Here is a 72,089-nt window from a genome sequence, read left to right on the forward strand (position 1 = left end):
GTACCTTCTTCATTCTGTTGCCTTTGTCATGAAGACCTGGAACAAAAATCCGTGAAAGAATGAACACCCCAGGCCTGGCATGCCACTACTAACACCTGGCAAACAGCAACAACGTCCCAGAGACAGCAACTAGCAAATAATTCATTGTCTATGTAGGAAACATGAGCGAGAAGATGGAAGAAATAGAAGTTCCCAAAGGGAGCCTGAAAAAGAAAACCAAAAACAAAATCCACGGGCGTTAAAAAGTGAAAAGAGGTAAAACCAAGGTTTATCTCAATGTTATTGCAGGTGTTACTGGATAGACTAGATGAACCGGAAGCAAATGATTTCTAAACAACAAAAACAACAACAACAACAGCAGCAGCAACAACAACAGCAGTAGCAGCAACAACAACAACAACAAAAGAATCTTCTAAAATATGCATTGGTGTAATTTAGCAGATAATCAGAGTTGCAGAAACTAGCTTTATGTGGGAATAATCAGAATACCATAGCTACTCAGAGGAGTCACACTTATTGCTAATAACTGATGCTCAGGTGGTGTGATCACTGTATCACACAAAACCAAGTAAAGGTGTTAAAAAGGAGGAGAGCGCTCACGCAGGGCGGCAGATGCCAGAACACATGGGGTGAATTGAGGGCTCAGTGAAACGGCAAGATTTAATCACAAAGTGAACAATTTGCCTGAAAATGCGGCAGATTCAGGCCAGCACACAGGCCTCCAGGCTCCCTGGCAGGAGTCCTGGGAATACCAGGGGCAAAAGCAATGAAGTTACAGCTACCAATCACTTCCCTGTGGCAAGCACGTTACCTGATAAAGCATCTCAATTGACCCTGTGTACAGAAGAAGTAATTGAGGCCGAAGGAGATGTTATAATTGCTCAAGGTCACAGAACTAAGAAAGTTATGGAAATGGCCGTTACCCCAAGCACTCTGACTCCTTAGTGCATTACATGCTGTCTCAAGTATGCAAAACTCAGCTTCAGTAACCCTTTTACCATCTTTTTAAGTAAATTTTTTTCAAAAAGTTTTGATTGTTGTATTTTCATTTTTATTTGTTTCCTTATGTCTTTTAATTTCTTCTCTGTCTGGTTGACTGATTCGTTCTTTAGTAAGATGTTTTTTAACCCGTATGCTTTTAGAGGTTTAGCAGACTTTTTCCTGTAGTTTATTTCAAGTTCAAAACATTGTGACTTGAAAGTGTGCATGGTGTCATCTCAATTCTGTTATATTTACTGAAGGTTTTTTGTGACCCAGTATGTGGTCTCTCTTGGAGAATGTTCCATGTGCACTCCAGAAGCAAGTATGCTCTGCTGCTTTGGGATGTAGAGTTCTAAAATATCTGACACTTCCTTCTGGTCCAATGTATCATTCAGGACCATTGTTTCTTTCCTGATTCTGTCTAGATTTTCTGTCCATTGTTGTAAGTTGAGTATTAAAGCCCCCTGCAATTACCACATTCTTATCAATGAGATTGTTAATGTTTGTGATTAAATGTTTTAAATCTTTGTGTGCTTCCGAAATCACTGCATACTCATTATAATTATAGCTCCTCCTGATGGACAGACACTGTAATTATTTAATAATGCCCTTAAACATCTCTTGCTACACACTTTAATTTAAGGTCAAGTTGGTCTGATATAAGTATGGCTAATACAGCTTCCTTTTGACTCCCAGTAGCATGAAAGGTAGTTCTCCATCCCCCCACTTTCAATAGTAAGGTGTCCTCAGGTGGAAATGAGTCTCTTGTAAGACAGAAAATAGATGGGTCTTGTTTTGTATTCTCCATTCTGATACCCTATGTCTTTTGGTTGGAGCATTTATTCCACTTCCATGCAGTGTTATTATGGAAAGCTATGGTTCCAAGGCAGTGTGATGTCTGTACTTTTCATGCTTGTACTGGTGTCTGTGGCACTTTGTGATACTTGCGACATTTTCCTCATAGAATCCCTCTTAGGATCTCTTGCAGGGATGGTTTAGCGGTGATGAATTCCTTCAGTTTTGGTTTGTTTGGGAAGACCTTTACCTCTCCTTCGATTCTGAATGGCAGGCTGGCTGGATAAAGGATTCTTGGTTGCATATTTTTCCTATTCATCACATTGAAGATTCCCCTATTCCTTTATGGCTTGTCTGATTTCAGTAGATGGGTCTGCTCCTATCCCAATACTTCTACCTTTGTACGTTAAGGTCCACTCATCCCTAGCTGCTTTCAGAATTCTCTCTTCATGCTTGTATTTTGCCAGTTTCACTATTATATGTTGTGCAGAAGATCAACTCAAGTTACATCTGAAGGGAGTTCTCTGTGCCCGTTTGGTTTCAATGCCGGTTTCCTTCCCCAGATTGTGGAAGTTCTCAGCTATGATTTGTTCAAAGTCATCTTCACACCACTTTTTGCTCTGTTCTGAAATCCTGTGCTATGGATATTGTTCCATTTGATTGCATCACTTAGTTCTCTTATTCTCCCCTCTCGATCCTCAATTTTTTCTCTTTCTTTTTCTCACCTCCTTTTCCCCATATTTTTATCTTCTAATTCATTTATTCTCCCCTCTGTCTCTTCAATCCGCGCTGTGGCTGCCTCCATTTTAAATTGCACCTCATTTATACCATTTGAATTCATCATGACTACTTTTTATTTCCTTGATCTCTGCAACAATGGATTCCATGCTGTCTTCTATGCCTTTGCCAATCCCAACGATTCATCTTTTGACTGTTATGCTAAATTCTGATATGTAGCTTATATCTGTTTTGATCAAGTCATTAGCTGTCCACATCTTCCCAGAACTTCTTTTGAGGGGAATGCTTCTGTTTCATTATTTTGGCTAGTTTTCTCTCTCTTATGAGGTTTACAAGCTTGTTATTTGCTCTGCACCTGCAAGAATTGGTATATGAAATGGGGGTCACGCCCTGTGCAGGTTCTAGCCCTGCTGGTAGTGTTTCCTGGAGAGTGTTACTGGCTCTCTGTTGTTGTGGCATTGGCTCTTTGAGTTCTCTACTCATCATGATGTTTTTGACCCTCCACAAGGTGTGCTTTATTTGTCCCTTGAAGTAGCCCTGGAAAGGAAAACAAACAAACCAACACACAGGAAACAGAGACATGGAAGGAAACGAGCAACTAAAATAAATAAATGGACACACACACACTCACACACACAGAAAAACAGTCTGAAATCAAAAACGAAACAAAACAAACAAACCAGAAACACCAGCTACAAGTAAAGAACACGGTAGAGGTGTTGCTGTTGGAAGAACACATATAAAGAGAGAAATGACAGGAGTGGGGAAAAGGAAAAAAAAAAAAAATATATATATATATATATTGACCAGACTGGGAGGCTAAATGGCTTAATGCAGAGAGAGAGAAAGGAAAATAAGGAAGGAGGTGTGGGAACAAAAGGAAGATAAGTTTACCCAGGCAGAGAAACTAGATCGCCTGATTATTCCAGAGAGAAAGAAAGGAAAGTATAGAAATATAGGTAAGAAATGTATCAAGGGAATGGATTATAAATGTCCGCTTAAACGAACCAACAAGCAGAGTTATCAACCTAAAAGAGGGAAGAGATAGGAAGGGAGAATATGTCTAAATAACAAGAGTTGTCCCAGAATTAATCCAGTCTATGCAGCATCATTGGTCCGGATGATGGACCTGCCTGGTTCCACAGCGCCTACCCTGCTCCATCAGATAAGCAGATACCCAGCACAGAGGGGCGTGGTTTGGGGTAGGCTGGTCCCACCTCCGCTGTGGACCTTTGGACTGATCCCTGAGGCCCCGCCTTGGTGCTGGTGGTGGTGGCGGTGGTGGTGGTGGTGGTGAGGAAATGGTGATGTCCAGCCTCTTCTCCATGACCTGGTGTACTCCGTTCCAGTTGTCCTCATTGTGCCCAGGGCACACGCAGGGTGGTCCTTCTTGCTCCGCTGACTCCTTTGGCATAGCGCTTGTCTAGGATTCGCAGACCCGTTCCGTGTGCTCTGGCACTGGGGAAGTGCCTCTCTGTGCTGCTACAAATGTCTTCCTGGCTATCTTTGTGCTGCTGTTCTTCAGCGAGCCCCGCCTTTTCCTGCCGTGGACTGCGCTGCTGACCTCACTGCTGAGCTTGGGCATGGTGGATGCAGGCAGGCATTGTTTTGTCCCACAGCGACGCCCCCAGGGAGGGGGCCAATTTCTCCTACTGCAGACTGCGCCCTAGACCCAGCCACTGATCCGGGGGGTGGTGGATTCAGGCAGGCTTTGTTCTCTTGCACAGCCCTCCAGGGAGGGGCTACTGTCTCCTTCTGTAGACTGTGCCCCTGATCTACCCCTGAAACCAATGCTGGCTCCTCTCCTCCCCAGGTGAGCAAACAGGGAGCCTAGCCCCAGACCCAAGAAAGCCCCACAGTTAGAGATAAGATCCCTCTCGGTCCCAGTCCGAGGTTCTCCTCTTATCCACATACAGCCCTACACTTCCGGAGCCACTCTTTCTCTTACTTTTGTCTCTCCGCAGAAGGGGATCTCTTGCCTCCATTCCTACTCGGCCCAATTTATGTACCCCAGTTCACAATCAGCCACCTGTCATTTCTTAAGTTGTCTCATTTCCTTCAGGAGTATTCAGTCTGCTTTCCTCGCAGACTTTTGGGGTTCAAAATACTTTGGCTTCAGCACTTTGTTTGAGAGACATGGGATGTACAGATCCCCCTACTTCTCCATCTTGTGACCCTCTGCCCCAGAAGGATTTATTTATAAATTGATGGACATCAAATTCTAGATCTTATTTTCTTATTAATGTTATTAGGATTAAACTCAGTACATACTTTTAGTGTTAAGAAAAATTCCCTGTGATTTGAATCCTTTGAAAATGAATTGAACAGGCAATCCGAATAAATATCACTTTCCCTTACTGGGTCTTCTATATCTCCATGTCTGTCTCTGTCTCTGTCTCTGTCTCTGTCTCTGTCTTTCTCTTTCTTTCTCTCTCACTCTCTCTTTGACACACACACACACACACACACACACACACACACACACACACACACTTCCCCCAGACTGTGGGAATCTCTCTAAGGTGCCCGCCCAACTCCATGGCCAGTACATAAACTTCACCAGTATTCAGGACTAGACATCCTCACTTAGGTCTGCACAGAACAAAATGGAAGAAAACAGCCTCTGTCAGTCCCACTCTCCTGCCTGTGCTGTTTCCTCCCTCCTGCCAGGTCACCCTGACCCCCACCACACCTTGCTGTCAAAGCCCATTCTATAACTACCTGACAAAACTAGCTAGTGTTTGATTCTGCAGCAAAACACAACAAAGTTCCAAAAGGTCTCAGCCCTCCCAGGCCAATGAGTCAGCAGGAAAACACCAGGCCAAGAATCACACTAGGAGAATTCTCATTCCAGCTGTACCACTTCCTGGATGAAGATACCCAGTGAAGCTGTCTTCCAACAACAGTCTATCTCCACATCTGTAGACCTCTAGCCCAGCTGCATTGCTACCAGGCTCGGGGACTCATCCAACGATTTTGTTTCTTGAGCCCCTTCTGGACTGTGTTTACTTGGTTTAAAAATGTCTACATCTAGGATAAACTAGATTTTGAGACACAAATATACACAAATATGCAAATTCCCCAAGGGAAAAGACACATCCAGGAGTCTGTTCACTGCACTCATCCATATCCCCAAAGCACTGATTTCTACCGTGTACATAATTAGAGAGAAGAAGCAGGCAGAAACCTGCCCAATAACAATGAAAAAGCAACAGAAGGTGATGGAGACCCCCAGCTGATGTAGTAGCTGGAAGCCCAGAAGTCAAGAATTACCCACAACCACCATGGAGGCAGGGGTATACCTCGAGAACAGAGCCTGGCACACAGAGTCCCTCAGTCAGTTTTCAGTGAGTGGTGAATAAAGCCACAGGTGGACCAATAAACTGACAAGCAAGTGAGCAAAGGCTGACAAGGGAAAATCCGCCTGTTCTATGGTGGTATAGAGAAAGTAGGTGCTTTTAGCAATGCCAGTAAGAGGGTAAACATTATAGAACAGGCCATTAGTGAATTCTGTGGGTGGAATGTTTTCTCCTGATTACAATGGGCAGCTTATCCATCCTCCAGCTCTGAAGCATATGGTAAGTGGACACCACATGCTGGGGACAACAAGTTCTGGAGTAAAAGAGTGGAAATAACAAGGCTCCACCTTTGCTAGAAGGTCAGCTTCCATTTACAGATCCTCCATCTGCCCCCTGGCCCTTTCTTCCTCACACCCACCCCGACTACTCACACATATTATGTCCTTACTGCAATCTTGCAATTCTTGGTTTTGAACCATCCTTCTAATCTGTTTTGTTGTTGTTTGTAAGATCTGTCATTTGTCTACATAAAAACCTGGGAATTTCCATCTTAACAAAGGTGAGAGGACCTGGGTGGCTCAGTCAGTTAGGCATGTGACTATATTGCTTTCGACTCGGGTAATGATCTCATGGTTTGTGAGCTCCGCTCTGCGTCAGGCTTTGTGTGGAGTGGCTCGGTGAGTTCAGAATCCAACTCTTGATTTTGGCTCAGATTATGATCTCACAGTTCATAAGACTAAGATGAGCATTAGGTTCTGCACTGACAGCTCACAATTCTTCTCTCTGCCCCTATCCTGCTTGAGCATATGCGCTCTCTCTCTCTCTCTCTCTCTCTCTCTCTCTCTCTCTCTCTCAAATAACATATATTCATTCACACATGCATACATACATACATACATACATACATACATACACACATAAAATTATATCTTGTGATGGTTAATTTCATGTTTTAACTGGGATAAGCCACAGGGTACCCAGATATATGGTTAAATATTATTTCTAGTGAGTCTGTGAGGACATTTCCTATTACAATGAACATCTGTATATCAGGAGACTAAGCAAAACATATTGCCTTGACAAACACTGGGTGGCCTCAACTAATCGATTGAAGACCTGAATGGAACAAAATGCAGAGTAAGAGAGAATCCACTGTTGTGTATCTGAGTGTCTTCAAGCTGCGATATTGGTCTCCTGACTTCAGACTCAGACTTGGAGTGGAACATACATCATCAGATCTCCTGATTCTTAGGCTTTTGGAGTCTGCCTGGCACTAAACTACTGGATCTCCTGGGTCTGCCCTTCTCAGCCTCCGTAATCCTGTGAACCAATTCCTATTGATACTGAGTCTCTGGAGAACCCTAACTGGGACATATATGTAACTTAAGCCATTATGTCTTTTTGCCCTCAGATCCAGTTCCTGCACTTCTCCTACAGACTGTGTTTCCTGGTTCCTTGCCACCTGGCTTCCAGAGGGGTTTGACCAATGGGTGTTTGATGGGAGAAAGGGAGGAAGGTATAAGCCCAGAGGTTTTTCTCTCGCCCGCTCCATTTCCTACCAGTGATTTTATCTCCTCCAAATTCTAGCTTCTTTCCAAGAGCCTCTTCTCCCATGTTCTCAGTTCCTGCTAAGTATGGTTCTGAGTTTCTCTAGCCCTGGGGGTGGAAACAGCTTTCTGATGATACTAATTCCTGATTGCTTCGCCATCCTTTGTTTGGCTTCTGGGATTTCCCATCACGTGTGTAACTCTTTAAAATACCGATAGTGACTCACCGGCTGGCTGGACCTGACTGAAACAGTATAAAGATAGAAGTTCAGGAATATATGGGAAGGTGAGGAGAGAGAAGACAGGTGGCTGAAGCGACCTATATACGTCATCTTCACATAGGAAGTCAGTAGACGGTGCTTAAAACTGACAAATCAATAAGCAGCAGTATGCTATATTACTTATATTCATGAAGATACCTAAGAAAAGAATATAAACTTGGAACAGTTAAAAGTGTTGCTTCAAATAATGGAGGCAGTAAAGAGAACTGTGGTTGCCAGGAACTCAGGGGGGAAGGGAGAGATGAATAATAGATGAAGCACAGGGAATATTTATGGCAGTGAAACATCTTGTAAGACAGTGAAATGCTTTGAATCATGGCATTGTGCATTTGTCAAAACTCACAGAACTGCACACCACAGTGAATGCTAAGGTAAACTTGGGACTTTCGTTAATAATAGTTTCCACATTGGCTCATCCATTGTAACAAATGCACTTCACTGACACAAGAAGTTTACAATAGGGAACACTATGTTTTGGGGGGTAGGAGGGAGGACAGGGGAACTCTGTACTTTCCAGTCTTCTTCTGTAAACCAAAAGCTGTTTTAAAAAATAAACTCGCTTAATGAAAGGAAGGCAGAGAGACAGAAGAGGAGGGAAGAAAAGAGGGAGAAAGGGAGTTACTTAAAAGTCATGGAGGAAACTTAAAAGTGGATTACTAAGTGAAGGGATCCAATCCGAAAAGCCATATGCTTTACGTTTCCAACTATGATAACATTCTGAAAAAAAAAAACAAATCAAAACAAAACGACAACAACAACAACAACAACAACAACAACAACAGCAACAACAAAACACCTTCAGAGACAGTAAAAAGACCAGTGGCTATGAGGGTTTAGGGGGAGAGAGGAAGTGGTAATAGGTGGAGCACAGGGCACTTTAGGGTGGTGTAACTATTCTGTATGATACTGCAATAGTAGGTACGTACCATTTTACATTTCTCAAAACTTATGAATCTATATAACACAAAATAAACCCTAACTGTTAATGATAATGTGTCTAATGATAATATGTCAATCAATAATGGCTCATCCACCACTTATAATTAATGTATCCACATTAGTGCAAGGTACTATAGAAACGAGTGGGGGTGAGGAAACTGGATTTTTTGTGCAATTTGTCTCTAAATCTAAAATTGTTCATACAAAATCATCTGTTTAAAAAAAAACCCTGATTTAAAAAAAAATAAAAAAGAAAACAAAAGACAGTGTTGTCTCTGGGGAAGAGGTGTTCCTGGGGGAAACAAAGCTTTTGTTTTGTTTATTGCAAGTCCTGATCTGCAATTTGGATGTTGTGGGGTTTTTTTTTGTTTGTTTGTTTTTTGTTGTTTTTTTTTTTTGTTTTGTTTTAACTATTTGTAGACAATACATTGATTGAAATTTCTCAAAAAAAAAAAATTCTGTACACCTGCCAGCATAGATAACATGAAAAAGACCATATTAGCAAGTGTTGGCAAGGCTATCAAGTATTCAGAGCTCACAGACACTATGCAGGCACTACTATAGAAAGAAGTTCATGTAAATTGGTATAACCATTTTGGAAACAGTTTGGAGGAATCTTACCAAAGCTGATAAGGTGGATGACATGCAACCCAGCAAATTCCCTCCTAGATAAATAAATACTATTCTAAAACATGTTCACCAAACGACATGTCCTATAATATTCACTGAAGTTTCATTCATAATTACCCTAAGGCATAACCTACCTAAATGTCCACCAAGAGTTGCGGAAATATTGTAAACTATTCACATAAGGAAATTCTATACACCAATGAGCATAAAGGATCTATACATACAATAACATGAATATCACTAACATAAGTTTGAGTGAAAGAAGCTAGGTGTAGGACACATAATTCCATTTCTATATAGTCCAAAAACAAGCAAAAGTTGTATATTCTGTAAGAAGTCAGAATAATTGCTGTCCTAAAGGAGAGATAGACCGTGACTGAAAGAGGCACAGGTGGTCTCTTGGGGTACTGATACCTTATTTAATGAGTGCAGCTTCCACAAGTATATTGAACTTAACTTCATAAAGCTGTGCTCAGAATACTTTTAATAATATATGTCCTTTTTGGGTGCCTAGGTGGCTCAGTCGTTAAGTGTCCAACTTTGGCTCAGGTCATGATCTCACGGTTTGTGAGTTCGAGCCCCACATCAGGTTGTGTGCTGACAGCTCAGAGCCTGGAGCATGCTTCGATCCTGTGGCTTCCTATCTGGCCCTCCCCTGCTCACACGGTGTCTCTCTCTCAAAAATAAACAAACATGAAAAAATAATATATGTCCTTTTGAATGTATACTATACTTCAGTAATCTTATTTTCATCTGAGTGCAGACCCATAAAACACACCCTTTTTTCTCTACTGTCTCTACTAAACATTTAAAGAATATGTACTTTAAACATAAATATATTTAAATTATATAAAAAATAAATCTAAATATAAACATATAAATACAGGTACTTTATACACATTTTCCATAACCTATTTCAGTAGTTGGAAGAATCTCAAAGTTAACATTTCTATGAATACGTTTCCAAGCAAGAGAAGTTCAGTTTTGAGTCCCCTAGAATATTTATTCAAATTTGCTTGGGAGCCATACTGTCCCATCTTTTCTGAGCACTGCTTTCCTTTTGGGCTCTGGATATGTTCCGCATGTTATAAATTTCAGTGTAAGGTGACATTGCCAAGACAAGGGAGTGCTGACGATAAATCATTGCTCTTGCAAAATCTGCAGCCAGGCTCAGTTTTGATCTTCTTACCACCAGATAAATTCCACCTAGGGAAATTCTTTTATTGTTAATTTCAGCTACTGTAACTTTGACTTGCTCCCCAACCTAGAATATGTTGTTATTCCTTCTGCAGGTGGGAGTGGAATCAGAGCTAATTCACAGGCATTAGACCCAAATCTAAAGATGAGTGTGTCCATGCTTCAACTGTGAGGCTATCTTTTCCCTATGGTAACAACGTTCTGCTATTTCAAATCTAATTACTGCACTTACTTGTCTCCTTTAACACAGGAAGTACAAAACTCACACATATTGCTTCAAATTTAGTTTTGTACATGTAAACTCACACGGATTTAAAGCAAACATTACCAAGCTTACCCAAAATGAAAATGCTGTGTTCGTGATCGGTAACTCTTATTATTTGTATAAATTCTCAGATAGTTTAATATACATAACAGTATATTTTAAATATATTTCAGAACAAAGGACAAAAAGACCCCAAATATCTAAGGAAGTCTAGAAAACCTCCAACAGTGGAAACTACCTAATAAATCAACTTAACCTCACCACCTGCTGTCTCTTTCTTCAACTAAACCCACTCATACTTTACCTTCTCATCATTTGTCTTTTGGCTTTCTCAGACCACACTCTATTTTCAGGATGTTAAACTCGCAAGTACCTCTCAGCATATATATTTATTTTCAGCCCACATGCCTCCAATTAATAGCATTTATGAAGAATTTTCTATGTGTTCACCCATTAACATCCTTTTTTAATCCTTTCAGTAGTCCAATAGTTTATTTTACTAACCACATGTGATTCTTCAGGAAGCTAAAGCACAGAGCATTTCTGTAACTTACATACAGTTCTAATGGTTTCCAGTGGTCAATCTTTCATCCCACCGCAGGCAATGTGATCCACAGTTAGTACGCTGCTGCCTCCAATTATTGATAGGAACTCAGACACAAAGACAAATCCAGGGCACATAATACTATGAAGCCTGCCCTTGCTAGCACTCTATGTCTACCCGGTAGGCTGTAATGAAAATTCTGGCTTTACTTTATTCTCTAGGACAGCCTTTACTGCTTCTACTCTTATGCAGCACAGTTATGTTCTTTTATAATATAAACACACGTGAGTGTTAGGCTTTCCATCACTACTAGAAGGGGGTAAGAGTCAGGACTCAAAATGAACTTTGATGCAGTTTTAAAGTCTTTATTGTGGCAAACTGGGTAATGGTTTGGACTCTGACATGAAGCATTGTCTCAGAGATTCACTAGATCATCAGACTTGATATTGATATACGGTTGACTCCCAAAATAGCGTAAAAACCATATCTCCAGGCTTCCAGGATGTTGACCTTAACAAAAGAAATAAAAATTTCTCACATTGCTTTGCGATTCACATGCAAACATAAGATTCCATTTCAAAAACTTTCCAACATCATTAGAAGCGCCAGACACTGTATAATCTCTAATACATATTTACAGTTAATACATTAAAAAGAAAACTACAACCAGATCGTAAATCTTAATCATAAGTGCACATTAAACTGTCCAAATACAGAATTCAGTTCCATGGCAAACAACTGAGTTCTAATTCCCATAAGACATGACAATCTGCCAAAAATATTTTAAGCCCACCAATAAAGCAAATATATAATATTATACCCACTAAATAATATAAATATTATATATATAAATTATATATGCACTAAAAACACTGATTTTAAGAGCTCCGTGGCAATCCTTGGAACACCAAAAAACTATGAGTTCAAAATTGCTCAGATATCTTTGTATCCAAATATGTTTCATGCATTTTTATACAACAGTGTTCAGAACACTAGTACTATTGTTTGCACACAGCAAATCAATATGTGTCAGCCACCGGTTTAAATTATACTGGATCAATTGTGTACTCAAACTTGGACAAAACACACAGCACAACAGTGACAGTAAACAACAATGAAGCTTGCTCTCCATAATTATAACATTACTGGTTCTGTAAGGAAAATTAAATTGCTGGATGACAAGTAGAAGGGGGATAAAACTGACATCAGGAATTCAAATGCTTATTTGAGGTGCCAGTTACCACAATAGGCACTCAAGCTTAGCAAGGTCATAAACTTCCTCCTTAGTTGTGCCATATGAGATATAACATTATGAGAATGAATAAAGATTATGGGATTTATTTCAAAAATCTGTACAACCTAAGGGCAGAATCCTTTTAGAAGACAGTAAATGAATCCCTCACCAGAAAGGCCACCGTGTCAAGTTCCTTTTCACGGTCTGCCCAAAAGAATACATAAAATACTTTCATTTTCCTATTAATACATGAATCAACTATATTAGTGTTTTCTTCACATTTTATATGTTTTAAAACAAAACTTCAGCAAGGTTTTGGTAAAAACTTGGAAAAAACAAAGATTTTTTTTTTTACATCCTGTTTTTTAAACTAGAAATCCCAAAATTTTTTAAGGGACAAGCTAAACAACATATTGAATTTAGGATGGACATTCAGATCCAAACCGAATTCAGATAGCCCAGATAACCCAAAGCATGAATGCAAGTTCAAGTGCAATAAAGTAACAAGGTATAGCAGGGAAATACTAAGATTCTCAGTTAAGTTCAAATAACTGCATGGTGTCAATGGTTGTGTTTCAAAGCTGTGCTGAGCAAAGTTAACCTCCCAGCTACATCTAATTTCAAAACCCTCTGGGAAGCTACCTCGATAAGCTATATGTTGAAATTACATTCTAATATGGTCATTGGATTCATTTTTAATTATTATACAATTATATACAATAGGGAAGTTGTACAAATATGTATGTTTTCCTCAGGGGCTAATTAGCTAAAACAGTTAATTTGGGAATGGTGGGGGAGAAAAACCTCTGTATTTGAAATACCATTGGCAATGGAAGCTAGTAACGAAAATTTATATAAGCTTCCTATGAAACGAGTATAATTTAACCCTCTACGTCTTTTAAAAAATTATTCACTTTTATTTACTCATGTGGCAGTATTTGTGACAACACATTATCATTGAGTAGTGAAAAAAAGAATATGAGGCTTACTGGGAAACTGTATATTAGGAAGCTATGCCATTTGAACTCTACAAGCTCAAGAGTCAAAATCACAACTCTCGGGGCGCCTGGGTGGCTCAGTCGGTTAAGCGTCCGACTTCGGCTCAGGTCATGATCTCACGGTCCGTGGGTTCAAGCCCCGCGTCGGGCTCTGTGCTGACAGCTTGGAGCCTGGAGCCTGCTTCCAGTTCTGTGTCTCCCTCTCTCTCTGACCCTCCCCCTTTCATGCTCTGTCTCTCTCTGTCTCAAAAATAAATAAACATTAAAAGAAAATTAAAAAAAATCACAACTCTCATTATTCCCCTAAAAAGCTGCCAAGCAGAGAGAAACCGTAATATGGAAGATTTAATACGTCATGTTTCAGCCTGGGATGGATGGTTCTATTGCACAATACTTAAAGTTGAAAGAATAGTGGTACAAAATCACTCCTTGGCCCTTCTGATATCGCAGTAAAATCTGGCTGCGGCACCACTGACTAAACACCATTAAGTCTTGCTGCCACCAATAACTGAGGTCACTTGGATAATCCAGAATTCCATGCTGGACCACAGGACATAAACACTATCATAAAAGTGAAAAGTACTCTGTGTGGCTCTCCTGTTTGATCCCTGTGGTCTTTGATTGTCAAACAAAAGACCAATACCTGCTAACACAACTGTGCATGGACATAAGATAATAAAGGAGAGTCCTGGAGCAAAACTGTTAACCAACTGCCATGATATTTATAAGAGTGATGCATGGTAATGTGGATATTTCCTGTTATCCAACAACAATGACAAACACAAGTGAGGAAAATCTATTTTGCCCAAAGATAACCTCCACCAGTTATTTGGTGCCAAAAAAAAATGTACCACCGCTCTAGATCAGTAATACTTCAGAGAAATCCAACGGCTATTATGTATGCAGGTTTAGTCACCACGCTTACCCCTACTCATTTACACTATGTGATTTCCATTTTAAAATAAATTATCCTGGAAAGATTCCCAGATCAGTATGTGAGATTGGTACAAGGCCAAGTCATTTCCGAGTGGATTCCATCCATGTCCATAACCAGCACCAGTTTTTTATTTATTTATTTATTTATTTATTTATTATTTTTTGAAATTCACTCATTGGTTTTTAATAGAAACCGTGAGGTTTCTCAATGCATTTTCAATTTTACCCACTTATAAAGAATTTCCCAAGTTAATTTTACTAAACAAAAAACGAGTGTCTACCATTTCCTTTAGGAGTTCAGTAAACATCAACATTACATTTCAGTATAAAATCTTTAGAAACGTCTGAAGAATGTGTACACAGTTGAACTTTGAATCTTTTGGTTTGTAATCACCGAGCCCATGACATTCAAAGCCATACAAATCCTTACATTATTAACAGTGATACGCTTGAATTTCTTAGACAGTATCCTTGGTCAAAGCGTTGGAATCCAGTTAAAACTCAGAAAGGTGTGGGATTGAGAATACCCACTATTGCAATTGGTGTTGAGAATACCAACTATTGCAACAACTTTCCACACGTATTCGATCTTTCGTCCAGAAAGAGTGGCAGTCAAAAAAGGAAAGAAAGAAAGAAAATGAGGCGGGAGGAGCCAGAGGTGGGAGAACAGCAAGGAAATTCTAGCTTTATTACACAAGCATGGAACCAAATTCCTTTGGAGGGGGTGGGGGTGAAATGGCTTCTTCTGACGACTTCAGACCAATGAGGGAACAAGAGAGCACATGGATCTGCCCCTACAGTCCTGGAGACATCTCAATCTGGGGTTGGGAAGAAAGGGGATCTCCCTTGCGGTCCAGGGGTCTCCTACCTCCACAGACCCGGTGCTGGGAGGCATCAGAGGGGCACAGCTGCCGCGGAGTCCCAGCAGGCGGCGCCGCATCCCGGGGGCGCGGGCCGGGACCATCTGGTGCTTCTTCGCCCATAAAGTGTACTAGGGGACGCGGTCCCGGCTGTCCCTGGTTCATCCCTCCAGGCACAACCCGTCCCGGGGCTGAGAGGTCGCGCGGCGGTGGCCCGCATCTCACGCCCAGGCACTGGGAAGCAGCGGAGTCTCACCACGGGTTCCAGGTTCACTCCCAGGACTTGGCGCGCCTGGCGCCGCGCTTCTGCCAGGCTGCTCTCGACCCACACGTCGTCCACTCCGCGAATGGTGGGGCAGGTGGTCAGCGTCGGGGTGGCCGCCTCCCACTCTCCTCCAGGGTGCGGCCCCCGGAGGAGGGCCCGGGGGCCATGGGCTTGCGGTGGCTGCTGTCTTCGCGGGAGGGTGGCGGCGGGGGCGGCATCTTCCTCTGGCCGACGGCCACCGTCCGGGCTCCGTGGCGCCTCCACCTGGCAGCTGGCCGGCCCGTCTGGAGGCAGGCCTCCGGGGGCTGCTGCCTCCGCCTGTACACCATCTTCTCCTCAGGCGCCTCCAGGGCGGCCCCTCCTGCAGCGCTAGAGGCTCCTTCCCCTGCTGCCAGGGCCAGGGCCTCCTGGGGCCAGCGCCCCCAGCTTCTTCTTGCTGCTCAGGATGTGAGGCCACTAGGGGCCGCCCGCGCTTGCCAGGTCTCGCGGCCGCCGCAGGGCCCTGATGAATTTTCTACCGTGAAGCCAAATCAGGAGGCAGGCTGTGAGAGTTACATCGCAGTTGCTAGGAGACCAGGCGCTTTGTGAGGTCACAATGTCTGCATATCTTATCACGGTGGGCTGCCCAAAGCTGCCTTAGGTTTGGCTGTGTTTAAGATTATGCCCTTGAGAAAGACCTGTACCTAATCTTAACTGAGAAGGCCCATAATTCTTCACGAGTTCAAGAGGGTTGTCTTAGAGGTGAATGCACGGGTGCTTCAGCCTCCATTAATTCCATCTAACATGAAATGACACTTAGCGGTGGACAGTACACACAACTTGCAATCAAACACGACTCTAAGATGGTTTTAGCTAATTAAATGCCTTGTCATGCAACGCACTGAAAGCCAAATTGAAATAACTACTCTACCCTTTCAAAGAATACCGATATACTGTGCCTTGCTTAGGGTTCCATACCTGTGTTGGTACAGCTCACAGTTCACGAAGCTGTTCTTCACAGCAGCAGCAAACAGTTTGCCTAGTTAGTATCCATGCTCACTTTCATGCAGCGTAGGGAAGACCGAGTCATTGTGTGCTTAAGAGCAAAGCGTCAACGAATTCTGTGTGAGTGGCCAGTAGGGCATTCAGTGCCACTAAAACCTATTCACTACCTACCAATTCATGAATATTTCAGGTAAGGCATACTCAAGGTAGTAAGAGACCGTATGGGATTCCAAGGGTAGAAAACGTGTTACACCGTCCGTGTAAGTGCTTTTGAAAGCAACCAGCATAGTCCATCCATCATCACCACATACACAATTCATTCACAAAATACTACAAAGACCACCTACCATGATCAACTGAAATCCACTTCGTATGAAAGGATGACTCCAAACTAGGTGAATCACTAAGAGTGATAAGTCATGGTAACAATCAGAAGAGAAACTTGCCAAGGTCAACGTGATACATGTGACAGGCCTCTGTCTTTATTCAACTCCTTTTCTTAAACACACAAAACTTTCATCTACGCAGCTTAAGCTACTACTACCTCACGCTCATAAAGTGCTGAAAATGGAAAGCAATCTCATATACAGTAAGAGCAACCCCTGGATTTCCTTTTTCATTCAATGTAATTTATTTTCAAATTGGATTCCACGCAACAGCCAGTGTTCATCCCAACTGGTGCCCTCCTCAATGCCCGTCACCCACTTTCCCCTCTCCCCAACCCCACGTGAACCCTCAGTCTGTTATCAGTATTGAAGAGTCTCTTATGGTTTGCCTCCCTCCCTCTCTATAACTTTTTCCCCCCATCATCTCCCCCATGGTCTTCTGCTAAGTTTCTCAGGATCCACACATGGATGAAAACATATGATATCTGTCTTTCTCTGCCTGACTTATTTCACGTAGCATAATACCCCCCAGTTCCATCCACGTTGCCACAAATGGCCAGATTTCATTCTTTCTCATGGCCAAGTAGTATTCCATTGTATATACATAAACCACAACTTCTTTATCCACTTGTCAGTTGATGGACAGCTAGGCTCTTTCCATAGTTTGGCTGTTGTTGAAAGTAGTGCTATAAACATTGGGGTACATGTGCCCCTATGTCTCAGCACTCCTGTACCCCTTGGGTAAATTCCTAGCAGTGCTATTGCTGGGTCTTAGGGTAGACAATTTTTAATGATTTGAGGAACCTCCACACTGTTTTCCAGAGCGGCTGCACCAGGTTGCATTACCACCAACAGTGCAAGAGGGTTGGGTTCCTGTTCTTCCATATCCTCACCAGCATCTGTAGTCTTCTAATTTGCTCACATCAGCCACTCTGACTGGCATGAGGTGGTATCTCAGTGCGGTTTTGATTTGGATTTCCCTGACGAGGAGTGCTGTTGAGCATTTTTTCATGTGTCTCTTGACAATCTGGATGTCTTTTTTAGAACAGTGTCTGTTCAAGTTTTCTGCCCGTTTCTTCCTGGATTATTTGTTTCCCGGGTGTGGAGTTGGTGAGTTCTTTTTAAAGGTTTTGGATACTAGCCAATTATCCAGTATGACTTTTGCACACATCTTTTCCCATTCGGTCATTTGCCTTTTAGTTTTGTTGATTGTTTCCTTCACTGTGGAGAAGTTTTTTATTTCGATGAGGTCTCGATGGTTCATTTTTGCTTTTAGTTCCCTTGCCTTCGGAGATGTGTCAACTAAGAACTTGCTGACGCTGAGGACAGTGACTATTTTCCTGCTTTCTCCTCCAGGGTGTGATGGTTTACTGTCTCACATTCACGTCCTTCATCCATTGTGAGTTTATTTTTGTGAGTGGTGTAAGAAAGTGGTCTAGTTTCATTCTTCTGCATGTTGCTGTCCACTTCTCTCAACACCATTTGTTAAAGACACTGTCTTTTTTTCCATTGGATATTCTTTCCTGCTATGTCAAAGATTAGTTGGCCATACGTATGTGGGTCCAGTTCTGGGGTGTCTATTCTATGCCATTAAGTCTATGTATTTGTTTCTGTGCCAATACCATGCTGTCTTGATGGTTACAGCTTTGTGGTAGTGGCTAAAGTCTGGCATTGTGGTGCCACTCACTTTGGTTTTCTTCTTCAGTATTACTTTGGCTATTCAGGGTCTTTTGTGTTTCCATACACATTTTATGATTGTTTGTTCCAGCTTGGAGAAGAATTCTGGTGCAATGTGATTGGGGCCGCATATAATGTGAGGACTGTGTTGGGTCATATTGATATTTCGTCAATATTTATTCTTCCAATCCACAAGCATGGGATGTTTTTCCTTTCTCTGTATCTTCTTCAATTTCCTTCACAAGCTTTCTATAGTTTTCAGCGTAAAGATCTTTTACATCTTTGGTTAGTTTTATTCCTAGGTATTTTTTGACTCTTGTAGCATTGCAAATTGGATCCGTTTCTTTATTTCTCTTTCTGTTGCTTCATTATTGGTTTATAAAACACAACCAATTTCTGTACATTGATTTTGTACCCTGCAACATTGCTAAATTCATGTATCAGTGCTAGAGGACTTTTGGCGGAGTTTGTCCGATTTTCCATGTATAGTGTCATGTCATCTGCAAAAAGTGGAAGTTTGACTTCATCTTTGCAAATGATGATACCTTTAATTTCACTTACTGTCTGATTACTGATGCTAAAACTTCCAACACTATGTTCAACAACCGGAGTGAGAGTGGACATCTCTGTCTTGTTCCTGATCTCAGGGGGAATGGTTTCAGTTTTTCCCCATTGAGGACGATATTTACTGTGGGCTTCTCATAAATGGCTTTTATGATGTTTAAGGTATGTTCCTTCTATCCCAACTTTCTTGAGGGTTTGTATCAAGTAAGGAAGCTGTATTTTCTCAAATACTTTTTCTGCATCTATTGACAGTGTACTATGCTTCTTATCTTTTCTTTTATTAATGTGATGTAGCACATTGATTGATTTGTGAATATTGCACTAGCCCTGCAGGCCAGGAATGAATCCCACTTGATCGTGTTGAATAATACTTTCTATATGCTATTGAATGTGATTTGTTAGTATCTTGTTGAGAATTTTTGCACCCCTATTCATCAGAGATATTGGCCTGTAAATCTCCTTTTTTTTCTGTGTCTCTCATTTGGGAATCAAAGTAATGCTGGCTTCATAAAATGAGTCTGGAAGTTTTCCTTTCATTTCCATTTTTTGGAACAGCTTGGGAAGGATAGCTATTATCTCTACTTTAAATCTCTGCTAGAATTCGCCAGGGAAGCCACCTGGTCTAGTACTCTTATTTATTGGGATATTTTTGATAACTGATTCAATTTCCTCACTAGTTATGGGTCCGTACACATTTTCTATTTCTTCCGGTTTGAGTTTTGCAAGTGTGTGGGTATGGAGGCATTTTTCCATTTCTTCCAGGTTGTGCAGTTTGTTGGCATAGAAGATTTTATAGTGTTTCATGATGATTGTTTGAATTTCTGAGGGATTCGTTGTAATAATTCCGTTTTCATTCGTGATTTTACCTATATGGGTCCCCTCTCTTTTCTTTTTGAGAAGCCAGGCTAGTCGTTTATCACTTTTGTGTATATTCTCAAAAACACAACTCTTGGTTTCATTGATGTGCTCTACTGTTTTCCTTTAGATTCCATATTGTTTATTTCTGCTCTGATCTTTATTATTTCTCTTCTTCTGCTCGGTTTGGCATGCCTTGCTGTTCTGCTGCTAGTTCCTTTAGGTGTGCTGTTAGATTTTGTATTGGGGATTTTTCTTGTTTCTTGAGATAGGCCTGGATAGCAATGTTTGTTGTTGTTGCTGTTGTTTTGTTTTGTTTTGTTTTGTTGTTTGTTTTGTTTTGTTGTTCCCTGTCAGGACTGCCCTTGCTGCATCCCGAAGGGTTTGCATTGTTGTATTTCGTTTTCATTTGTTTCCTTATGTCTTTTAATTTCTTCTCAAGTTGCCTGGTTGACCCATTTATTCGTTAGTGGGATGTTTTATAACCTCCATGCTTTTGGAGACTTTCCATCTTTTTTTCTGTGGTTAATTTAATGTCCCTGCAATTACCACATTCTTATCAATAAGGTTCTGTATGTTTTTAATTAATTGTTTTATATACTTGTGTGTCTCCGAATTAGGTGTGTAGACATTTAAAATGTGTAGCTCTTCCTGATGGAGAGACCCTGGAATTAATATAGAAAGCCCTTCATCATCTCTTGTTACAGCTTTCAATTTAAAATCTACTTTGCATGATATAAGTTGGCTCCTCTAGGTTTCTTTTGACCTCCAGTAGCATGATAGATACTTCTCCATCCCCTCCCTTTCAATCTGAAGGTGTCCTCATGTCTAAAATCAGTCTCTTGTAGACAGCAAATAGGTAGGTCTTGTTTTGTTTTTTTTGTTTTTGTTTTTTCTATCCATTCTGATATGCTATGTTGTTTGGTTGGAGCATTTAGTCCATTGAAATTCAGTGTTATCAGGGAAAGATATGCGTTCAGAGTCATTGTGATGTCCGTAGTTTTCATGCTTACAGTGGTGCACCAGTTTCCTTTCCCACCAACAGTGAGAGAGGATTACTCTTTCTCCATATGCTCGCCAGCATCTGTGGTTTCCTGAGTTGCTCATTTTAGCCACACTGACTAGTGTGAGGTGGTGTCTCAGTGTGGCTTTGATTTGTTTTTTCCTGATGATGAGTGATGTTGAGCATCTTTTCATGTGTCTGTGGGCCATCTGGATGTCTCCTTTGGAAAAGTGTCTATTCATGTCTTCTGCCCATTTTTTCACTGTATTACATTTTCCAGGTGTGACTTGGGTAAGTCTTTATACATTTTGTATACTAACCCTTTACCAATATGTCATTCGCAAATATCTTCACTCCTTCCATCAGTTGCCTTTTAATTTGGCTGATTGTTTCCTTTGCAGTGCAGAAGATTTTTATCTAGACCAGGTCCTGATAATTCATTTTTCCTTTTCATTCCCTTGGCTTTTGAGACTTGCCAAGGAAGAAATTGCTGCAGTTGAGGTCAAAGGGTTTTTTTTTCCTCTTTTCTCCTCTAGTGTTTTGATGGTTTCCTGTCTACATTTAAGTCTTTCATCCATTTTGCATTTATTTTTGTGCACGTTGTAAGAAAGTCATCTAGTTGATTCTTCATCATGTTGCTGTTCAGTTCTCCCATCACCATTTGGAAAGAGACTGTCTTCTATCCATTGGATTCTCTTTCCAGCTTTGTCAAAGATTAGTTCACCATACATTTGTGGGGCCCCTTCTGGGTTCTCTATTCTGTTTCCTTGGTTAATGTGCCAGTTTCTGTGCCAATGTCATACTATCTTGATGATTACAGCTTCGTAGGAGAGTCGAAAGTCTGGGCTGCCTCCCACTTTGGCTTCCTTTTCTCAACATAACTTTGGCTACTCAGGTTCTTTGGTTGTTCCGTGCCAATTTTCAGATTGCTTGCTCCAGTCTGGAGAAGTATGTTGGTACAATTTTGATTGGTATTGCATTAAATGTGTAGATTGCTTTGGGTAGTATTGACATTTTAACACCATTCATTCTTCCACTCTATAGGCATGGATTGTTTGTTTGGTTGGTTTTTTTCCTGATTTTGTTGTGTCTTCATCATTTTCCTTCATACATTTTCTATACTTTCACCGTACAGATCTTCTACATTTTTGGTTTGGTTTCTTGCTTGGTATTTTAGGGTTATTGTTGAAATTGTAATTGGCATTGATTTCTTGACTTCTCTTTCTGTTGCTTCCTTATTGGTGTATAGAAATGCAACCAGTTTCTTTACACTGATTTTGTATCCTGTATGTTTGGTCAATTCATGTATCAGATCTAGCAGCGTTTTCATGGAGTCTTTTGGTTTTTCCGCGTTCAGTCTCATGTCATCTTTGAAAGGCCTAAGTTTGACTTTCAGTGATATATGTTCAGTTAAGTGTAGTTAAAAAGAATTTACCCTTTGGGCTCTATGTTAACTTCATAATTGCACAATAAGTGAGAAATAAGCAAGAACTGTGCATGTTATCCCACATTAGAATTGGTAACTGGAATCCAACTCTTTAAAATATATTGAATTCCTCATGTTATGGATAGAAGTATGAAACATCTAACTTCACCCAGTGCACACGTGTGTATTTGTAATCACATATGGTAATCAGCAAAATTGTAATACTAGTAAGGTGTACCAAATTTTACACGTTCATTGTACAGATAATATTGTTTTACCGTCTTTATGGTAGCATCCTAAATAAGATATTTGGAATCAAGGAGAGAATCCAGAACCTACAGGGTACATTCTCCATGCTCTATTCTGGCTTTCAAATAAATGAACAATGGAATTTAAAAAAATAGATTGCACTGGTAATCATGTGTATTGCAATTGTGCAATTACTTTTTATGCACTCTAGCCATAATAAGAGTGAACGTGAATAGGGTTTGGAAATAACACCTATTTATTACTTTGTTTGACATGACAAACTCACTAGCGACATATACTTTCAAAAACTTTTTAATTTTTAGTATTCATTTTTTCAGATATTCTATAAGGCCCAATAACGTATTACTCCACATGTAGAAGAGCAAAGGTAGAACTGGTGAACTTTGCATTTATTCCAATGGCTATCACATAATATTATTTGATATCCTAGAATTTTAAACAACTATACAGCTGCACGACTCATGCTAGGTATTTAAACCTTGACATACTTTAGCTTTCTGTTTTTCATTATTCAATAGTTTTTTTTTAGAATTAGCTTTTGCTACAATCGCGTAACTATTAACTTGGGTAATAGACATCCAAGTTTCCAGCTTATCTGTTTTTGTATCAGTGATTAAAATCAATCCCTATGTCATTGCCTTTTTAATTAACCATGGCTATGTTTTAGTTCTTTTATCACTGCAATACTAAATTCTCTGTTGTCTTCTATGCCTTTTTTGAAACCAAGTGATTATTCTTATGACAATTATTCTAAATTCTTGCTGTTATACTGCTTTTGTCTATTTTGATCAATTCTTTAACGGTTACTTCTCCTGGAATTTCGTCTGAGGGGAATTCTTCGGTTTCATCATTGTGGATAGTTTTCTATTCCTTATGTGTTTTAACGTTTTTGTTGTTGCTGCTGTTATTGTTGTTGTTGTTGTTGTTGTTGTTGTTGTTGTTGTTGTTGTGTTGTGTTGTGTTGTTTTGTTTTGTTTTGTTTTGTTTTATGTGCTCTGCACCTGAGAGCACTGCTATATTAAAGTGGACTCATCCCCTCTCCATGGCCTGGCCCTTCTGGAGGTGTGTTTTGGAAAGTGTTACTTGCTTTGTGTTGCTATGACTTTCGTTGTTTGATTTCTCATCTCAGAGTGATTTTTGAAAATCACACGAGGTGTGCTTTGATTTGCTCCTTGAAGTACCGAATGAAGTAATTGGAGGTTTGCACTCTCTTGACAGGGGTTAAAACACCTTAAGTTGCCATAGATGGATGTTCTTTCCCTTCCCTACAATGGGGGTTTCTCCTGGTAGTGAGATCCTGGAGACGTGGTGGCGCCAAAGCCCAGGCTCTACACAGACGGCTCCTCTGAAAGGCTCTGGGCAGCTGCACTTATGAAAGCCGCTTATTTTCTGATTTCCCAGAGGTTACCTTGGACAAAATTGTGGATTTTTTAAATTACCTGGCCCCATAAAATTCGTCTACCAGCCAGATCTTAGACTGTAGGCAAATGATACCTCAGAGTTTGCTTTTCCAATTTGTAAAGGGGAAGTATACCGCCTATGTTCAGTATAGTTGTGAGATTATTGGTAATGCTGTAAAACGTGTGGAAAAAATACTGGCACATTACACTCAATAAACACTGAATTTTTTTAATTTCCTCATAGTGGTCACTAAATCCATGCAAACTATATCTCCAAGGTGGGGTCTTTCGAAGGTCAAAATGTAACCTACACCATAGAAGCTATCAAAAAGGCAAACTCTTTTTCCTATTATTGAGGAGGTGACCCTTCCCTTTTTTGTATATGAATACTAAATTTGGTGGTAGAGATTATTAAAGACTTGAATGTATATTGCAGTCCAGCACACCAGGAGATAGTTAAAAGTCCCCTATTTCAGGCACTGTGGATATACATATTGAACACCTTAGGTGTCAGGTGCTATTCGGTTCAAGTACACAGTGATAATCAAACATGCACGCTCCATATATTCAGGATGTTTCAAACCTCAGCTACAAAATGTACATGTATAATTACAACTTGTGGCAAATGCTGTTAAATAAAAGACTAAATGTTATGAGAAGGAATGACACAGGGGACAAAATGTCGATTAGAGGATTGGCCAACAAAGGTTTCTTGGGGAGAAATGTCCTTTATTCAAACTTGGACCCGTAGCAAGAACAGTAAGGAAACTAGCGAACACAAAATGCATCCTAAGCGGAACCTACGTGGGTCTAATTTGAGAAACCAGGAGAAGAGACGGTCCCAATCACCTAATGAAAGGAGAATGAGGAAAGATGGCATTAGAGGGGTGACAAGGCAAGACTGCCAAATCTGGTGGTCACGTTACCGATTCTATGTGTCATTTTGAGTAGAGTGGAGATTAGAGGGTTGTTTTAAGCAGAGGAATGAACTGCTCAGATTCAGGATTTTTGGATTGCATTCCTGATGCAGTGAAAAGAATGAACTGGGATTTTGGTTGGAAGGGAAAGGCAGCATTGGGCTAAGAACGAAAATGGAGAGTAGGCAGAAGGTGGTGAGAAACTAGGTGGCTTGGCATACGTTGGAGGTGGAGTTGAGAACCCCTGCTGCTGAATGGATCACAGGAAAGACGTTGAGGAGGGACGACTGACAATGAGGCTCTTTCCCTCTTGAGCAACTGAAGACAATGTCCCATTAACAGAGAGACACAAGAGGGGTCTTAACTTGGTCATGGATTTCAATTGCTTATTGATTGGGTATTAATTCACATACTTACAGAAGTTTGCTTAGAATTTTAACTTTTCGTTGTTTTGTTTCTACCGAATTGCTTCGTTATTACCATCTGGAGGATCTAACTGATGGTCTCCAATTCTTCGCTGTCAACAAGACCTTCTTACATAAGATTATGGAATTGATGGGTGATGCAGGTACCTCATCTTCTACCCAGTCTTGGTCATCGTCACAAATACTCAATGGCCACTGTTGTAGAAGAACCTCAAACTCCATCAGGGTTGTTCTCACTGTTCTTGGAATGGCCGCCCCTCCTTTTTTCCCCACACATTTGGTTTTGTCTCCTTTGTCCTTCTCCTTTCTGCCTGCCAGCTAGAAATTTGGTCATCCTTTAAGATTCTTTGTGCTATGCCTCTGAGATGCCTTTACTGATCAACTCAGCTCACTGGACTTCTCCTGATACATGAAACTTGACCTTGAAGTCTTACTGTGCTTTGTATGGTGTTTGGGTTTTTCCTACCCTCAAATATTGTAAGTTTTTTGAAGGCAAAGATGAGGTCTTCCATTCTTCCAGAAACTTTTATAAACACTCAAACATGGTCAAAGTTTAGAAATCTTTCTTGGTGAAGTGGTGGAGTCAACGTCATATCAGGTGGGAGGGGAGTCTGCTGAAGGAATTTTCGGATTCAAGTGCAACCTTGAAACAAAGTTTACATCACAAACCAGAGGCAATTACCTAACTTCACAAAAATAATAAGTTACTGCACATATCTTCACGTTTCACAAAAGAGTTATATCATGACCTCTGTTTTCTCCTTCCTCTCAATGCATATTGGAGACTGAAAATGAAGAACGTGTTTTCAGAGTTTTGTGAGACCTCAATGTTAATTGTTGCAGTACTTTCTAGAGTCACATTGTTCGTTTTTGGCTTTCATTCTCTGACATATATTCATCAAGAAAGATTCTGGACATGAATCCAAAAAGCAGTTTCAGGAAACTAGAAAATTAAATAGCACCAACTAAATTTTCAGTTGTAACAGTTACTACTAAGGAGATATCATTTAATTCTGTGTTTATCTGTACCGTGGAAAATTAACTCTTGCCTTTTCCAGTCTCAGTATTTATGGAGCTGGGATACCAACCTAGGGTATGTCTACATATTTGATACCCTAATCTCCCACTCAAGTGTGCCGTATCATGGAACACATATTTTTAGAACATGTCTAAAGACGTTTCCTTTGAGAATTTGGGGAATTTTCCACATATTATGGAAGCTGTGCAAAGTCTCTTAAAACCTATATGTAGTCTTTTTGTCTAGGAGATTTATGAAAGAAGAAGAAGAAGAAGAAGAAGAAGAAGAAGAAGAAGAAGAAGAAGAAGAAGAAGAAGAAGAAGAAGAAGAAGGAGGAGGAGGAGGAGGAGGAGGAGGAGGAGGAGGAGGAGGAGGAGGAGGAGGAGGGAGGAGAAGAAGGAGGGGGAGGAGGGGAAGAATGAGGGGTAGGGGGAGGGTGATGGGGAGGAAAGTGATGTCAATATGGCAACAAAATAATTTTTACATTGCATTTTATTGTCCAGAAAGAGGAACCCATTGAGAATTCCTTAAACTGGATTCATCTCCTCCTTTTGTCTGGGGATTTCAACATCTACCCTAGTGGTTCTTAGCCCAAGGTGAAATTAGAATGATCTGTGGAACTGACATCCAGACATCAGGGTGATTCTGATGTACAGCCAGGGTTTAAGGCTAAGGCAGCTAACTAAACATTAATGCGCTGTAGTAGATACGCTTCATGCTGAGCACAGTAAAAGTGAAATGTTCATAGCAGTCTTCCGTATAATAAGTACAGTATGGAAACATACATTCCAAACGTGAATCAACAGTAGAATTGATAAGCAAATTGTTAAATAATCATCTAAGGGAATACAATGTGGAAGTAGAAATCTCTGAGTTACACCTATGCAAAACAACATCGATGAGCCTTATAATGTTGAACGGAAGAAGCCAGATCTAAAGAAATGCATATTATTCCATTACATTTTTATAAAATTCAAACATGGACTAATTTAATCTCTGTTGCCCAAAGTCAGGATATTGATTACGTTGGGGAAGGGAGATGGAGCAGGAATGGGGAGTGATCGCAGGGAGAGAATTCATGGTGCTGGTAATGTTCTCCTTTTGGAGTTTCATGGAAGTTAGAGGCCTAAGGTTATACAATATAAACTTATGTATTTCCTTTACATTTTCAGTATGTCCTCAAACCTATATGCTGAACAAATTGCTGAAGTTCATCTGTATTAAAAGCAATAGAATCCTTTGAAATAAGCTCTTTGGCCAAAAAAATAGTAACAAAAGTTGACAGTGGGATGGATCACTATGCGTCATGATTTGCTACTAGTTCTTGTTTTGTTTGTTTCTTTGTCTGTCTGTTTGTTTGCTTGATTGCTTATTTGTTCGTGTTTAATATGATGTGGTCCTGGAGCAGACCCACTGAAGGTGATATTATGGAAGTTAATATATTAATTAGAGTAAGTGGGTTGATGAATCTGTTCACTAAAGTCTTTCCTAAAGCCAATAGCGTATGGTGTAAAGCCAATTATATGATTTTCAAACAAATGTAATATCTTATAAACTCACAGTTTTTATGGGCTCCTGTGTGGCTCAATTGGTCAAGCATCTGACTTCAGGTCAGGTCATGATCTCACAGTCTGTCAGTTTGAGCCCGGAATCGGTTTTGGATTTTGGATTCTCTCTCTCTCTCTCTCTCTCTCTCTCTCTCTCTCTCTCTGGCCCAGCTTTTACTCTTTCTCTCTCTCTCTTAAATATAGATCAACATTTAAAAAATTAAAACAATGAAAAATAAAAAATAATGTTGATTTTGAGACAGAGAGAGCACAAACAGAGAAGGGGCAAACAGAGGGGACAGATGATCCAAAGTGAGGTTTATGCTGATAGCACTGAGTCTGGTGTGGTGCTTGTATTCACAAATTGTGAGATCATGACCTGAGCAGAGGTTTGACACTCAGCTGACTCAGCTACCCAGGTATCCCTTGACTCCCATTGTAATCTAGACGTTAGCAACGTTAACACTGGACTATTTGAAACTATCCTTGATATGTTGAATGTACCTAATAAATTTATGAAATTGAAACACTTTATTTATTTAAATGATACTAGACTGAATCATTTATTTGAAATGTTATTTTCTGATTATGGTAGTCTTAAAGTGTTTTGCAGAAAAGTTAGAAAATTAAAAATAAAAAAGAAAGAAAAATGGTCATAAGTCAAACACCTGGAGATAAGCATATCTAAACACCTTTTTTTATGTTTACGTATTTTTGGCAGAGAGAGAGAATGAGAGACAGATGAGCAAGAGTGAGCGATGGGAGGAGAGAGAGAGATAGAATCATAAGCAGGCTCCACGCTGTCAGTGCAGAGCCTAATATGCAGCTTGGTCCCACACACTGTGGAATCATAACTGAGCTGGAATCTAGAGCCAGATGCTTAACCGACTGAGCCATTCAGGTGCCCCTGGAGGTAAGCACCTCTAACACTGTGGTATAATCGCCACGGAAGAGGTATATGTACATGTATTAACAAAAATTAGCTATGTAGCTGTGAATCCCATTTCTGGTCATCTAGTGATACGAGCATTTGCTAGGTCATAAATGTTCTGCAGGGCTATGAATTTTAAGGCCACATAGCATTCCATAACCTATTTAAACACTGCTATTGATCATTTAGGGTGTTCGATTTTCTTGCTTCAATTAGTTGCTACAAGTAGAATTAGCTTTTCATGGTCTAGACACAGTTTAGTAAATGTCAATTAAAAAATAAAAAGAACTGCAGCCGGTAATGTGAGGCGGAGGAACAGGTATGACCAGATGTGGCTTCACCTTGTCTATTGCTGGCAGTCTTTACATCCTTCTCTCCCTCATCCTCTTTTTCTCCTCCTAGACCCACAACCTCCACCTCTTTATTCCTCCTTCTTCTCATCCTCGTTTCTCTGTCTATACTGGCCTCCTTGCTTCCCATCAGTACACACGTTCACACTCCTGCCTTGGGGAATTCATGGGTCCTTCTGCCTAGATCACCTTCCTGTCAGCAGGTAGTTCTCTCATTTCCTTGAGGTATTTATTCAACTGACACCTTTTTCAGCAGGACCTTCTGTGTCTCCTATTTCACCCTGTCTAGTATTTCACACCCCCTCCCCCAATTCTTCTATCCTCTCCAAGATGTATTTCCTTTTTTTCCCCATTCATTATTCTCTACCATAGTTTCTATTTCCATTTCCTTTGTCAGTCCCCCAACTGGACTATTAAGCACCAAGATCACAGTGATCCTTGCTCTTTTTGTTCACTAGTGGATCCTCAGGGTGTAGACTGTGTTGTCTCACTCTAAATGCTCCAAAGATTTTTATTGAATGATTCAATGAATCAACATCACTCCTTCTTTCTTATGAAAGTTTATAATTTTGTACTTTACACTTACATATATGATCCATTTGAGTGAAGTTTTGTATAAGTTATGAATTTAGGTCAAGGCTTCTCTTAATTAATTAATCAATGAACCGACTAATTAAACAATTAATTACTTAGTTCATTGATTACTATTGCATATGAACACTTAATTGTTCCAGTAACACTTGATGAAAGACTACATCCCTTTTTCTGTTAGGTTGGCTATATGTCATTATCAGAAGTTGTGTGAGGATGCTTGTGTATGGGGTCAGTTTCTGTATTCTCTGTTCTATCTTTTGACCTGTGTCTCCATCTTTCTTCACTATCACACTGCCTTGATTACGGGAGGTTTATATTAAGTCTTAAAATTGTGCAACATGAGTTCTCCAAATTGGTTATTTTTCAGAGCTGTTTGGCTGTTCTAGTTCCTTTGTCTTTTCACACACATTTTAGGATCAGCTTGCTGATATCCACAAAACAATCCTGGGATTTCGACTGGGATTATGTTGAATCTCTAGATCAAGTTGATAATTGACATCTTACTAGCGAAGCTTCCATGGGTAGATATGGCATATGTCTCCATTTATTTATATCTTCCTTGATTGATCCAATCAGCCTTCTGTGGCTTTTAGCATACAGATCCTGTGCATGGCTGTTAGATTTAAATGTAAGTATTTCAATGTTTGGTTTGATATTAAATGGTTCTTTAAAAGCTTTTCATATTCTAATTGTTCATTGCATATGTATAAAAATAAAACTGAGTTGTATATATTGACTGTGTATTCTGGGGCTTATTTAATTATGTTTGAGTTCTAGAAACCTGATGTATACCCCTTAGAATTTGTTTCATGTAGGGGCGCCTGGGTGGCGCAGTCGGTTAAGCGTCCGACTTCAGCCAGGTCACGATCTCGCGGTCCGTGAGTTCGAGCCCCGCGTCAGGCTCTGGGCTGATGGCTCGGAGCCTGGAGCCTGTTTCCGATTCTGTGTCTCCCTCTCTCTCTGCCCCTCCCCCGTTCATGCTCTGTGTCTCTCTGTCCCAAAAATAAATAAAAAACGTTGAAAAAAAAAAATTTAAAAAAAAAAAGAAAAATTGCTTAAAAAAAAAAAAAAAAAAGAATTTGTTTCATGTTGATAACCCCATGATTTAAGAGTCGCGGCAGTTTTCAGGGCACCTTGATGGCTCCATCAGTTGACTACCAGACTGCTGGGTTCAGCAGCTCAGGTCATGGTCCCATGGTCAGGGGATTGAGCCCCGTGTGGGGCTCTGTGCTAAGCATGGAGCCTGCTTAAGCTTCTCTCTCTGTCTTTCTCTCTGTCTCTTTCTCTCCCCATCTCTATCATTCTCTCTTTCCAAATACAAATTGAAAAATAAATACATAAAAGAATTGAGATAGTTTTTATTTTTACTTTTTCCAATCTGAAGGCCTTTTCTATGCCTTTTTCTGTACATGCCACACTTGTAATCAGGGGAGGTACTGGTGTTTATGTCGATTTGTACACAGAACTGGCAGATTCCTTGCTTTTATTGTCTCCTTCCTTGGATTTCTCCCAAACTTTCCCCAATCAAAATAGGATTCAGAGGGACCCTATTCTAGTTTCGGTTCAAGATGGCTGTGTAGGAAGGCCTTGAACTCAACTCGTGCAAGGTGAAAGAAGATTCCAACTACCTCCAGATTGACCTTAAACTTTCCAATTGATTAACTTTTTCTTTCCAGCTTCTCTCCTTCTTTATGATTCTTTAATTTTGAGACAGAGGGAGACAGAGTGCAAGTGGGGGATGGGCAGGAATAGCAGGGGACATAGAATCTGAAACAGGCTCCAGGCTCTGAGCTGTCAGCACAGAGCCCAATGCGGAACATGAACCCATGAACCATGAGATCATGACCTGTACTGAAGTAGGATGCTTAATCAGCCAAGCCACACAGGCGCCCCCTCCCCACCCTTAGCTTATCTCTTAATTCAGGATCCTGAAAGCAAAGTATCACCTGATGGGAACTGAATCTACCCCTCTAGCAATAAGGACTGCCTGAGCCAATAAGACTCCACCCTCAAGCCCAAGGCAGTGACCAACCTGACCTTAGTGACCACCTGTGTATACCTACCTCTTTTTGTCCCACATTTTCCTTACATAAACCTGGAAGTATTTTCAGCACGTTAGAGGGAGTCTTTGATGTGAGTCTGCTGCATTTCTGGTGTCGGCCTCTGAATACATTTCCCATTTGTTTCACCTCCACTAGTTCCTTTCAATTGCGATCTTGTCAGTAATGGGTAGCCAAACCTCACCTTTTTTGGGTCCCCTGGAGCTAGGGGCTCTTGTGCCTGAACTCCCTGACTACGTTTCTGGTGAACCAGCCAGAAGGTGTACTTCCAATTTGTCCAGCTCCCTGGGGATTGCACCCATTGATATAACGATTCCTCCTGAGGAGCTGAGGACTGACTGCACAGATTGTGCCTAACAAAACATAGAAAACTGAAAGACAGAAAAGAAAGAAAACAGCAAGACAGAGAGACCGTAACAAAGGGAACACTCACCCCTAACGTTGCCAAGGGCAGTTGGTGAAGATCCAGGAAGAGACTCCTCTGTCTTTGGGCAGAAAAAAGAAAGAAAGAAAAAAAAACACAACACTGCAGTTTGAAAAGAGCAACTGTCATTAAAAGAAAGCATTAGAACTCTGTCAATGACAGAGGAGACACAGGAGTTCTCTCTGGGTCATAAAGACGGGAGAATGGCAGGGTACATTTTACATCCACATTTTTTCATGTTTACTTATTTTTGAGAAGCAGAGAATACACGCAGAGCAGGGGCAGAAAGAGGAGGATAGAAGATTCAGGAAAGGCTCTACACTGAAACCATCAAGCCCAATGTGGTTCTCAAATTCATGAACTGTGAAATCATGACCTGGGCTGAAGTCAGATACTTCATCCACTGAGCCCCAGCTGCCCCACATTCTCCATCTCCTTAAAAGCATAGACCAGAGGAGGGTCCAGGTGCTGTAGCTGGCCTGCTGCCTCAGTAAGTTCCAGGCACACAATACACACCAGCCCCAATTGCACTGGGCACACACACACCCATGACATGCTTTCCCCCCCTTAAACAATGCACTTTAAAGAGTAACTAGCATATAAAAAGAGCCATTCCTGGACTGTACCCAACCTCAGCTCCCACGGCCCCTTCAGGGCACCCTCTCAGTGGAAAGTCCTGGTACACCCTAGTTTATATCCACCTCAGCTTCAACTATATTGGCAAGGTATCCTCTGCATGTACAAATCCCTCTGCCTTCAGCTTGTACCCACGTTAGCTTTACCTATCTTGCCCAGGAACTGTCTGCATAGAGAGATCAAGGACAACCTGTCCCCCAGACTGCTTATGTTTTAGCCACCCTGTACAGGGCACCTATACACAGCACCCCATCATGCCTCACCTTGCAATCATTTCAGCTTCAGCTGTCCTGCCAGGGTACCCTCAACACACAGAATCCTGGGACACCCCAGTCTGCGTTCACTTCAGCTTTAAGTATCCTGACAGGGTGCCTGCTATGTAGAAAGCCCCAGGATCCCCAGTCCATGCAAGCCACGGCTTCAGCCAGCCAACCAATGTCACCAACTAGCACACAGAGTCTACCCAGGGGGACAATCATATATAAGACAATTCCTTCAAGTGTAGGAGAAGTAGCTGCTCTGCCTCATCTATAGAGACAAATGCAGAAAGGTAAGCTAAAGGAGAGACAGGGAATTATGCTCCAAAAGAAAGAACAATAAAAAACCCAGAAAAGAGCGGAAACAGAGGTAAGCATTGTGCCTCAATTAAATAAAGAATATAAATTAATAATGGTCAAGATGCTCGCCGAGCTGCAGAGAAAAGGAAGAACTAAGTGAGACCTTTAATTAAGAGATAGCAAACACACACAAAATCAGACTTCAGGAAGATAATAGGTGAAAAGTAAAAAAAAAAAAAAAAAAAAAAAAAAAAAAACAAACCACTAGAGGGAATCAACAGTAGAAGATGGCATGCAGAAGGACATATCAGTTATATGGAAGACAGATTAAGGGAAAGCACCCAAAACAAACAGCAGAAAGATTTTTTTTTTTTTTTAATGAGGATAGGTTAAGGGATACTTTCGAAATATTAAGTGAGCAAAAATCCACATAATAGGGATTCCACAAGAAGGAAAAGGGGTACCAAAATTATTTGAAGAAAAGATAACTGAAGACTTTCCAAAACTGGAGAAGAAAACAGACATCTAGGACAAGAAGCACCGAGTTCCAAACATGATGAAACCAAGGAGCCCCACACTATGACACATCAGAATTAAAACGTCAAAGTTTAAAGATTAATAAAGAATTTCAAAAGTTGTAAGAGAGATGCAAAAGTTACCTATGATTTGAAAAACAATTCACAACAAACAAACACCTAAAGCTGTCAGCTGTTATTTCAGCAGAAAGTTGGCATGCTGGGAAAGAGTGACATGATATCTTCAAAGGCCTGAAAGGATAATCCCAAGACCAAGAAAACTTTACCTGGAAAGATTATCATTAAGATTTGAAAAAAAAGAGATAAAGAGTTTCTCAGACAGAAGATAAAGAAGTTTATCACCACTAATCAGCAATGCAAGAAATGTTAACGGGGGGGGGGGGGGAATCATAATAAGATATTACAGAATTATGAATAAAAAGATGTAAAATATGACAACATACACATAAAATTTGGAGGAGGGACTTAAAAAAAGTTTCTCTTTGTATTTTATTTTACTAAAATAATATGTTTTATTTCATGTTTGAGAGAGAGAGACAGAGTGTTAACAGGGAGGGACAGAGAGAGGGGGAGGCACAGAATCTGAAGCAGGTTCCCGGCTCTGAGCTGTCAGTACAGAGTCCAACGTGCAGTTCAAACTCACGTATTGTGAGACCATGACCTGAGCTCGAAATCACACACTTAACTCTCTGAGCCACCCACTTGCCCCAAAGGTTAATCTTTTTAAATTTCTCGAATGTGTTTATATTTAAGTGACCACCAAATTAACATAGACTGCTGTTTCCTTGAGATGTTATATGTAAGCCTTGTGATAATAAACTCAAAACACAAAATACATGAAAAATAAAGAAAAAGAAAGCCAAGTAAAGCACAACACAAATCCATCTATGAGAAAGAAAGAGAGTACGGAAAAAAAGAAACAGAGACTTTCAAAAGCAACCAGAAAACAAAGAACAAAATTACAATTAGTACATAACGGTCAACAATTACTTTAAAAATAAATGGCTGAAGTGCTCCAGTCCAAATACATAGGGTAACAGGATGGACAAAAAACAACCCTCATCCATATGCTGCCTAGCACAGACTCACTTCAGACCTAGACACATACAGACTGAAAGTGAAGGGATGGAGATACATTTCCCGTGCAAATGAAAGCAAACAACAACAAGGACAACAACAACAACATCAAACAACAACAACACCTCAGAACCAGGTAGCAACACCTATATCAAACCAAATAGACTTTAAAATCCTCAATAAAATATTAGCAAACTCCTCTCAACAACACACTAAAATGATTAAGTGGCTTTTATTCCAGGGAAACAAAGATGGCTCATCCAATCAATCAACATAATATCCCACCTCAACAAAACGAAGGGTAAAAATCATATGATTATACCAATAAATGCAGAAAAAGCATATGACAAAATTTAACAGGTATTCATGGTAAAAGTTCTCAAAAAGTCGGGGGGGGTGGACATGCCTCAACACATAAAGATATTATTTTATATATTGTTTATATTAAGTTCACACCTAACATCTCAATGGTGAAAAACTGAGAGCTTTCCCTGTAAGATCAAGAACAAGATAAATATGTCTACTTTTGCCACTCTTGTTTAATATAACACTAGAAGTCCTAGCCACAGGAATCAGATAAGTAAAAAGAAATTAAAGTCATCTACCTTTGTAAAGAAGCTGAACTGTCACTATCTACAGATGACATAAGAATATGCTAGAAAACCCTAAAACTTTCCCCCAAAAACTACTAGAAGTAATAAACAAATTAAGTAAAGTTGCAGGTATGGATTTGATACACAGAAATTGGTAGGGTTTCTATATAATAATAAGGAAGTCACAGAAAGAGAAATTAAGAAAACAACACCATTCCTAATTGCACCAAAAAAAAAAAAAAAAAAAAAGAGAGAGAGAGAGAGAGAGAGTAAAATAGCTAGGACTAAACTTATCCAAAGAAGTGAAAGACCTGTAGTGTGAAAACCATAAGTCAATAATGAAATTGAGGACGACACAAACAAATGGAAAGCTATCCCATGATCATGGATTGGAAGAATCAATATCATTAAAATGTCCATATTACTCATAACTATCTACAGTTTCAATGCAATCCCTATCCAGATACCAAAGGCACTTTTCACAGAACTGAAACAACTAATACTGAAATATGTATGGGACCGCAAAAGACCCTGAAGAGTGAAAATAATCTTGAAAGACAAAACCATACCTGGAGGTATCAAAATCCCAGATTTCAAGATGTAGTACAAAGCTTCAAGTAAAGCAATTGGTATGGGTAGTGGCCCAAACACAGACACATAGATCGATGGGACAGAATAGAAAGCCAGGAAATAAACCCAGGCTTATGTGGTGAATTAACCTATAACAGAGGAGGCAAGAATAAACTATGGGGGAAAGACAGTCTCTTCAACAATGGTGTTGGGAAACCAGGAGATCTACATGCAGGTAGCTAGGACCTAACCCTAACGCTGGCCTGGGCTCTGGCCCTAAAGGGACCTAGCATGGACGTCTGAAAGAAATAACGGATTGGGGCCAATTACCATTGGGGAAAATCCTGTGTGGAAGTCACACTCTCTCCATGACATTTCCATGGCCGTGATGGAGATGGAGGTGGAGATCCTGAGACAGTTTCAGTCTGGCCCACCCATATGTTTGGCTCCGCTCTTCCAACGCTACCCCTGACCCATAACTGCACATGGGCCCTCATTTCAGTCCTGCAGGGAAATCACATCACTGTGGGGTGTTGGAGCAAAGGCACTTCCGGAGAACCAACCCTAACCCTACCCACTACTCTGCCTCTAAGCGGGATCACCTTCTAAGGCTGAGAAAAGAAGCGGTGGGGCATGGATTCCTCCTTTTTCTACCCTGTGTTCTCTTCAAGACCTCAGGACATTGAATGCTGCCCACACTCACTGGCGATGATAGTCTGCTTTACTGAGTCCACCAAATCAAATGCTAATCTCACCCAGAAACACTCTACAAATATCCCGAGAAAAAATGTTTAGTCTGGGGCACACCACGGCCAACTCAAGTAGACACGTAATAACAACCATCACAGGGTCATTCCTGTTTTGCTTCCCTTCCCTCATTCACCTCCTATTGCTAACTTTCAAGTTCTGAAGTCGTTGCTTTTTATATTCTGACCAGTGTATAGCGTTAAGAGAAATTTGAGGAATGTTGTCTTGTGCAGGGACTAGTGTTTCAGTTAATATGAAAATGTTTCCGGTCCGGTAAGGGAAAAAGATCTTAGCTAGGGCACCAACATACTCCATGGTACTTTATCAGGGTGGGCCCTCAGCTTTCCAAACCCTTAACATGCTAATGGGAAGGCAGTGTAACATGGGAGGAAGAGCATGCATGTTGGCATAGGAGCAGAGCTGGTGCCCATCCCAGCCACACCACTTGTGTTTGTGTTATCTTGGACCAATTACTTAACATATCTGAAAGTCAGCTGCCTAATTTATAAAAAGGAAATAATAACAAAGGGTCAAAAAGTTTAAACGACAGTATTGGCAAGGTGCTTAATCCAACACCTGACAACACGGAACAAGTGCTCCACCGATGATAGCCATCATTATCCTCATTTGAACAGCTAAGACAGGCTAATATTCTGTGTGGGGTCAGATACCTACGGGTGGATCTCAGGTCTTCTGACACTGATTCTTTAATTTGGAGGGAGCCCAGGGCCAGGATGGCTGAATGAGTACAAGGAGGTACACCAGTAAGCCAGTCCTCTATCCACCTCTTATTTGATACTCCAGTTGTATATTCATCCCTTTCCTTCCACTAAAAGAAATGCAAATCCCTCCCTCTAGAAGAAATAATACACAGACGCTTGCATGTAATATTAAGTGTTAGGCTCTGTAAAACTGGCACATGCATCATCTCATTTAATCTCACAATGGCCCTTCATATGGGAGTCCTTATTCCAATTTCCAGGTGAGGAAATTGAGACCTAGGAAAGTCAAGTGCCTTCCCCATAACTTGTTTATGACTGTGTTAGACAACAACCCTAGACTCCTACTCCATGTCCAGTGTGTTTTCTTCTGTGCCACAGTTTGTTCTCTTCCAAGGCGAACACTGATAAAGAAACACTTGAGCATAGCGGTAAAAAAAAAAAAAAAAAAAAAAATCATTTAAGACGTCTAGTTTTCACCCAAACACTGCTTTCTGGGTGACTTTGGTGTGGTTTCCATCTGAGAAACAAAGGTGAGAAATTCCAAACCTCGGCCTTGTTACGGAGTTATGAAGACCAGTAGAAATTAGTAAAGCTCATTGGCAGATTAAGGTTTCCAAGTTGAAGACATTACTTTGAATTCTCATATTATGGGTGTTAAAGTGGAAGCTGGGATTTCACATGGCTTTGACAATCGCCATCAATTCCTTTCTTCAAGATTTGACTGCATATTTTCATTCTTTCCTTTTTTTTTCTTTTTTAACTATACTTCCAATCTGGCAGCTCATCCCTAGTTTCTCCCTATGTCTAGCAATGGCCATTCTCCATATGTCCACATTAAATCTATCATCAAAGAAGAATAAAAAGATAAAAGAACAAAGCCAGAGAAGTAAGACTCAATACTAAAATGTAAATTGGTGTTAACACTTCTACTTCCAGTCAAATGCAATAACAAAAACTAGATTTATACTCCTTATGGAAGCAGCTAAAAGCGTAGACAAAATATGTAAGAAGCTGTTCTCAAAACATCAGACATCAGACAGTGAAGGGCAGTGATCCCTGATATTGGCAAATAAATGAAATGGTACCTATAGTGCCCTAGCTTATTGACTAGGTGGGGATTTGAGTCTGTGGTTTAGAGAGGAGGAAGCTGGCATAGCCCAACAGTTTCCCTGAATTGTGGAAGAGGTAGTCACTGATTCAGGAAGACTGCTATGTTTCACAGAGCAGAGTACCAAAGAAGAGAAAGTTGTTCACAGAGAGAACTCCAGAGTTCAACAGATTGCCTGCCTTGAGTATTCAATTGGATATTGATAAACTCTTGTGTATGAGGAAACTGAGACCAGGGGAAGGAACAATACCCACTGCCATACAGGGTCAGGAATAATGCCTGACAGCCAGTGTGGAAGACCTCACAATTTACATGCCATTTGGAAAATACTTGATTTTTGTGTCAGTACTGGACAAAAATTATCCCTAAACTAAGTGCTGCCTGTGCCTTGCCCAAAGTATATTTAAAGAAAGACCTGAAAGGATCAAGCTATTTGTAAGTAACTAAACTATGTCCCAAAACAAAAACCAAGAATGTTTTTAGGAATCTAGAAGTATCCAGCCTCTGACAGGCTAAAACTGACCATGTTTGGCAACCCATAAAAATTATCAGGCATGCAAAGAAGCAGGAAACTAAGACACGTAAGGAAGGGGAACTGAACTGACACTGACCCAGAAATTACACACATGATATAATTTATACATAAGAACATTCAAATAGTTATTATAACTATTATCAGTATATCCAAGAAATTATAGGGCAGAATGAGCATGTTACATAGAGACATGCAAGTGATATGTAAGACCTAAACCAAACTTCTCATGACAAAAGCAATGACTAAGATAAGAAATCTGGTCTATGATTACTGAATGGAATTAAAGGCATATAGACAGTGCAGAAAAAAAAAAAAAAAAGTTTCATGAACTTAAAGACATAGCAATGGAAATCATCTGAAATGAAACACACAGAGAAAATGTGACTGCAAATCATCCAATATACATGTAATTGTATCTCCAAGGAACACAGACAAGAAAACTAGTTTCAGTAAATAATGAAACTAATTTGAATTTATAGTTGTTAAGGTTGATGCAAACTAAAAATATATAGTTCCAATAAATTCAATGAACCTCAAGGACAGGAAATAGGAGGAAAACTACACCAAGGCACCCCACAATCAAATTGCTTTAATCCAGAGAAAGGGAGGAAAAAGACTTCTCATCAGAACCAATGCGATCTAGAATACAGTACGATAGCTTTTTAAAAGTACCTAAAGTAGGAGACCATTATGATCTTGGATTAGGCAAACATTTCTTAGCTACACCACCAACAATATGACTCATTACAAGAAAAAAATATGATTGATTGGATTTTATCAAATTAAAACTTTTGCTTTTCAAAGATCAAAGAGTTTGAAATAGAAGACTGAAGCTGGGAGAATATATTTACAAATCACCTATGTGAAATGGGACTTGTATCTAGAACATATGGGCAATCCGCAAGATTCAACATTCTGAAGCGAAATAATCCAAAAAAAGGCAAAAGATTTGAAAAGACACATTACCAAAAAAGACATATGTACAGCAGATACACACATGAAAATGTGTTGAGCATCATGAGGGGAAATGCAAATATAAACTACAATGAGATAAATGAGATAGAATGAGATCAACTACTACTTCATACCTACGAGATGTCTAAAATCAAAAGACAGGGCTCCGAAGTGTTAGCTAGGATATGAAAGAACTGGAATTTTCACATACTGCTGATGAGAATGTAAAAGTGATAAAACTACCCTGGCAAACAGTTTGACAGTATCCTAAAAAGCTCAACATGCCACCTATTCTATGATTCAGCCAAATCTACTCTCAAATATTTTCCCTAGAGAGAATAAAGTCTACGATCATAGAAATAAAAAAAAAAAAAAAAAAAACAACAAAAAAAAAAAGAGAGAGAGAGAGAAAATAAAAGAAAAAAATGAATGTTTATAGAAGCTTTGTTTTTAATAGGATAAGGAGCAGCTGGTGCTTCAGTTGGTAGATTTCTTGATTTCTTGATTTCTGCTTGGGTCATCATCCCAGGGTCGTGTTATTGAGACTCACATTGAGCTCCACACTAAGCATGGAGGCTGCTTAAGATTCTTTTTCTCTTTCCCTCTGCTCTCTCTTTCTCTTTCTCTCTCCCTCCCCCTCTCCCTCTCCCTCTCTATCTCCCTCTTCCTCTCCATCTCCCTTTCCCTATCTCTCCACCACCTCTCCTTCCACCCTCCCCTCTCCTTCTCCCCCTCCCCCACTCTCTAATAAAAAGAAATAAATACACCAAATGTGGAAATAATACAAATGTCCACTGAAATGTGAATGGATAAACAAGTAGTAACAGACTATTGGAACACATAACACTATGGATAATATTCAAAATACCAAGTGAAAGAAGACAACTCCCCACCCCTAAAAAATAAGGAGTATGTCTTATATAATTTTATTTGTATACTATTCTAGAAAATGCAAGATAATATGTAGGGACAGAAAACAGACTAGAGATTGCCTAGGAATGGGAATCGGGAAGACGTGGGGGACGGAGGGATATCTAACGGATACAAGGACATTTTTAGTGGTGACACACATATTCTTTTCCTTGTTGTTATGTATACACTGGTGTATATGTAACCAAAATTTACCAAATTATGCAATTGTATTTATTAGTATTAGTATTAATTATTAATTATTAATTAAATAATTTATTTATTAGGGCTTTTTAAAATTTTTTTAACGTTTATTTATTTTTGAGACAGAGAGAGACAGAGCATGAACAGGTGAGGAGCAGAGACAGAGGGAGACACAGAATCTGAAACAGGTTTCAGGCTCTGAGCTGTCAGCACAGAGCCCGACGGGGCTCGAACCCACGGACCGTGAGATCATGACCTGAGCCGAAGTCGGACGCTTAATTGACTAAGCCACCCAGGCGCCCCATAGGGCTTTTTTTTCAGAGAGAGAGCTGAAGCATTCATAACTGGGGGAGAGAGGCAAGGGAGAAAGAGAGAATCTTAAGCAGACTCCATGCTTAGCATGGAGCTCAATAAAGGGCTTGCTCGAACCTGGGGTCATGACCTGAGCCAAAATCAAGAGTCTGATGTTCAAGTGACTGAGCCACCCAGGTGCTCCACTAATTACGTACTTTAAATATGTACAGTTTGTGTATATCAGTTAAACATTAATGAAGTTGTTAAAAAAAAAAACAAACATGATTAGATATTGTGTCTTTTGACCTCTGGGGCTGCTATTTCAAACATGGTCCACCAGCATCTACTGATTCTCGGAATCCCCAGGATCTTTCATTAACTCACATAAGTTCTTCAAAATAAATGTAACTTGGGAAAAGGGGAAATACCCTGGCAGTGATCACGTGTATCAATTATAAACATCACAACACTTAGAACTATGATCCATATATGAGGCGGGTGATATAACATATGTTTCCTTTAGACAACTTGGAGCTGGTTGAGTCCCAGCACCCCATTACCCTTGTACACTTGTTAATAACTTGTTTACCAGTTAATGGTCCTCTGCCTCCTTATACTGTATAAGAAGGGACTTGGTCTGTCTTGCTCACTTCTGTGTTTATAATGTTACAAAACCAGGCTGGAACGCTGGCAGAAAAACCAAGCGGCACTCGGAGATCTTCTTTGGGTTGCAGATCTTGGTGGAACGGCGGGCTCAGAGGACCCTATTTCTCCAAACTTCTGAGCGCTGAATGCAAGTGGAGCAGGAAATTTACAATCATCAGCTGCCATATCTGTGGGGGTTTTCCTGCACACAGAAAACAAAGGAAGAAGAACCAGGAGGAGGGGTCTCTAAGATAGAGACCAGAGTTCGTTTTAGTCCCACCGGCCATCTTTGGTGCAGTATTTTATTCACTTCTCCAACATTATCCCATTTTATGCCTTTTAAAACACCTTTTTAGTAGGTATCACCTTTCAGTTTTTTGGTTGGTACCCTCAGAAGGCTAAGATGCCTGCAGTAGTTTGGCGAGCAACAGTGTTTTCAATAAAATGTACCATGGTATTCAGTATACAGGGCACAATGGATACAAGTAAATTTAGGGAGAAGAGGGGCTCTGCCAGGGCAGGAAGCCAGGATCCCAATCTGTGAGATCTCATTTGTTCCATTGATTGGTACTTTACTGTTGTCAATGTTGAATTATTATTATTAATTATGATGATGATGATGATGATGATGATGATGATGATGATTATTTTTAGTTCCTTAATCTTAGTTGTAAGTATTTCTGACTGGTTTAAAAAATAGCAACATTCCTCCCCCGAAAAGATTCAAGTCCCTCCATTTTCTGAAGTGAGGAGGTCGGGAGCTTGTCTATTTTGGAGTTACTGGCACCAGAGAGTTTTTTGGTTTTCTAAGGTTACCAGAGAATTGGCCACCCATTCCATGTCTTCATTTAGCTCTTGAGATAGTCTATGGTACAGTCCTATGCATAAACCTATGCCCCCTTATCCAGTTCCTATTCCTGTCACAATTTCTGAGCCTATCCGAATGGGTAGCAGGACTGCCCGTTTAGCCTGAGACTTGGGGCTAAAGGTTGTTAGGAACTGATCTTCAGTGTATACAAATATCCCTGGGGTCCGGAAGATGGAATAACATTTCTGAGTCCAGTTGGCCTCTAAGCATCGATAGGCTGAATTAGAACACAGATAGAACACCCCAAGGGTGCAACGTATTTCCTTGTCTGCAATCTGGTGTAGGTCTCCTGGGAGCTTTCCTAAACGTGTGTGTGTGGGGGGGGAGAGGGTCGCCCATATAATAACTCAAAAGGGGAGAATCCAGTGCCCCAGGCGGGCATTGTGCACACACGAGGGCCAGCCGAAGTAAATCTGGCCATAGGGGGTGAGTCTCTTGGTGGAACTTGGCCAGGGTTTCCTTGAGGGTGCAATTCATCTGCTCTACCTTTCCCTGAGCTCTGGGGGCGTTAAGTAGTGTGCAGTTTCCAGGCAATGTTAAGGGACTTTGTTAGGGTTTGTATAATGTCCGCTCCAAATGCAGGTCCATTTTTACTGTGTGTGATTAAGCCCAATGTCCCGTAGAAGAGCTTTGGCCACCTCGTGACTTCATTTCATTCTGGTCTGGAATGCTTGGATGCATCCCACATTGGTGCAGATTGTTCCAAGAGGGTACCTAAACCCTTTATTTGGTTGTGTGTTGGTAAAGTCCACCCCTAAGTCCATTCTTTGTGAGCCAGGCAGGGGCTGTGGGGCAGAGCAAGCATTGTTTTTGGCACATGTTACACATTATTCACTGACAGCCTGGCATAATGCAGGCAGCATAGTTCTTTTTGAAGAGGACCTGTAGAGCAGTTTTCCCTAAGAGGGTGAGTTAGTGATATTCCTTCACTAGGTGCTTTCACATTGATGACGGGACAAGACTCACCATCCGTCTTTGCTTAGTGTGCCCACTTCTGTCGAGGCCCAACTTCTTTCTTCACTCGTGTACAGGGGTGGGGAGGCTTCCTTCTGGGGCGCAAGAGTCAGAGTGTTGGTAGGAGCTTCACCTAGGTCACCTGAGGCAGCCACTCTGGCTGTTTTGTCGGCCAGGTGATTTCCTTGATTTATGGGGGCATCTCATTTCTGAGGTCCCTTACAGTGTAGGATAGCTACTTTGTCTGGTAGCCATATGGTCTCAAGAAGCTTTAGTGTTTCTTCCTTTTTTTTGATAGTTTTCTCTGAAGCGGTAAGGAGGCCTTTTTCTTTATAGATGGCCCCATGTACATGCACAGTAGCGAAGCCATACCAGGAATCGATGTAGATGTTAACTCATTTACCTTTGCGAAGGATGATGGCTCAGGTTAAGGTGTACTGAGTCCAGCCCATTGTGCCGACCATCCTTCCGACAAGGACTTGGCTTCCTGCACTCCCGTGGTTGTGATTACCGCATACCCTGCTCTTTGGCTGCACTCCTCTAAATAGCTGCTCCCATAGCTGAACAGGGTGAACTCTGGGCTTGTTATACCCTGGTCTTGGAGGTCTGGGAAGTTGGCGTAGACTTCATCCACTACTCCAGAACAGTCATGGTCAGGTTCTCCCTCCTCTGTGGGAAGGAAGGTGGCCAGGTTTAGTGTTCTTATACTGTTTTGAGAGTGAGCCTTGGGTTCTCATAGAGAAGGCCTTGGGATTGTGTCAGCTGAGAAATGGAGAGGAAACGATATCTTTGGGTGCTTGTGAGCCACACGACCGTGTGTGGGACCTTAACATTAAATGTTTGGCCAAGTGTGAGCTTGTCTGCATCCTTCATGAGCAGGACTGTGGCTCTGATCTCTGAGGCACAGGGGCCATCCTGCAGCCACAGGATCAAGTTTTTTTTTTTTTTTTTCTTTGTTTTTTTTTTTTTGACAATCAGAACACTGGCCATTGCCAAGGCACCATGCTCTGAGTGAGCACTCCTTTTCATGTAGAAAGAAGTTAAAGGCCTTTCTATGTCAGGCAAACCAAGGGCTGGGACTTGACCCAGAGCCAACTTTATTTCTGTGAAAGCGGCCCTCGCCTCCTCAGTCCATGCGAGGGAGTCCCAGTTTGGTCCTCCCAACAGGTCATAGAGGGACCTCACAATGGCTGAGCATCTGAGGATTCCCAATGCGAAAGAACCCTCCAGCCCCTAAACATTCACACAAGCCTCGTTTTGTTTGGGGCTGTGGCAGTGTGGTGCCACACTTTCTTCCTTTCCGGTCCTCGTTCTCTTTTTCCTTTTGTGAGTAGGGAGCCTAAGTATTGGACCTGCGGCGGACAAATCTGTGCCCTTTTCCATGAGGGTGGTAACCCAAGTAGGATCAGAGCTGTAGGAGGGCCTGTGTACCTTTCATAAAGTCTTTCAGGGTGTCACTGGAAAGGAGGAGGTCTTCTATATATTGGAGAAGGATATACCCTGTGGTTTCCTTCGGAAAGTCAGCGAGATCTGAACCTAGGGCTTCCCCCAGAAGAATGGGCGAGTTGTTGTAACCTTGGGAAAGTAGTGTCCAGGTCAGCTGCATCTGACACTCTGTAACGGGCTTAGTGCATTCAAAGGCAAACAATGATAGACTTTGTGGAGCCAGGCAGAGGAAGCAGAAAGCATCCTTTAGGTCGAAGCACGCAACCCTTCTGGCTGACCACGGAATTTGGCTGAGGAGAGTATACTGAGGGTTCGGAATGACTGGGTGTAAGGAAACCTTCACTTTGCTAATGGCCCTCAAATCCTGTACTGGTTGGTGTCCTCCTGGCTTCTTGCCTGGCAAGAGTGAGGTATTCCAAACTGATTGGCACTCAGTTAGAATACCTCTCTCTCTGAGCTTGGTCAGGTGCTCTTGTATGCCCATTCTAGCCTCTAGTGGAACGGGGTACTGCCTTGGTGTCTGAGGTTTAGCTTCAGGGATCAGGTCACCAATGATTGGGACCCAATTCCAAGCTATTTTCAGGCGGGTTATCATCAGCCCATAGCGAGCTGATGTAAGCCTGAATTCTTAGGGGCTACCAGGTAAGGCCTGGGCACAGAACAGTCTCCATTCTTCTTCCCTTGGCAGGGGTATCGCCAAGACCAAGGTTTCCTTCTGCCTTGGGTTTCATTGGAGGCTAGTGTGTCCATTGGGTTCAAAAGGTATCTGTGCCCCAAGTTTGGAGAGTAGATCCCGGCCCAGGAGAGGAATCGGGCAGTCACGTAAGTAGAGGAACTCATGCCGGGCCTTGTGACCCCCAAGTGCACCTTGTTGAGCTTGACAGAAGGGCCATTGCATTGCCTGTGTCCCAGTAGCCCCAAGTATGGTTGCTGTCTTTTGGCCTAAGGGCGCTACCAGGGAAGTAACAAAGGAGTATTCAGCCCCAGTGTCAACCATGAAAGTTATTGTTCAGCCCACCACCTCATTTCAACCGTGGGTTCATGGGGGCCAAGAAACAAAGAGTCCGGTCCCCCTCCGTCCAATTCTACCCCGGCCAGATCAAGAGGGTTCTCACCTCGAGGTTCCTCCAGATATTGGCTGGGTTTTGAGGTCCCCATCCAATTCGGACATTCTTACAATTTCCCTTACCTTTGCAGTATGCACACTGGTCCCTTGCTAAGGGGGCTATAGGCTTCCCCCCTTTTTGTGGTTGGGGTTTTCCCATCTTTGCAGCATCTGTTCTTTAGTTCTGCTGTGAGAAAGGTGGCCTTCTTTTTTAGTCTTCATTTCTCTTTCAGCTGCAAATTTCTGTTCTTGAAAACTGTACTGATGACCTCTAACAGCTGAGTGATATTCATCTGGCAAGCCCTCCAACTTCTGGAGCTTTCGTCGGATATCTGGGTAGCCTGTGCCACAAAAGAGATATGTACCATCTGTTGACTCTGGTCCCTCGGGGTCAAACGGTGCGTATACACGGTACACTTCACATAATCTTTCATAGTAGTCTCCGGGAGACTCCCCAGGGTGCTGTGTGACTGATGATATTTTAGTCATGTTCATGGGATTGTTGACTCCAGCTCAGACTCCCTGAAGGAGGGCTTCCAGGTATCATCAGACGTGGCCCTGTCCTCCTTCTGTGGTGAAATCCCGTGTTGGGCGTTCTTCACGCATGCAGCTTGAGCCCAGACAGTAGGGTCATTGATTCCTGGAGATGTGTGATCTCCTAGGTACTGTCATGTTTCTGTCATTCTTATTTTTAATTAAACAAAGTATGGAGCAACTGTTGACAATCTTCCCAAGTCTGTCAGTACGTCTGGAAGAGGGACTCCATCAAGTCAACCATTGCTTGTGGCTTTTCGGAGTATGGTGGAGTGTTGTGTTTCCACTTGAGGAGGTCGGTTGTAGAGAAAGGTAGATAACCCATCATGGAATGGCTGGTCTGGAATGGTCCATCCTCTTTCTGTCTTTCAGGCTCTCTTGTCTCCGTTACATGCGTTTGGAGAGTTTTAGGTCTGGGTCTGGGCGCAGTCTGGCTGCTGGCCCATGTGGGGTGGGTTATCTGGGTCTGAGAGGGGCGGGGAGATGGGCGGCACTGACTGCAGTGGCAAGTGCACTGACTCTGGCTGTGGCTGGAGAGACAGATGCAGGAGGAGCCTCAAGCTCAGAGGGAGGGAGGTGGGAGCTTGAAGAGTTATAAGGAGGTGGAAAGACAATATCTTCATCCACATCTTCTTTAAAAATTAGAGGAGCAGTGGATCACTTCTTTGACTCCCTGGTGAGCCTCCAGATAAAGTGGCTAAAACCTTTGCCTGGCTCTGTTTGCTAATGATGAATCACCTTCAAGGCAGGAAATCTGGGACAATTTCAAGCCAGGAGTTGATGTACAGAAATGGATCAGGGTGGCCTGGGTTCCCAGTGACTATTAGCCAAAAATGCTGCACTATTTGAGCATCTAATGTCCCTTCTGGAGGCCGTCCTGCATTGAATATGGGCCATTCTAGTTCACAAAATTTCCTTAACTTCCTGGGTGTCATTGTCACCCCATGGTAACCTGAAAACCCCTGTTCACATTTTTTCATCATGACCTCAAAAAATCGTAGGCTTACTCTGTTTTCATCCCATTATTAATTTCTTTCTCATATTTGGTGTCACAAAGACAGACAAAGTTAGGGTATACCGCCAGATGAGAGGACTATTCACATACTCCTCTGGCCGCATTCCTGAGGGAAAGTTTAGGTGAGGTTTGCCTATAGTGGACTCTGCTTTGTGACTTGTAATGGGAATCTGATCTGATACCGCCCTAGACCTTATACTTTCACAATGACACAGGGGAGCCCATTTAGACTCCATAGACCTTGGGGACCTTAAGAGTGCCCGTCCATGAAGCACAAACTCTAACTCGACTGGCAACCCTGGCTTAGCTGCACATTCTCTCTCTGTCTCTCTCTCTCTCTCTCTCTCTCTCTCTCTCTCTCTCTCTCTCTCTCACACACACACACACACACACACACACACACACACGCACACACATGCACACCAGAGTCTATTACATTTCCTTCCACAAAATTACCTACCTGGGACACCTATTAAGTCCTCTGGGGATTGATCATGTCCCCCTTCCGCTCTTTAGGGTATGCCTGACTTCTTCGGGGCCCTGGCCTTACCAGTTCCATGGAGCAGGACCTGCCCAAGACAGCGGAGAAGGAGGCTGCTGAAATTCAGGCAGAGCATGCACTTTCTCCCTTGCTAGCCTTTGCTTTGCCACCACCTCACTGTTCTCCCAAACTAGTGGCAACAATGGGCCAGTGCGGTTGGGTTTCCTAGTCAGCAATCTAGTATGTTACGGAACCAGGCTGGAACACTGGAGGAAAAACCAAGTGGCACTCAGAGTTTGGTCAGAGAGTTTGAGAGGCCTGAGAAAACTGAAACTTAAAAGCTTAAGTTACAGGAGACTGAAACCTAACCAAGCCTAACTAGCTTGTTCCGCTTCCGTACAATTGCTTGGCGCGTCCGTGTATTCCTGATCAATCATTGTTGCTTGGCACACCCGTATATTCCTGATCAATCATTGTGATACCCGTACCCCCGGTTGTGGTCTGATCTAAAGGCAGGAACCAATCGAATACTGCTAAGTGTCCAACTTTAAACACCAACCAATCGCAGCTCTGTAACTGTGGAAAATTCCTGATTTCCCCATGACTTGTTTGTACCTGTCTATGAAAGGGGTGTAAAAATCTCTCTCGGGGCCTCTCAGCGTCACTGGCAATTAGTGCGCAAAGGTTCAGGTTCGAACCTGCAATAAATGACCCTTACTGCTTAGCTTTGACTCTGGACTCTTGTGGTTCGTTTCTGGGGGTCTCTTGGACTCTGGGCATTTCAAGTTTGGCTCACCAAAGGTCTGGGCGTGGAGTCCAGTGGGGAGGGTAATTTATAGTCGTCAGCTTCCATATCTTGGGGGTTTTTGCACATGCACCAAGCAAAGGAAGGAGAATCCAGAGGAGAGGTCTCTAAGCTAGAGACCAGAGTCTGTTTGAGCCCCGTTGAACATCTTTGGAGTACTTTATTCACTTCTCCCACAAGAATAGAGCTCTAAATATCACATAGTATATGCTCATTAAATCTATATTAAGTGAATGAGTTCTATTGCTTCCGTATCGGACATATAACAAGAATTTTGACAATCTATATGGTAAGAGTCCCCAGACCATCACATTATAGGGATTTCAAGGTTTTGTAGTCTTCACACAATATTAAGGTTTTGTTACAACCACCATAAGCTAACCCTACAACCTCCCATCCTGGATCATATAATGCCCCTGTCTCCTCTTCATTCACAGTCTTTTGCAACTGAGTGCAGACAATTCCATAATGTGGTCTTGGTTCAGAAAGCCAAATTCCTCAGTTTTTCTCAGTCAGACAGAATTAAATCTTACTGTGAACATCTGCCAGTAATGTTGCAATAGAGATGAAGAAGATCAATTCAAGTTGACTCCCTGAGCTGATCCCTATAATCTCTTTAGGGCATGAGTACAGTTAAACAGAAATGCTGCACTCAGAATTATGTCTACTGCTTATCCAACGAACAAAAAGCAAGCATTAAAAAAGTAAGCCTTTTCCCTGCAGAGCAGCTTAATCAGGGAGAGTGAGTGGTGTAAAGTGGGTGAATTCTTCTCCAGGGCCTTAACTATTGCAGAGACTCAGTTCAACCTATGGGGGTGTATAACAGAAACATGAAACCTGAGAGCTGCCATTGTTGGGTAACAATGTTCTCTAACTGTGCCTTAGGCATTGACATGATAATCCAAGGGAGAAAAGCACTAATTATAAGTGGCATAGACGTGGACAATTTCTACATGCTTCAACACCTCTTGATAATAGTTAATCCTGTCTGCTCTTTGCACGTGAACATTCCGTTGTTGGTCATTTTTGCCATGACAGAAATGGTCCCCTGTGTTTCCGTGGGCTTGTAAACTTAGCCTTCCTGAATAGGGTTGGAGACATCAAAAGGGTATCTCTTGGTACCTGTTGTTTCATTTTGTTCGATAGTTATGGACCAACCCCTATAAAAGGATTCAGAATTTTCGTAGTATGTCTTAAGACTGAATTGGAAGCCCGTTTCCTTTATTCAATTCAACTTAACAAAGAGGGTATTACATGAGACATTGTGAAACATATAACTGAAGGAATATTACTTCCCAAAGATTGACCCTCAAAATCAGTACACCTTACTAATGATGCCTTGTTTTTTGGAAGGTCATGAAGGTGTGGATCAAGGTAAGAATGGATTAAAATTAAATAGAACCAATAAGAAAATATAAAAGTACATTTGCACTTAGTAAGGATAACCAATGATTCATGAAATGTTGTTTATTTCATTTATTTATATGTATGTGTATGTGTATGCTTATACTGGGTTTTGGTGAAATATGTGTTCCTTACAGTAGGTTGGGGATAAAATATTTGAGAGACACTGTGCTAATGCACCTTATCAGGCTGCCTGGTGCCTCTGTAGCTTGGGTTCTTGATAGGGCTTAGGTTCATCCGCTTCATGTGCTTGCATGAAATTTGGAAGATATGATGGCTAGTTTTATGTGTCAACTTTACTGGGCCACAGAAGTCCAGATGCTTGGTCAAACATTTTTCTGGTGTTTTGTGATGGGAAATACTTGAGTCTGTACAGTGAGTAAAACAGATTATTTTCATAACGTAAATTCACCTTATCTAATCAATTGAAGGCCTGAATAGAATAAGGATGATTCTCTCATGGATACTAGGGAATTACTCTTGCTTGCCTGAATGTCTTTAAACTGAGACATTGGCCTCTTCCCCAGACTCAAACTGAAACAGCAGCTCTACCTGAGATTCAAGCCTGCCAGCCATTGGACAAGAACCACGCCATCAGATCTCGTGTGTTTCCAGCTAGCCAACTCATCCTGCAGATCTTGGGACTTGTCACCGTCCACATTTATGGGAGCCAATTTCTTATAAGAAATAAATAAATAAATAAATAAATAAATAAATAAATAAGTAAGTAAACAAACAAACAAACAAACAAACAAATAAATAAATATAAATACATAAATATAAATATATATTCATATTCATATGAATATATAAATATAAATATAAATATAAATATAAATATAAATATAAATATAAATATAAATATAAATATAAATATAAATATAAATATAAATATATAAATAAATAAAAATATACAAATATATTATAAGCTATAATATATATTATATATATATGAGAAACAGAAGTTTTCTCTGTTGAATCTTACTAATTCAGAAGGTGAAAACTATTATCTATTGGTTCTACAGCTGTTTTTTGTTGTTGTTGTTTACAAACAGAATGTGGTAGACATTATTCTAATAGAAAAAAAATAGCACCCAACGTTCCATACCTTAATGCTGACAACCCATGAAAATGAAGAGATACCATTTCTATAGTCGTGTTGTATTATAGAGAGAGATTTTCTGGATCAACCTAGTATCATCATGAACCCATGCTTCATACACCCATGCAAAGCAGAGTGTTTTCTCTGGCTGGCCATCCCACAATCTGAAAATAAAGACCTCACTTGTATAACTGCAAGGAACTTAATTGTCCAAAACCCAAATAATCTCAGAAGTAGATTTCTCCAGATAAGAACCCCACCTACTGACACTTGACTCTTACCTAGTGATACCCTAGGCCCAGAACACCAGTGAGTCTGCCTGGACAGACCAGTGAGTCTGCTGGGGTTATTCTGGCAAGACAATTCTGCAGTGCTGTCTTTGGATTCTGGGAGTGCAGTGTACACCCCACTTAACTAACACTTCTCCTGATGTTTTGAACACACAATTCCTCATATTAAGTCACTGCTTGGATAGAAGGTAATTTCTGCCATATGCTACTGAAATTTGACGATTGTACTTCCACATATCTCCTACTAGTTAAATGCAATGATACCTGTAGCTTATTTCGAACTCAAGTAAAGCAAAACACAAAACTCTAAAGAACGGACCACTCCTTACTTCTTGAAAACACCTCTTCTTTTCTTTTTGATAAATTTGACTCTCCTGGTTTCTCTTTTATATTCCCTCTCCTAATTTTCATTCTATTTTCCTGCCTCATTTCCATTCATCAAGCATGCATTGAGCACGTACTAGGTTGTAGGCACTGTATACAAAGAACAGAGGTCTTATCTAGAACTAATAATGGATCTTGTTATCCAGGGATTTGCCACTGTGCAAACAAATTAACTATACTGAGTTGATAACATCTGTAATAGAGGTGGATAAATGTACCCTGGAATTGCAAAGAAGAAAACACATGAGTCTCTGGGGCACCCAGGGAGTGCTTTGCAAAAATGAGAGTCACTTGAAGAGAGTCTTCTAGAGAAGGCATATTTCAAATCGACAGAGTAAGGAAGGGCATTCCAGGCATGAAAAAAAATAAATAAATAAAAATAAAAAAAAAAGAGGAAGACACAGAAGTTTGAAAATGTGACACATTAAAGGAGTAGCAAAGTTTCCTTTGGATGGATTTCTTGTGGGAATGGGAGGTTGGTAAAGAGTGAGGATTGGTGTAGAAGGTGACATATGAATTGGATCCTAGAAACAGTTTACAGGAGATAGTTATTGTGCCCGAATGACTTTGATGACTACCCATTGTACTCAAATAAACCTGAAGACACTTCTTGGCTTAGTTAGAAGGTTGCTCATCATCTGTTTAATTCTATAAGGTTAATCTCATCCTATGTTCCTCTTCTCTACCAACCATTCACTCATTTACTCATTTATTTATTCAGTCAGTCAGAGAGGGTATGTGTGGGGTGCATATCACGAAGAATGTGAAAGTCATTATAAGGACTTTGACTTTTATTTTCAATGAGATGGAAAGTCAGTTGAGTAGTCTGACCAAGTTCATATTTTAGTTTTATTTATTTGTTTATTTATTCATTCATTCATTCATTTACTTACTTACTTACTTATTTATTTATTTATTTATTTATTTATTTATTTATTTATTTATTTATTTAATGAGAGTGCCCACAGGGGGATAGAGAGACAGAGAGACAGAGAGACAGAGACAGAGAGAGAGAGAGTGAGAGTGAGAGAGGGAATCTCAAACAGGCTTCATGCCTAATTCATGCCTAGCACAGATCCTAATGCACGTTCTGACCCCATGAGCTCATGATTTCTGGATCATGACCTGAGCCAAAATCAAGAGTCAGATGGCTAACCACCTGAGCCGCCCAGGTGACCCTAATTTATATGTTAAACAAATCACTCTGACTACTGTCTGGGGAGCAGGATGGAGTGGGAAGCAAGCATACAAGCAACAACAACAACACGATAAGGGGGTTACTATAGTAATCCTGAAATAACTGTAGGTTGAATAAGGATGCAAGAAGGGCACATAGTGAGAAAATTATGATCATGTGTATATTATAAATGTGGATATAATAGGATTGCTTGTGGTTTGAATATAAGGTATGAGAAAAACAGATATAAAACATGATACCAAGTTTGTTTTTGTTTTTGGTTTTGTTTTTGTTTTTGTTTTGTTTGTTTGTTTTTTTGGGCTGGACCACAGGTTGGTGGTAGTTTTAAGTTGTCTGTTAGAGATCATGGGTTTTAGGGGAAACATCAGGACTTGCTTTTTTTAACATTGTGAGTTTGAGATGCTTATCAGACATCCAAGCTGCATTTTTGTGAATGCAGTTAGATATAGGCATCTGGAGTTTAAATTAAGAAGTTTCGTGTGGACTCTAGGCTGGATTACTTAGTATGAGATCGCATGAGATCAGCTAGGGAGTGAGAATGGATGAGAGAGAAGACATGCAAGGACTGAGCTCTGGGGTCTCTAACTCTTAAAGTACTGCAAGATGTGGAAAAACTAGCGAAGGAAACTAGACACAGTGCCCACTGAAGGAGTAGGCGAGACATGAGGAGGGTCTCGAGTCCAGGAAGCCTGGTAAGGAATGTGTTTCAAGGAAGGAGGTATCAAATTGGTCAAGTGCTGATGGCAAGTCAAATAGGATGAGGTCAAATAAATGATCATCATGGTCACATGGGGGGGTCAGTTGGTTAAGTGTCTGACTCTTGGTTTCACCTCAGGTCATGATCTCATGATTTGTGGGTCCAAGCCCCAGGTGGGACTCCATGCTGACAGTGTGGAGTCTGCTTAGGATTCTCTCTATGCCTCCATCTGTCTCATATCCTCCCCTGCTCACTCTCCCTTTCTTTCAAAATGAATGCATACACTTTAAAAACTACTAAAATATAAATAATCACTGTGTTTTGCAAAGCGGATGTCATTGACCTGTGATGAGAACCGTTTCAGTAGCACCGGGGAAAATCCGAATTGGAGTGGATTCAACAGAGAATTGGAGGAGAATGACTGTAGACAGGGAGGAAGGCAATTCTTTCAAGGAGCATTGCGACAAAATGTGGGAGAAAAATGAGGCAGCAGTGGGAAGGGAAGGGAGCAGGGTCAAGAGAGGGCTTTGGTTTTTCTTTCTAAAATTTGAGAAATAAAAGCATTTTTGTAATTTCCATATTGCTGATGGAAATGATGATATGGCAGAGTGGGGGAGAACTGATGACAGAAATGTTCTTAACAGGGCGAGAGTGACTTCAGTCTAGTGTCCAAAAGATAATTGGCGCGGAGAGGAATGAACAGATCCTTCATATTAATGTTGGTGAGAGCAGAGCACAAGGGAATAGGTGTAGATGGAATGGTAGATGCGATAGGTGATTTTGCAAATTCTCTTTTCACTGACCTGGTTTTCTCAGTGCGGTAATAGGCAAAGTTATAAGACCAGAGTGAAGAAGGGTTGGGAACAGTTAGAAGTTTGCGGAGAAGGAAGTTGTGAAATAGAGGTCTAGGGGTGTGAGTAAGTAGCCTTCTGACCTCACTTTGGTCAGTGGCCATCAAGTAACTTTTGTGCTGCTTTTCTCCAATTACATTGGATGTTGCTATGTGTAGGAAGTAGATTGAACTCCCTGCGGTTCCCCACTTCTTTACCTTTGCATAGGTAAGTTTGCATCTGCCTGAGAAGCCCTCTCTACCCTAATCACTCATATTTCAAATTTGCCTCAACCATTACTTACTTAATCCCACCAGGCAGAGTGAATTAGTCCCTTCTTGGAACTCTTGTGGTACCATGGGCAGTACCCTGTACTGTAATTTTTGCCATATTGTAATGATTTGTGTCCCTGTCTCCCTAGATAATTTGGCCACTCCTTGAGGGTGTCAATTTGGTCATTGCACTTCCTCGTATACAGTTTGACTTGTGGTTAGGCTTTGTTAATTGCCAATTGAATTGAATTGAATTGAGTTGAGTTGAATTGAGTTGAATTGAATCGAATGTATTGAATTGAATTGAATTGAATTGAATTGAATTGAATTGAATTGAATTGAATTTCATGGAGAGAATTAGCAGAAGGGATTGGCAGGTAGGAAGGGCAGAGCCTAGAAAGAGTGGTGGCATTTAGAACAAGACTTGTCTGATCTGTAAGGAGGGGAACTCCTGCTCATGAGAGTGGGAAAGGTAACTGTTTACTCACCTGTAGTGGTGGAGTGAATGGAGCCAAAACCCCAAATGGACTTCTGTAAATTGTGTCAACAATTCTTACTTCTATAGTGTTTGCGTTGAGGACCAAAAGAGTTCATATATGCAGAAGGATTTTGTACATAAAAATGTGCTGCATAATGTAAGATACTCTTTCTCACAACACTCTGTGCCAAGATTAAAGAAATGTGTTGAGTTTATATATTTTACTAAAGGATAGCGTGTATAACAGAGGAAGAGAAGGATGGGTTTAAAAAAATGATTATAGTTATACTCGTCTTGTTGACCTTTCTGCTCTTCAAAGTCTCTTTGGAAGATATCATCCTGGTCTCTTTCAGTTACAGATGCCTCTTATTGTCTCTGAGACAATAGCCCTAATATGATCTAATTTGCTAAGCCAGGTGGTGTGGAAGACAGAGAAAACGGCCAGCTCATTCTGCAGGAAGCAGCATATAAGGAGCCCACTGATCTGACAGGCTTGTGTCACAATGCACCAGTGTGGGAATTGCCCAGGCTCAGAAAAGGCCAGTTTTTCGCAACATTATACAACTCAAGAGAACTTTCTAACACAGAGGCAATGTTCACAGTTCCACAGAAAACACATGTCTGATTCTTGATGCTGACTAGAAGTCAGCCAGTTATTTTAACACAGGTTATAATCTCACTGGTTTCACTTCACTTTCCCTTAAGTTTCAGGTTTCTTAAGGGCAGGGACCATGTTCTGGGCTTCATAACCTCTGCCCACACTTGTCTACCATGGTATTTCATGGGCGTTCCGTTATCATCTGTTATTCATTGGGTTTTTTAGTAGGTGTCAGGCAGCTTTCATGGTGACCACGTATTGGCAGATCATCAAGAGAGTGGCAATAGTGGAGCTTTCTCTACTATATGAACCACATGTTATTATCTTAAAATTCCTGGAATATATGTATGATGCCCTGTATGAATGATTGTGAGTTTATGACACTCATATTCTACTCCTTTTTCCCAACAGTTTAAAATACGTTTATGGCAGTTTACCTTCCTTTCATTCCCTAACTTAAAATATTTTACTTCTTTGGCTTTGGACTACCTGCCTACATGCTAAAAGATGCAACACTAGAAAACATGATTGCATTTTGATGTGTTCTTAGCAGGCTGCCTTAATTGCCAGCTCTGTTGGGTGGGTTGGATATCTCTGTTACTTCTGGCAGGATCTTCTGAGATACAAGTATATTTCTTGGGCAAAGTAGCATGTTGAGTCCATCATCATTTGGAGTGAAACTCAGTCTACGTCCAGTAGAGTTGGTCCTATTGGTCACATGAAGGAATGAAAACCAGGCCGTATTCGTTTCGATGTCATAACATTCTGGGACGTGTAGTGATGCCCATGAGAAAAAAAAAAAAAGAATCAGACAGGGGACTCCATTTAAGAGACGTCTCAGCAAGCAGAATCAAGATGCCAGAATGAGGAACAAAGATAAATGCTGTCTAGGTTGTAGAGGTTGGAGACATTGCTCCAGCAGAGAGAAAGTTCCTTCAGGGTTAAGGGAGAGGCTGGATAGTGATCCTCAGGCCCCTTGTTACCACCTCCAGGCCATGATCTTTCTACTCCCCTGAAATTCCTGCCTTCACCTCCTTAGTCCATCTATTCAATCCCAGAGCGCCACCCTTTTTTTCATGGACATTTCTGGAATCCCTTCCTACTCTTCTTTCTCCTCATGTTGCTCCTGCCTCTGTTGTGGGCAATTTCAGAATCCTGGTAAAATTGCTCTAGCAATGTAGCTTCAGTGTTCTTTAAATTCTCTGGCTCCCACAACCTTAAGAGTCAGTTTCCTCCAGTAGCTAACTTCCGTGATGGTGCTCTGAGCTCTATGATCATCCAGATGTCTCCTGCTAGAATGTGAAATTTAACGTGCCAATATCTCAGAAGACAACCTCCCCTAACCAGGTGTCTCACTACTTGACTTCACAACTTCTCTTCTTCAGCCTGATAGAGACTTGTGGTCCCTACTTCCTCCCTCTCATTTCCCTGTATATCATCCCTTGTGGCTCCACTTCCCTTCCTAATGCAGTGTATACACCTCAGTATGTCACTTTGTGTTGGAACCTCCTAGTCCTCTGCTGCATCGGCTTAGGTGGCCTTGAAGCTTGGATGAGTCCTCCTCTCTGTCAGCCAATCCTCTGTCTCACTCAGCCCAGTGAACTGTTACAGGGACTCACAGTCACTAGGGTCACTCACTATGATTTTATGGTTGCTGATGGCAACCTACCCCCAGAGCTTCTTGCCAATCTTAAGCGGTCTTCTCCCCACAGCAGCTATTCCATACCTCCATCATTTCCCTCAACCTATCTTTTTCACCTTTCCCTGGGAAATGACTCTTATTTCATAGATAGAACTTAGATTGTAGACACTTTCAAACTCTCACTCAGACCTCATAATCACACCTTTCAACACAACTTTCAACCCCAACCCCAGTATGAGAGACAAAAATGTTCCTATTCCCACTCTAGATTCATTAATTCATTCGGCAGTCACTGAGAGCCAACTGAGTCCTACGAAGCACTGTGCTATATGCTTGGGACATTAGAGATGAGGAGGCAGACCCTACTCACAAGGCGCTTACAATCACAAGGAGCTTACAATCATGTAGGGGAGGCAGATATTATGGTGTAATGATCCCAAGATGCATGGAGCATTAGGAGAGTGTGAAGGGAAAATCCATGTAACTCAGCCTTCAGGGGAAGGAGATGAAGTGTTGTAAGGGACTTTTCAGGTGGCGTGCTATCTTGAACTAATCCTTAAAGAGTGAGTAGGTATTAATTAGGCAAGGTTGGAGTAGGAAGGACACAAGAGGTTCAGGCATTACACAGTAGAGAAAAATCACACTGAATATAGGGAGAGGGTATAAATAGGGTAAAAATAGGAAATTGAGTCATTCTGATTCTTGACTGGGTCCTACACTTTGTAAAGAGGTCATCTCACAAAGAACCTCAAACGATCACATTTTCCCACAATTTCCTTCTGCATTTTTTATTCTTTATCCTAGTGTAATTCCTCTCCTTCCCTCACCAGTATGATTCAATTAGTAACTCACTTCTGTGGATACTATGGCAACCACATTTCCTCTATGCCGCACCCTTCTGTATCTTTGCTTGGCATCAGTGGAGCCTCATGATGGAGCTCATATCTCTACTCCCCTTAGAGTGGACTTTGGAACATGCAAAAGTTATTACATCACTGCCTTCCAAGCTGTGGTTCCCCCACACTCCAGCATGATAGAAAACACCTTTCCCATCCACACCCTGCCCCCACCTTTGCATCCTTACTGGTCCTGGGCCAGTTGCTCATGCCCTTAGACTCCCGCATGATCAACTATCAGCAAATTCCTTAAGATGCCCTATTGTTTTATACCTAGATGTCTTCCCCATCACCATGGGTATGTTTTGATGCAGCATCTTAATTGGTACATATTTTAATGCAGGCTAAAATAACTATCAAATATCTAACCTATTCTCTCTTTTTTTTTTTAATTTCCCAGATAACAAGGGTAATAGATGCTTTTTTTTTTCATTTTAAAAATTCTATTATTGAAGTATAGATTACATACAGTGTTATTTTAGTTTCAGGTGTGTAAAATAGCGATTTGATAATTCTATACATTATTCAGTGCTCACCATGGTAAGTGTAATCACCATTTTTCACCATATCATGTTGTTATAATATGAACTATATTTCCTGTGCTGTACTTTTCACCTCTGTAAGTTATGTACTTTATGACAGGAAGTTTGTAACTCTTAGTCACCTTTCCCTATCTTACACACCCCACCCACTTCTCTTCTTGTAACCACAAGTTTGTTCTCTGTATTGAAGAATCTGTCTGTTTCTTTCTTTGTTTTGTCTTTTAGCTTCTACATAAAAGTGAAATTATATGGTATTTCCTTTTATCGGAATAATCCCACATAGCATAATACCCTCTAGGTTCACACATGTTGTTGCAAATGGCAAGGTTTTATTCCTTTTTTTACAATGAAATTATATTCCATTCTATGGACACTACATTTCTTTATGTATTCATCTGTTGACAGACACTGGGGCTGCTTCCATAGCTGGGTTATCATAAATAATGCTTTAATAAACACAGAGGTGCATGCGTCTTTTCAAATTGGGGTTTCCCTTTTCTTTGGGTAAATACCCAGTAGTGGAATTATTGGATGATGTAGTATTTCTGATTTAATTTCTTGAGGAACCTGCATTCTGTTCGCTAGAGTGGCTGCACCTATTTACATCCCCACCAAGAGTGCATTGGTGTTACTTTTTCTCTTACCTTCTCACCAATACTTGTTATTTCTTGTCTTGCTGATACCAGGCAGAGTAGGGAGGGGAGGAAGTTGGGATCCAAATTGCAATATTGAAATATCAGAGGAATGTTATTGTCATATTCATAAACTTCCCTATACGTATCCTAAGGAAAACTTTTTTTTCTTTGACGAGCGTTTTAAAGGTAATATACACATGGTAAAAATTCATATAGTAGCAAAAAAAGTTATTCAGTGAAAGTAAATCTATGTCTTCTCTAGGCCTCCATTATCCTTCCCCAGAAGAAGACCACCTTTAACAGTTTGTAGGGTTTTTTTTCCAGAATCTCAAAGTATATAATATGCATATTATGGTATATGCATACCTCACATGAAAATATATATATATATTAGGCGCATATATATATATATATAGTACCAAGATATTATCTACAGCTCTCCATTTTATAGATACATGATTTTTGTGATTGTTAAAAGGTATGCCATGCCATTTGCCCTCTTAAAAATTAAAGTGTCTGGTCCAATGGGACATTATTTTTTAAATATACTTCATGGTATTCCTACCCTGGCTGCATTGGAGGTATTTAATCTGTCCCCTGTTTATGTGTATTTAATTTGTTTCTAGTCTACGACTATAGACTATATATGCTGCAGTGAACATATGTTTGTGTACATATGCAGTGTACATATGTTTGCCTGCCAGAGTCCAGCAGAGTGTGGGTGTTGCCTCTAAAATCTTACCTGGAAAGAGTTTAATGGGGGAACTGTGAACACAGGTGCTGGCGAGATAAAAGGGCTCAAAACTAAGTGGTCGAGTTCTTGGGGACTAGCAAGAGAAGAACTTCACCTCTCCCAGGCACCAAGGGACAAGGAAAGGACAAGTGTTACTAGAAGCCAATGAGCCCACAGCTGGGAGAGAAGCCACCTAACAGGAGATGTGGCCATAGACTGAGGAATAAGCCACTGCCAAAATTCCAGAGTTCACAGTACATATAATGACTGCTTTTCTTTTGCTCTCTGGCTACCTATTAGTATACCTGCCAACGATGGATGGAAGCCAGAGGACAAGAAAGCCTAAACGATGCAGTCCATGGAGGTCAGCTTACTGGCAGGCATAAGATGATCAAAAATATATCTGCAAGGATGAATGGAGGATTAGCAGTCGCTGCCTTAATATTGTTTGACTTATAGTTATTGGACTTCACAAGGGTGTGAAAATGATAGCATTGTTTACAAATTGTACTTTCAAGAGCATCTGGCTGGCTCAGTGGTGTAAGCATCTGACTTTAGTTCATGTCAAGATCTCACGGTTCATGAGTTCAAGCCTGCCTCAGGCTATGCTGACAACTTGCATCCTGGGGCTGACTTGAGATTCTGTGTCTCTCTCTGTCTCTCTGCCCCTCCCCTGCTCGCACTCTTTCTCTCTCTCTTTGTCTCCAAAACTTGAATAAACTTTAAACGTTTTAAAAGATAAATTGTACTTCAAGTTTAAATTTTTGACCTCTCCCAGTGCTAATGAGACGCGATACGACCCTCTCCTGTGATGCCTGGCAGAGCAACCAGCCACAGCTCCCAGTCCACCACATGATCATGGTGGTGAACAATCTATATGCTTACAGCCATTCTGTACTCACACAACCGTTGTGTTTATGCTTTCAACACAGTATTCACTGAAATACATGAGACAGTTAAACTTTAATGTAACATAGGCTGTGTGTTAGATGATGTCTCATAGTTTCAGCTAATGCAACTATTCTGAACACACATAATAGAGGCTAGACTAAACTATGATATTCAGCACATTATGTGTGTTAAATGCATTTTTGACTTAGCATAATTTCATCTCACAATGGTTTTATCCATCCTAAATCAAGGATGATTTGTAATGTAAAAATCTTGGGAAATTTCCTAGAACTGGAATTGTGGTATCAGTAGGACAGAAAGAAGCTCTTCCACATCCATTCCTCCACCTCCTTCCTTTGCTGGTTATTACCAGCGCTTAGCTGTGCCTACGGGCACTCGGAATTAGGACTACATACCCCAGCTTCCCTTGCAGCCAAAGCAATATAAGAGGAAGTGTCATGTGGCAGCTTTTCTGAGAAAGTTGAGACAGCTGTGTGCCTGGTGTCCTTTATTTTTTCTTTGATGTCATTCACATGCGGCCTTGGATCCTGAACTCTAGGGCCAAACCATTTGGATGGAAAGTGAACTGAGATTCTTCCAGCAAGAGCTGGTAGGAACTAGATTTCTTTGCACTTCATAGAATATAGCTGCCCAGTCAGACTTGAGCTGTATACCTCCAAATTTCACTTATTTGGGAGAGAAATCCACTTGTACCCTATTGAAATCATAGTTCTTCCTTGTTCTGTGTTGTAGGGAAAAACCTAACCCTCATGAAGGTATACAGATAACAGGTATAAATAGTTTGAATTTTTATGGGTTTTGTCAAGTTTGGTATTTTGAACTGAATTTTTAATACTGATTTGAACTCAGCTACTCCATTCACAACACATGACTTAATCTTCTTGTGCCTCTGATTTCTCAGAGGGGTAGTAATATAAAGCACTCCATTTGGTTGTTATGAGGAATAATTAAATTAAAATATGTGAAAGAGGTCAGTGTCTGTCCAACATGCCAAACACTCAATGAATGTTATTACTGTTATTTTTACCATTATCATGTTTAACTGTCTTCCAAACAAGAGGTACCAGTTAGCCAATTACATTTCTGAAATGCCTTTTTCCTCTTCCCTTATCTATAGTGTGCATTACCAAAGTTTTTGTCCAATAGATGAGTAGTAGTATTTCATTTTTATTTACAATTGCTTTCTAAAATTGTGGTTGTACATCTTGACATTGTTTAAAAGTCATTTATGCTTGTTTTCTGGTGAACTTCCTTTTTCTTTCCTCTATTCCTTCTATTGGATTTTTGTTTTGTTTTACAGTGTGGCTTAAAAAAAAAAGCAATACAAGCATTATGGGAATTTGTCTTCTGTGTTTCTATTGGTGGTGCAAATATTTCCACTAATTTTCATTTGCCTTTATTTTCTTTTTTTTTTCTTTTTTTAAAGTTAATGTTTATTTATTTTTTGAGAGAGAGAGAGTGCGAACAGGGAAGGAGAAGAGAGAGAGGGAGACACAGAATCTGAAACAGCCTCCAGACTCTGAGCTGTCAGCAAAGAGCTAGATGCAGGGCTCAAACCCACAAACCATGAGATCGTGACCTGAGTTGAATTTGGACGCTTAACCTACCAAGCCACCCAGGCACCTCACTTTATTTTTTCTTTTTCCCTTTTTTTTTTTTTTTGGCTTTATTTTTTCTTTACAAAATTAAAAAAATATATATATTCAATATAATAAAAATGATCCTTCTCTACTATCATTACATCTGAGCTTAATATCCACCCCTATTTTAGAAAGATCGTTGTCATTCTGTATTATAAGAATAATTCCCCCATGTTTTCTCCTAGGTCTTCATAGATTGACTTACATAAAAAAAATATCTTCTCCATTTGTAATAAAACTGGGGGAGGCAGTGAGATGAGATTTAAAGTGATTCTGCAGATGACTGTGTTGGAGCGTTGGCAAAAATGAACGCTTTGACACATAAATCTTACCTAAGAAAGTTATAGTTTCCTTTGATCCACATAATAGATACTTCTTAAACAAAGCATGTGGGAAGCCATCCTCCTTGCAGGTATGGGGTAAGCTTGCCTCCTGGGCTTTTTTTTTTTTTTAATTTTTTTTTTATTTTTTTTTTACTCTTGGGGGGAAACGCATCGGTTGTTTATAATGGAATTTTGTATTTCCAGGTTAAGGTGCTGCCAGGTACAGCCTAACTAATTTACAGTTTGTAAGACTGCCTCTCACACATCGCTTCCTGGTAGTAGGCAAAATTTCTTTCTCTGCAACCAGGACCATACTGCCACTTGTTCACAGGTTAAGTAATGATGCCAAGACATTTTTATGCCTATGCTACCAATGGCCCATCTGTGGACAAGTGCAGGCAGATACTGCCTACCTTTTAAGGCCAAGGAGGTATTGAGCCCAGGGCCTTCCACTGGGCTCCACCATTGTTTCTGCTCTCTCTGGTGTTTGTCAGTTGTGATCATCACGGTTGAGAACACACGCTCTAGAGTAAAACTATCTGACTATGTACTTCCATCTTGAGCTATAGGGAAACAAATAAAGTCCCCTTACCTTTTTTGTTCTTTGCTTTCTCTTTTGTGAAACGGACATTACCACAGTGTGGAAATTAAATAAGTAAATAAATAAATACGTAAGTGCTTAAAAAATCTTAGCAACAAGTGCTCAGTAAATATTAAGAAGGCTTATCCCAATAGAGAATAGAAAAATAACTTTCTTGTTTTCTCCTAGGATTTTATAGATGCATTTTTATAAGAAAACATATAACATTGGTAACAATATTATAACATATAATAATATGAAATTATACAAATTAAGACACGTATGAGAAAAGTACTGAAACTTCATGAATAGTATCATTGTTACTATTATTCGAATAATGCATTTGCTTTCAAAGGTTCACTTAGCTATATGCTAAATTTGCATATGCTTTGAACCTAGTTCTGGATTCTCTATGACGATTCATTCATTGGGCTTAGCCATATATGCTTTATAACATAATTTATCATCTGGTAGAACTCACCTAATCCATATGCTTCCTTTTCAGAAAATGTTTTCTGGATCAGCTTGAATTTTGATATTTATACAAAATCTTAGAACCAGCTGATCTGATTTAAAAAATCCATATTTTATTGGGCTTGCAACAAATTTAGATAGTAATTTAGAGATGGTTGGCATTCTTACAATAATAACTTTTCCTATTCCAACACAAGGAATGTTTATATTTAAGCTTTTTTTAATTTTTTTTATTTAAAAATTTTTTTTAACGTTTATTTATTTTTGAGACAGAGAGAGACAGAGCATGAATGGGGGAGGGGCAGAGAGAGAGGGAGACACAGAATCGGAAGCAGGCTCCAGGCTCTGAGTCATCAGCCCAGAGCCCTACGCGGGGCTTGAACTCATGGACCGCGAGATCGTGACCTGAGCTGAAGTCGGACGCTTAACCGACTGAGCCACCCAGGTGCCCCAAGCTTTTTTTTAAATATCTCTCAGAAGAGTTTAAAGTTTTCTGAAAGGCTTATTCACATATTTCTTTCATGTTTCTTGTTAAGTTCCCCCCTTCCTTCCTTCCTTCCTTCCTTCCTTCCTTCCTTCCTTCCTTCCTTCCTTCCTTCCTTCCTTCCTTCCTTCCCCCCTCCACCTCCTTCTCCTTTTACTTCTGTTATGGAAAATGGTGCCAATTCTCTGACTATAATTCTAATTATTTCTTGTTCGTATGGGAGAATGATAAATTGTTTACCTTGTGAGCCCGGATCATGTAACTTCATCAGGAAGACTCATGAAAAATCTGATCTCCCTTCCTTCATCGCAGTTATGTGTAATTGACATTTGTTGGAAGGAGATAAACAGAGTCAAGAGAATTTCGGTCTTAGAAGAGAAGCCCCTGAGGTGAGAGTAGCCTGAGAGAGCAATTGGAGAGGGAACAAATGTGACCCAGAAAGGAGCTCACTGAACAATGTGATTGGGATAACCCCCCAAAAGCAGGTTGATTAGGAATAGCACCAATCAGTAATTGTCAGATATGATCAAAGCTGTACAAGGGTCACTTTAAAGTGTTAGATGTTTTCCTTAAATACAAAAACTTTTGTATTTAACCAAGAAATTAAAAAGTTACCCAAGATAAAATCAGTAAAATTAAAGTATTTTTCTTTTAAACGTCACTGGCCTGCACGTTGCAGATGCAGGCGTAAATTGTGAAAAGCGGTCCAGCAACGTTTTCCCACTTACTCTTTTGCCACGTGGCATGTTCCTGGCTGGGAGAGACTTCCCCCTGCCAGTGTGTGTCTCATTTCCGTGTGCCTCCTGTGTGTTCTGGTCCCTAATTTGTCCATTACGTCCTCATTCTCCTCCCCTCGGGTGCGAGTTTCCTCCATCACTGTGGTGGAAGGTAACCTTTATTACCATACGTTGGCTTGAAATTACTGGGCGGATCACCTGTCTGCGTCTGGGGATCCGAAGGAGACCTTGGCTCTTTTGCTCACGGTGCACCCTTTCTATGTGATGAGTCACTTTGGATGAGAAGCTTGCCAGAGGCGAGGGGCCTCAGAGTTGAGCACATTTCCTGGGCATCTGTGAGAACTTCGTTGGTTCCACTCGGAAAGCATTGACATTCATGGATGTGCAGCCTCTGCTTTTGCTTGAATTTGCCGAGCTTTGGGACGTGATTTCTTCCCGCACGTGCTGTGCCTAAATCTCTGCTGTCTCTTTCTGGCAGTCCCGTTTCCTGTCTCCTGCTGGTAAGTACAGGGCTTCCAGCAGCCCTGTGGGGATCGGGTCCTTGTTTTCTTCCCTGCGGTGCCCTCTTCCTCACCCCGAATGACCTCATTGCAGCTTCCTTCTAGTTCAGGGATCGTTTCAGACTGCCCTAAAGGTCCACGTGGGAGCAGTGCCTTTTGTGCTGAGGGCTGACCACTGTACACCATTCGTCTATGTGCAAATAGCACAGGTGAATTTCACCAGGTGAAACTGCACACTGTAGTTGCCCTGTCTTCAGAGTCAGCCCACCTGTCTCCACCTCGGCTGCCCCAGCTCTCCTTCCTCCTACCCTCTACTTGCCTCCCCCTCCCTTGTCTTCTTCCTGTCCCTCCCTCCCACTTTCCTTCCAGCTCTCTTTGTCTTCGTCTCCCTCCTCTCCATCACTAATGCCTCCCCCGTCTCCGTCTGTCTTCCTTGTAATAGGTGCCCCTCTGTCTCTTCTTGTCTTGCTCCTCCTCCCTGTCTCTCCCGCCAATCTCCCTGGGACTCTCCCTCTCCAGGCCGGTCTTCCCCTCCACTCATCCTTCCTTCATCTGCTTGCACGTGTCTCTCTCTCTCCCTCTATAGCTCTGTCTCTCTGTATGTCTCTTTCTCGCTGTCTGTCTCAGTGGACATTCTGTGTCTGAGTGCATGCTTCTTCAGAATTCTCGTTGGCGCCTGGGAAATGTGAACTGAACTCATCTGCTTTTGTGTGTACTAGTGAAAGCAGGCACAGGGCTTTCTCAGAGACAGACACAGACAAGTTTCCAATTCTTGGTGAAGGGCCCCTAAGTGCCCTGCTTGGTTGGAGTCGTCCTCCTTTTAGTGGAAGGTTAGATTTCAGGACCGGAGCAAGCTGCTAAATCCTACTACCCCATCTCCCTGGCGCTCTGTACGGAGATCAGTAGGGCACCAGTGGCAGATGGTGCTCTGGGGGTTGTTCTTTGCTCTGAATTGCAGTACAGTGAGGTCTACTGAGCTGTTTTCTTGCAAGGACACGGCGGTGGGGTGGGTCTAGGGTGGGTGTCACTGGTTCTGGGTGGGCACCCACCTTACCGCCGCCCTCAGCCTAACGGCCAAGGAGGAGATACCGTGCGGACGGCCATGTGGCCCCGGTAGGCGTGACACTAAGGACTTCTCCAGGCCTTGCCCCAGCTTCATGAAGAAGGGGCAAGGGACGGAGCAGGCAGTGGCTCACGGCATGGACGTTCCTGTGCTGAATGCTCTGGTGCCCGTAGTGAGGCCTCTGGAGAAAGGGTGTACAAGCCACCACAGACTGTGCGATACCGGGACCTCGCAATTCAGGCCTGGAAGGTGACAGCGCTGAAGAGGACATGCGGCAAACGGGGGCCACGCTGGCACCTTGGCACTCGCTCCAGAGCCTGGACCGGCCATTGGCGCGCGCTTGCTGGCGGCCAGCACCCTGTCTTGCTGTCTTGCAACTGATTGCTCCCCGAACCTGGCCAGCTGGCCTGACCTGCCCTGGAAGCACTTCGCCCCCAGGCCGCATGCGCACACTCTTCACTGCCTCTGTCTCGGCCCCTCCTCCACAGCAGCCACAGCCAATGCGGAGTCCTCAAATCCCAGAGCCTGTGTGCCTGCGCTCAACTTTGGCGGGCTGCGGCGGGAGGCTTCAGGGAGCTCATGGTCTTGCGGCCAAGGCTCCCCCCACCTGCTGCCGTTTCCTGTCCTTGTCCTGAGGCTGCCCTAGCTACACTGGGGCCGGGGCCGAGCGTCATGGCCAGCGTGTCGCGGTCCGGACAAAGCGGAGATTCCCGCCGACCCTGGGCCCTGATAGTCCCGGATGCGAAAGGTGGAGAGTCCCGGCCCCGCGGGAATGCAGGGGCGCTGGAGGGCGTGGGCTGGCCGCAGTCCCCAGGTTCAGGGGCGGCAAGCGCCCATCCTGTGCAGGAAGCCCAGGCCGGGTGTGAGATACAGGTGGCAAGCCCAGCGGAGGAATTGGTGCTGATATTGGATGACGGAATGGTGGCGGCTGAGGTGGTGATCGGGGAGGAGGAAGAGGACGGCGAGGCGACCAAGGATGAGGTGGCTGGAGAGGAGAATTCTGAGGAAGCCAAGCCAGAAGCAGAGGACATGCACGAGGAGGAGGAGGTGGAAGTTGAGAGACAGCAGCAGGAGGAGTTTCAGGAGCAAGAGGAGAAGCGCGAGGCAGATGCAGAGGCGGAGGAGGGGCCCCAGCTCTCCCAGCCGCTGCAGCAGCAAGAGCCAGCGCTGCGTCCTGCCTCAGCCCAGGACCCGCTGGCAGCACTGGAGCGTCTTCAGCTGGAGATCAGCGCTGGGAATGCCCAGGATTCCAGGGCCTTATGGCGGCTGAAGCGCAGGATTCTTCGGAGGCAGATTTCTTACCTGGATCACAGAAGGGCCATCATCAAGCACATCCCTGGCTTCTGGGCCCAGGCGGTATCCTTCCTTGTGCTGGTGGGTGATGGCGGGGGCTGTTGTGCAGGAGGGCTGGGCACTGAGAGCAGGGTGCCTCAGGGCGATGGCCCCCAGAGAGGAGAGCTGGGGAATGGTCCCTGGCCCTGGGTTGGTGTGGTCTGGGATCCAGTGTAAGGCCTTGGACAGGGGCGGTTGTTGGGGATTGGGGGACTTGGTGACTGGGTCAGTTTCCTCTAGGTCTCCGCCGACGTTGGCCTGCAGGCTGGTCTCAAATATTACTTGCAGACACGAGCCATGTGTCCCCATGCTACCAGAGCTAGGGTAGCACAAAGCAGCCTTCACTCAGAGCAGATAAGGCAAGGAAATATTTCGCTGCAAAATGGGAGAGTTACGCAGGCCGCACAAACACCTTCACATTCACAGGCTGTGCACGTTTCCTAGCAGTTCCTTCAAAAGAGAGCATTTCAGACACACACTCATGACCTTTAGTGGAACCACGCCACGCCCCTTTGCCAGACAGTAGGACGACTGAGACCCACTCCGAATGGGGTACAAGCTGCCTCCTCAGACCCTGACACACACACACACACACACACACACACACACACACACACACACACAGAGGATTCTCTCCTGGTATCTCCACCCCTGCTTCCCTCTCTGTCCTCAGGCTCCGGCTCGGTCCCACCCATGTCTTTCTCTCCGGACTGGCTGTGTCACTGTGTCTAATCCTTTTCCCTCCTCGACCTTCCTCGTCCGTGCTTCTCGATCTCTTTCTCCCTCCCACACCCTCTGCTTGCAGCGTAAGTGTGCAGTCGGGTTCCTGTAAGCCATGTTATTCCATCTGGACTCAGGAGGCTGGTGACAACATAGGTCTTCACGGGAATATGCCAAGAAACCCAGCCGTGAGGAGGGGTCAGAGCACATGCCGACATCACAAGCTATGATGGGCTGCTGGCAGCCCACACAGGTCAGATATAGGAAGGAACTGTGAGGCGTGCAGGCAGTGGAGTCTCTCCCTGCTGTGTGCAGACAGCGTGGGAGGTACAGGAAGCCAACGGACTGCCCAGTGTCGATGGGGTCTGATGCATCTGCAGAGGCTGAGGAGTGTGGGGACTAGTGTTTCCTGGTCTTTCTGCACATGCCATGATCTAGTCCCTTGCTCTTAGCCTGGGAGGGTTGGAGGGGGGCTGTGTCTGTTTCCACAGCATCTGAAGGCACAGCTCTTTGACACAGCACAGATTCTGAATCACCCCCAGTTGTCGGCCATGATCGGTGCCCAGGACAAAGACGTGCTCAGCTACGTGGTCGACTTGGAGGTGAGACCGGGGAGGCTGTGGCTGGGGGCCGTCCCGTCGGGTGTGGGATTTGGGCAGGAGAGGGTGAGGCAAAGGTGCTCACCCTCACAGCCAGGCAAGTAGCTCAGGACCCCGAGGGAGGACACTTGACCCCTCCTGTCCCATTGCTCACGGCAGGTGGAAGAAGTGGGCCATCCCAAGTACCGCTGCAGAGTGATGTTTTTCTTTGAGGCCAACCCGTACTTCCGGAACCCAGTGATCATTAAGGAGTATCAGCTGAGCTTTGCTGGTAGGGTGTGGGTCCCATGATGGTGCGGGGCAGGGGGATGAGGAGCATGAATCAGGGGCAGGAGGGAGGGGTAGGGGGAGGGGGAGGTGGGTGGGGAGGAGGCCATCAGCTTGCTCCTCAAATCCTCTCTTCCTGCAGGCTACAGGACATCGCGTTCCACTCCAGTCCAGTGGTTCTGGGATGATGAACGTGGAGCTCCCAGTCGCAGGCATGACCCCACCAGCCTTAACTTGTTCAACTGGCTGTGTGAGCACAGCTGCCCAGGGGCGAACAGGATTGCCGAGGTGGGGCCCCTGAGGCCTTCGTCAGCAGTGGGGATGTGGGTGGCCCCCGGCCAGAGAGGAGAGTGGGCTATGCCCAATGTGGCGCCGGCCTGTGTCCTCTTCCAGATCATCATCGAGGACCTGTGGCCCAATCCCCTGCATTACTACCTGAGTGAGGAAGGAACCAGAAGACAGTGATCTGACGTGCTCACGTGTCGGTGAGAACCCCAGTATGCGGTGTGTTGACCTGCGTGTTGTATGGGCAAGGGAACGTGGGCCACACATTGGCTTGGAAATGGAAGGTCCGCCGACACAGGGACACAGGTAGCATGGGGAGAGGGTGGGAAGATGACAGGGGACCTGCAGAGACTCAGCAACAAACACACAGAGGGTTGAAGCCTGCAAACCAAATGCAGTTGTGCTGTGGGCTGGGGCTTTGGAGAGCAACTCGGGAGGAGCAGTGCTTCACCACAAATGCTCCCCGTGGATGTCCGCCCTGTCCCGGGCTTCCCCCTGCTCCTTCAGTCTGGATTTGCCTGCCAGTATTTGGGTCAGGGGCTGCCGTGTCCCCAGGCACCACTGTGGTGAGAATCTCGCACTTCCTTCCATGTGCCCCACCACGCCATGTCCTCCCGCAACCCGACAGCCATTCTTAGAACTGGTCCAAGGCCATTGGGGGCTGGAAATGAATCCCTGGGTGAGAAAGCAAGGGGGATCACAAAAGGGTGAAGCACAAGAGTGACCAGCATCTGGGATGTATTTGCAAATATCCCGTATCATTCTTGGTGTCTGTTGCGTGGAGGTGCGTGTGTGTGCATGTACGCAAATGTGTCTGCGTGTGCCCACATGTGTCAG

The sequence above is a fragment of the Panthera onca genome (genome assembly GCF_046562875.1).
Source record: "Panthera onca isolate mPanOnc1 chromosome Y unlocalized genomic scaffold, mPanOnc1 haplotype 2 h2.ChrY_unloc_3, whole genome shotgun sequence".
NCBI classification, from domain to species: Eukaryota; Metazoa; Chordata; class Mammalia; order Carnivora; family Felidae; genus Panthera; species Panthera onca.